The sequence below is a fragment of the Mesoplodon bidens genome, assembly GCF_964165515.1.
Source record: "Mesoplodon bidens genome assembly, chromosome: 4".
Classification (NCBI taxonomy): Eukaryota; Metazoa; Chordata; class Mammalia; order Artiodactyla; family Ziphiidae; genus Mesoplodon; species Mesoplodon bidens.
This window is the reverse complement of record NC_138160.1, coordinates 173009380-173081468: the sequence shown is the minus strand read 5'-3', so window position 1 is coordinate 173081468 and position 72089 is coordinate 173009380. Positions and strand designations below refer to the sequence as shown.

The window sequence follows — 72089 nt, the reverse complement described above, 5'->3', positions numbered from 1 at the left end:
TGAGATCTTTGCTGGGTAGAGTAATCTTTGTTGTAGGTTTTTCCCTTTCCTCACTTTAAATATGTCCTGCCACTCCCGTCTGGCTTGCAGAGTTTCTGCTGAAAGATCAGCAGTTAACCTTCTGGGGATTCACTTGTTTTTTTTTTTTTGTTTTTTTTTTGTTTTTTTTTGTGGTATGCGGGCTTCTCACTGCCGTGGCCTCTCCCACCACAGAGCACAGGCTCCAGATGCACAGGACCAGCGATCACATCCCACGGGCCCAGCTGCTCCGTGGCATGCGGGATCCCCCCGGACCGGGGCATGAACCCACGCCCCCCCACATCAGCAGGCGGACTCCCAACCACTGCGCCACCAGGGAAGCCCTCCCTTGTATTTTATTTGTTGCTTTTCCCTTGCTCCTTTTAATATTTTTTCTTTGTATTTAATTTTTGATAGTTTGATTAATATGTGTCTTGGCATGTGTCTCCTTGGATTTATCTTGTATGGGACTCTCTGTGCTTCCTGGATTTCATTCACTATTTCCTTTCCCATGTTAGGGAATTTTTTGACTATAATCTCTTCAAATATTTACTCAGACCCCTTCTTTTTCTCTTCTTCTTCTGGGACCCCTATAACTCGAATGTTGGTGTGTTTAATGTTGTCCCATAGGTCGCAGAGATTGTCCTCAATTCTTTTCATTCTTTTTTCTTTATTCTCTCTGCAGTGGTTATATCCACTATTTTATCTTCCAGGTCACTTATCTGTTCTTCTGCCTCAGTTATTCTGCTCTTGATTCCTTTTAGAGAATTTTTAATTTCACTTATTGTGTTGTTCATCATTGTTTGTTTGCTCTTTAGTTCTTCTAGGTCCTTGTTAAACGTTTCTTGTATTTTCTCCATTCTATTTCCAACATTTTGGATCATCTTTACTATTATTACTCTGAATTCTTTTTCAAGTAGACTGCCTATTTCCATTTGTTGGGTCTGGTGGGTTTTTACCTTGCTCCTTCATCTGCTGTGTGTTTCTCTGTCTTCTCATTTTTCTTAACTTACTGTGTTTGGGGTCTCCTTTTCGCAGGCTGCAGGTTCATAGTTCCCGTTGTTTTTGGTGTCTGCCCCCAGTGGGTAAGTTTTTTTCAGTGGGTTGTGTAGGCTTCCTTGTGGAGGGGACTAGTGCCTGTGTTCTGGTGGATGAGGCTGGATCTTGTCTTTCTGGGCAAGACCGCATCTGGGTGTCTGTTTGGGGGTGTCTGTGAACTTATTATGATTTTAGGTAACCTCTCTGCTAATGGGTGGGGCTGTGTTCCTGTCTTGCTAGCTGTTTGGCATGGGGTGTCCAGCACTGTTGCTTGCTGGTTGTTGAGTGGAGGTGGGTCTTAGCGTTGAGATGGAGATCCCTGGGGGAGCTTTTGCCACTTGATATTATGTGGAGCCAGGAGGTCTCTTTAGGACCAATGTCCTGAACTCGTCTCTCCCACTCAGAGGCACAGGCCTGACACCCGGCCAAAGCACCAAGACCCTGTCAGCCACAGAGCTCATAAGAAAAGGGAGAGGGCTTCCCTGGTGGCGCAGTGGTTGAGAGTCCGCCTGCCGATGCAGGGGACACGGGTTCGTGCCCCGGTCTGGGAGGATCCCACGTGCCGCGGAGCGGCTGGGCCCGTGAGCCATGGCTGCTGAGCCTGCGCGTCCGGAGCCTGTGCTCTGCAAGGGGAGAGGCCACAGCAGTGAGAGGCCCGCCTACCGCAAAAAAAAAAAAAAAAAAAAAGAAAAGGGAGAAAAAAGAAAGAAAGAAAGAAAAGATAAATAAAAAGAAATATAAAATATTTTAAATATTATTAAAAATTTAAACATTAAAAAGTAATAAAAAAAGAAAGAGCAACCAAACCAAAATACTAATCCAGCAATGATAACAAGTGCTAGAAACTATACTCAAAGAAATAAACAAATAAACAAATCAGACAGATAGAACCCTAGGACAAATGGTAAAAGCAAAGCTATACAGACAAAAATCACACAAAGAAGCATACACATACACACTCACAAAAAGAGAAAAAGAAAAAAATATATGTATCTATATATATTTTTTAAAATGGAAGAGAGCAACGAATGCAATAGACAAATCTACCAATGGTAATAAACTCTAAATATGAAACTAAGATAAACATAAGACCAGAAACCAGTCAGTTTCATATAGCAAAGCCCAAGTCTACAGTTGCTCCCAACGTCCACTGCCTCAATTTTGGGATGATTCGTTTTCTATTCAGGTATTCCACAGATGCAGGGCACAGCAAGTTTATTGTGGAGATTTAATCCGCTGCTCCTGAAGCTGCTGGGAGAAATTTCCCTTTCTCTTCTTTGTTTGCACAGCTCCTGGGGTTCAGCTTTGGATTGGCCCCGCCTCTGTGTGTCAGTCGCCTGAGGGCGTCTGTTCCCGCCCAGACAGGACCGGGTTAAAGTAGCAGCTGATTAGGGCACTCTGGCTCACTCAGACCAGGGGGAAGGAGGGGTACCAAATGTGGGGCAAGCCTGCAGCAGTGGCAGAGGCCGGCGTGACATTGCATCTGCGTGAGGTGTGTCGTGTGTTCTCCTGGGGATGTTGTCCCTGGATCACGGGACCCTGGCAATGGCGGGCTGCACTGGCTCCCGGGAGGGGTGGTGTGGATAGTGACCTGTGCTTGCACACAGGCTTCTTGGTGGCTGCAGCAGCAGCCTTAGAGGTTCATGCCCATCTCTGTTGTCCTCAGTGATAGCCATGGCTCACGCCCATCTCTGGAGCCCGTTTAGGCAGTGCTCTGAATCCCCTCTCCTTGTGCACCCCAAAACAAAGTTCTTGCCTCTTAGGCAGGTCTAGACTTTTTCCCAGACCCCCTGCCCGCTAGCTGTGGTGCACTAGCCCTCTTCAGGCTGTGTTCACACAGCCAACCCCAGTCCTCTCCCTGGGATCTGACCACCAAAGCCAGAGCTTCAGCTCCCAGCCCCCACCCATCCCGGTGGGTGAGCAGATAAACCTCTCAGGCTGGTGAGTGCTGGTCGGCAGTCATCCTCCGTGCAGGAATCTCTCTGCTTTGCCCTGTGCATCCCTGTTGCTGCTCTCTCCTCCGTGGCTCCGAAGCTTCCCCACTGCCCATCCCTTGTCTCCACCAGTGAAGGGGCTTCCTAGTGTGTGGAAACTTTTCCTCCTTCACAGCTCCCTCTCCGAGGTTCAGGTCCCATCCCTATTCTTTTGTCTCTGTTTTTTCTTTTTTCTTTTGCCCTACCCAGGTACGTGGGGAGTTTCTTGCCTTTTAGGAAGTCTGAGATCTTCTGCCAGCGTTCAGTAGGTGTTCTGTAGGAATTGTTCCACATGTAGATGTATTTCTGATGTATTTGTGGGGAGGAAGGTGATCTCCACATCTTACTCCTCCATCATCTTGAAGCTCCCCTCTAGTTTAATAGCATTTTGTTGAGAATTTTTGTGTCTATATCATAAAAGATAATGATCTGTAGTTTTCTTCTGATGTTTTTATCTAGTTTTGATGTCAGAGAAATTCTAGCCTCAAAGAATGAATTAATAAATGTTCTCTCCTCTTCTATTTTTTAGAAGAGTTTGTGAAGCGTTGGTATTGATTTTTTAAAATTTTTATTGGAGTATAGTTGTTTTACAGTGTTGTGTTAATTTCAGGTGTACAGCAAAGTGAATCAGTTATACATATACATATATCCACTCTTTTTTAGATTCTTTTCCCATATAGGCCATTACAGAGTACTGAGTAGAGTTTCCTGTCCTATACAGTAGGTCCTTATTAGTTATCTATTTTATATATAATAGTGTGTATATGTCAATCCCAATCTCCCAGTTTGTCCCTCTCCCCCTTTTCACCTGGTAACCATAAGTTTGTTTTCTACATCTATAACTCTATTTCTGTTCTGTAGATAAGTTCACTTGTACCCTTTTATTAGATTCCACATATAAGCGATATCATGTGATATTTGTCTTTTTCTGTATGACTTACTTCATTCAGTATGACAAACTCTAGGTCCATCCATGTTGCTGCAAACGACATTATTTCATTCTTTTTTATGGCTAATATTCCATTATATATCTGTACCACATCTTCTTTTATTCCTCTGTCAATGGACATTTAGTTTGCTTCCATGTCCTGACTATTGTAAATAGTGTTGCAATGAACATTGGGGTGCCTGTATCTTTTCGAATTATGGTTTTCTCAGGATATATGCCAGGAGTGGGATTGCCGAATCATATGGTAGCTCTTTTTTTAGTTTTTTAAGGAGCCTCCATACTGTTCTCAATAGTAGCTGTACCAATTTACATTCCCACCAACAGTGTAGGAGGGTTCCCTTTTCTCCACACCCTCTCCAGCATTTACTGTTTGTAGAGTTTTTGATGATGGCCATTCTGACCAGTGTGAGGTGATACCTCACTGTAGTTTTGATTTGCATTTCTCTAATATTTAGTGATGTTGAGCATCTTTTCATGTGCCTCTTGGCCATCTGTATGTCTTCTTTGGAGAAATGTCTATTTAGGTCTTCCACACATCTTTTGATTGGGTTGTTTGGTTTTTTTTTATATTGAGCTGCATGAGCTGTTTGTATATTGGGGAGATAAATCCCTTGTCGGTTGCTTCATTTGCAAATATTTTCTCCCATTCTGGGGGTTGTCTTTTTGCCTTGTTTATGGTTTCCTTTGCTGTGCAAAAGCTTTTAAGTTTCATTAGACCCCATTTGTGGTTTTGTTTTTGTTTTTGTTTTCATTACTCTAGGTGGTGGATCAAAAAAGATCTTTCTGTGATTTATGTCAGAGGGTGTTCTGCCTATATTTTCCTCTAAGAGCTTTATAGTAGCCAGCCTTACACTTAGGCCTTTAATCCATTTTGAGGTTATTTTTGTGTATGGTGTTAGGGAGTGTTCTAATTTCATTCTTTTACATGTAGCTGTCCAGTTTTCCCAGCACCACTTATTAAAGAGACTGTCTTCTCTCTATTGTATATTCTTGCCTCATTTGTCATAGATTAGGTGAGCATAGGTGTGTGGGTTTATCTCTGGACTTTCTATCCTGTTCCATTGACCTATGTTTCTGTTTTGTGCCAATACCATACTGTTTGCATGACTGTAGCTTTGTAGTATAGTCTGAAGTCAGGGAGCCTGATTCCTCTATCTCTGTTTTTCTTTCACAAGATTGCTTTGGCTATTTGTGATCTTTTGTGTTTCCATACAAATTAAAAAGCTTTTGTTCTAATTCTGTGAAAAATGTCATTGGTAATTTGATAGGGAATGCATTAAATCTGTAGATTGCTTTGGGTAGTATAGTCATTTTCATAATGGTGATTCTTCCAATCCAAGAACATGGTATATTTCTCCATTTGTTTGTGTCATCTTTTATATTTCTTTCATCAGTATCTTATAGTTTTCTGAGTACAGGTCTTGATTTTTATGTCTGATAGAATTTACCATTGAAGACTTTGGAGCCTGGACATTTATTAGTGGGAAATTTCTACTAATTCAATCTCTTTATTTGTTGTAGATCTATTCATATTTTCTATTTCTTCTTGAGTTAATTTTAACAAATTGTTTATATAAAGGAAAAGAAAAAAATTTTAATATATTATGTACCACACAATGAAATAACAAAGTTTGACAATATAGTAGAACAAAACAATACTGTTTTATATCTGATATTTCATGTTTTGATATTTGGTTCTAGTTTAGTCATTGGTACAAATTTTGTTTTATTGGTTTATATTAAATATGTCTAATAAAAATGTGATTTTCTAGTTTTCAAAAAGAAAAAAGAAATTGTTCAGTCCGTCTACATTATCCCATTTGTTGGTGTAGTTGTTCTTGGTTTCCCTTATAATCTTTTTTATTTCTTTAGGGTTGGTAGTGATGACTTTGCTTTCATTCCTGAGTTTAGTAATTTGAATTTTCTCCCATTGTTTTTCTTGGTCAGTCTAGCTAAATCACATGGATTCTTTAGGGTTATCAATAAGAATTTAAAGTCATTCTTTCCCAATTCTTCAGGTTATTTTCTCCTATCTGATGTTGGGCTAATAATTTCATAACAGGTTATTCAGTGAATTAGTTGCTTCATGGGGAATGCATCTGGGATTTTCCCTTAAGAATATGATGAATACTATGCATCCATAAATTCTTTTTTTAAAGTGTTTTAATGAGAAATGCATTGTACATTTAATGTAGTGTCATCATTACCCTTATTTCTATAGTGATGCAATTTTGGTTCTTCTATCATCCTTTCAATGAGAAGAGAAAATGCATCTGTGGTCCCCCCTCTTAAGTTGGGAGGGAAGTCAGTGTTGTCATTCTAACACACTGTGGTGTCATTTAAAGGTTTGCTGCACAGAGTTCCTCTTCTCATTTCAGGCTGCATTACTTGGTTCTCACAAGATTCCTGTGACTACATGTATAGATCCCATTCGTGTATATGCAAAGGAATCATGGAGTCCTGATGTCACAAAGTCAAATGAAGAAATCCTAGGGCCTCTCAGTTCATAAACCTTTGAGGAATCTATCAGTACCTTAGGGGCAATTATCATTCAGTAGAGACTATTTTCTCTTACATCCAGTCCGTGGAAATCTTGCATCCCATAAGTGTGCTTCAGGACCACCACCCTTCAAGGCTTGCCAGATCCATGCCCTGCCTTCAGGGCTGTCTGAAATCCTGAACTCTCTCCCTCAATCCCTCACCAGACCCCCAGGCTGGAGCACTCACTCCTATGGATGGCCCTGACTCTTCAGACAATCCATGAGATTGGTAGAAAACAAACAGCAATTTCGAGAAGAAAGCCCACCCTATTTGAAAAGGCAAGGGCCAGAGAGGGATGGTGAAGCAGCCTGGGAAGGAGGGTCTTGGGAAATTTGTATGAACCTTTCATATCATGGTAAAGAGACAAGCATAGTCACCAGGTGATGAATTTGCCCACAGGGCTAAGACCTATATTTTTAGTGGGTTAGGTGGAACAGATGGATAGGGAGACAACTCTTGCTGTCATACTGACCCATTCAATATGGCTGGCAACATTAATGAAACATAAGAATATGGCATGTTTCCATTTATCCTTGAGCAATTTGGGCCAGATCATCATTCTGATTTGTAGCTGTTTTCTGTAAGTAGAGCACCCTGGGAAGAAGGAGAGTTTGCTTTCAGCTGGAAAAAGAGTGGGCTTGCCTGTCTTCCACCCTCACAACTCAGTCCCCAGGATTTCATGGCCAAGTGCCCAGTGTGGCTTTGCTGGGAACCAACCAAGGTCTGGATCTGGCCAGCTTATGAGCTGTCTCTTTCCATATGTTCCTGCCCTAAAGACATGTCTCACCTCTCCTCACCTCACCTAACTGAGCTGCAGAGTCCAGGGGTTATGATTCTGTGCATGCAGAGTTACCAACACCATCCTGCAGAGCTGGAAGCTCCACAGGACAAAGGAGAACTGAGGAAGAGAGGACATTTGGAAGCCTTTCTGTCCACAGACCTTCAGGCCAGGGATGCCCATGGCTGCAGTTCCCACACCTTTGGACCACTGTGTTATAATGAATCTTGCAGCCCTAGGCAGTTATCACTAGCTCTAGGCCTCAGGATTCTGGCCTTTTCTACTTTCACTTCCTTGCCCCAGGTAAACCCTTGCAGAGACTTTCCCATAATCCAGACCAGAGCGTGCAGTCATATTCCTGGGGTCAGTGACTAGTGTCCCATACTTAGACCCAAATGCAAGCTTCTATTTGGTGAAAGCAGTCCCTTAAAGAACTAGGGCCTTTGAAAACCATTAGCTTTCCCTTCTCATTTCTTCTACAACCATCTACCCACACTCCTTGGTGGCACTCATTTCACAAGAAAACTTTGTTCTATCATCTTGACACATAGCATGTTACCTTGGACACTTCCTAGGTAAAAACTCTAAAATTTGTTAAAAAGAGCACCAGGATACATGTGCATTTCAATCTCCTAGAGAAACTCTGAACTTATGGCTGTTAGAAGAAGGGCTAAGAGCTAATGGACTAGAGGAACACTTTCTTTCATTTCTTCAAGCCCCAGTGGAAAACATGAGGTGTAACCAACAAAACAGGCATAATCATCATTGAGCATAAATGGATGTAAACACACTAGGGCAACATGCATTCACGTACCAAGTCTTATCCATGCACCTGTGTTTCATGGTGGAGACAAAAGTGCTTAAATTCTCACTTCTTGAAAATGAAAGCACCAACAAGCATAGTAACAATCATGGCTGAAGTTGACAGGGATCAGTGCTGAGCTAGAGAGTCAGGTGAGGAGATCCAAAGCAATGAGAAATAGAATCGTGATAACACTCTTTGTTATTCCTGATTTCAGAGTAAATGCCCTAGCTTCTCCCCATTGTCAAATAAAATGGTGATAGCATCTTTTCCTATTCTCGATTCTAGAATGAATTTTTCTAACTTCTCCCCAACGTCAAATTGAAGGGTGACAACATCCTTTTCTATTTTCAATTTTAGAGTGAATGCTCCTAGCTTCTCCCAATATCAAATAAAACAATGATAGCATTCTTTCCTATACCTGATATCTAGTTTCTCCCCTGTGTCTTATATGATGGTAATAGCACCCTTTCCCATTCCTGATTTTAGAGTGAATACCCTAGCTTCTCCCCAGTGTCAAACAGAACTATGATAGCATCCTTTCCCATTCTGATTTTATAATAAATGGTTAAAACTCCTCCCCAATTATAATGATGTTTCCTACAGGCTTTGTTGGTGGTGGGGGGTATTTTTGGATACTCTCCATAAAGTTAGGAAATTTCCCTTCTGTTTCCACTTTACTAAGATTTTTATTCATGTGTTTATAATGACCATTATTAAATGTCTTCTCTATTGAAATGAGCTGTCTCTCTTTTATTCTATTAATGAGATTGTTACTCTAATAATAATTCTATTATTTATATCATTACATTCCTGAAATAAAGAAAATGACAGAGGAAATAACTGTGTCATATATAGATAACCTGGGTTCTACACTGAAAAGCCAGAAGAATCTAAAGAAAAATTATTCTAGTTGTAGAAAAACTTAGCAAATTGACTGGATTGAAGATCAAATATAAATAATCATATTGTATATATAAGCAACAAACATTTGGGGCACAAATTTAAAAAGGTGACAGCATGTACCATACAATAAAAATATTCAAGTATTTAAGATAAACCAAGAGGGACATCCCTGGTTGTGCAGGGGTTAAGGATCTGCCTGCCAATGCAGGGGACACAGCTTCATGCCCTGGTCCAGGAAGATCTACATACCATGGAGCAACTAAGCCAGTGTGCTAAAACTACTAAGCCTGCACTCTACAGCCCGGAAGCCACAACTACTGAGCCTGAGTGCCACAACTACTGTAGCCTGCACGCTGAGAACCTGTGCTCCACAAACAAGAGAAGCCACTGCAGTGAGAAAAAAATGCACTGAAACAAAGAGTAGCCCCCACTCGCTGCAACTAGAGAAAGCCCACACACAGCAGCAAAGACTCAACACAGCCAAAAATAAATAAAATAAATAAATTAAAAAAAGATAAACAAACAAAGGATAAGATAAATTATGAGTGGTGAGATACCCAATGTTCATGGACAAAAAGGCTTAATGTTATAAATATAGTTATCTTCAAATCAATCTATAGATTTAAAGAAACTCATTAAATTTTGATTAAAATTTTGATTTTAATCAAAATCCTGACATATTTGTAAATATACACTAAAAACTTGTATTAAAAAGTATAATTTATGTGGAAGGGTAGGTCCAAGAAGAATACAGTAGATAAATTTTCCCTCAAGATACCAAAATTTATTATGATGTTATAGTACTTAAAATTCAGTGGTGCAGGAGATTGACTGAGAGCACCGGTTTGCCATGTGGTTGACAGATTCTTTGTGCTCTGTCAGGCCTGAGCCTCTGAGTAGGAGAGACAAGTTCAGGACATTGGTCCTTAAGAGACCTCCCGACCGCATGTAATAACAATCAGCAAGATCTCTCCCAGAGATCTCCATCTCAACACTAAGACCCACCTCCACTCAACGACCAGCAAGCAACAGTGCTGGACACCCCATGCCAAACAGCTAGCAAGACAGGAACACAGCCCCACCCATTAGCAGAGAGGTTACCTAAAATCATAATAAGTTCACAGACACCCCCAAACACACACCCAGATGCGGTCTTGCCCAGAAAGACAAGATCCAGCCTCATCCACCAGAACACAGGCACTAGTCCCCTCCACAAGGAAGCCTACACAACCCACTGAAAAAAACTTACCCACTGGGGGCAGACACCAAAAACAACGGGAACTATGAACCTGCAGCCTGCGAAAAGGAGACCCCAAACACAGTAAGTTAAGAAAAATGAGAAGACAGAGAAACACACAGCAGATGAAGGAGCAAGGTAAAAACCCACCAGACCCAACAAATGGAAATAGGCAGTCTACTTGAAAAAGAATTCAGAGTAATAATAGTAAAGATGATCCAAAATGTTGGAAATAGAATGGAGAAAATACAAGAAACGTTTAACAAGGACCTAGAAGAACTAAAGAGCAAACAAACAATGATGAACAACACAATAAATGAAATTAAAATTCTCTAAAAGGAATCAAGAGCAGAATAACTGAGGCAGAAGAACAGATAAGTGACCTGGAAGATAAAATAGTGGATATAACCACTGCAGAGAGAATAAAGAAAAAAGAATGAAAAGAATTGAGGACAATCTCTGCGACCTATGGGACAACATTAAACACACCAACATTCGAGTTATAGGGGTCCCAGAAGAAGAAGAGAAAAAGAAGGGGTCTGAGTAAATATTTGAAGAGATTATAGTCAAAAAATTCCCTAACATGGGAAAGGAAATAGTGAATGAAATCCAGGAAGCACAGAGAGTCCCATACAAGATAAATCCAAGGAGACACATGCCAAGACACATATTAATCAAACTATCAAAAATTAAATACAAAGAAAAAATATTAAAAGGAGCAAGGGAAAAGCAACAAATAAAATACAAGGGAGGGCTTCCCTGGTGGCGCAGTGGTTGGGAGTCCGCCTGCTGATGTGGGGGGGCGTGGGTTCATGCCCCGGTCCGGGGGGATCCCGCATGCCACGGAGCAGCTGGGCCCGTGGGATGTGATCGCTGGTCCTGTGCATCTGGAGCCTGTGCTCTGTGGTGGGAGAGGCCACGGCAGTGAGAAGCCCGCATACCACAAAAAAAAAAAAAAAAAAAAAAAACAAAAAAAAACAAGTGAATCCCCAGAAGGTTAACTGCTGATCTTTCAGCAGAAACTCTGCAAGCCAGACGGGAGTGGCAGGACATATTTAAAGTGAGGAAAGGGAAAAACCTACAACAAAGATTACTCTACCCAGCAAAGATCTCATTCAGATTCCATGGAGAAATTCAAACCTTTATAGACAAACAAAAGCTAAGAGAATTCAGCACCACCAAACCAGCTTTACAACAAATGCTAAAGGAACTTCTCTAGGCAGTAAACACAAGAGAAGGAAAAGACCTACAATAACAAACCCAAAACAATTAAGAAAACGGGAATAGGAACATACATATCAATAATTACCTTAAATGTAAATGGATTAAATGCTCCCACCAAAAGACATAGACCGGCTGAATGGATACCAAAACAAGACCCATATATATGCTGTCTACAAGACACCCACTTCAGACCTAGGGACACATAGAGACTGAAAGTGAGGGGATGGAAAAACATATTCCATGCAAATGGAAATCAAAAGAAAGCTGCAGTAGCAATTCTCATGTCACACAAAATAGACTGTAAAATAAAGACTATTACAAGAGACAAAGAAGGACACTACATAACGATCAAGGGATCAATCCAAGAAGAAGATATAACAATGGTAAATATTTATGCACGCAACATAGGAGCACCTCAATACATAAGGCAAATGCTGACAGGCATAAAAGGGGAAATCGACAGTAACACAATAATAGTAGGGGACTTTACCCTCTCACTTTCACCAATGGACAGATCAACCAAAATGAAAATAAATAAGGAAATGCAAGCTTTAAATGACACATTAAACAAGATGGACTCAATTGATATAGTACATTCTATCCAAAAACAACAGAATACACTTTCTTCTCAAGCGCTCATGGAACGTTCTCGAGGATAGATCATATCTTGGGTCACAAATCAAGCCTTGTGAAATTTAATAAAATTGAAATCATATCAAGTATCATCTTTTCCAACCACAATGCTATGAGACTAGATATCAATTACAGGAAAAAAATGTGTAAAAAATACAAACACATGGAGGCTAAACAATACACTACTTAATAACCAAGAGATCACTGAAGAAATCAAAGAGGATATCAAAAAGTACCTAGAAACAAATGACAATTAAAACGTGATGACCCAAAACCTATGGGATGCAGCAACAGCAGTTCTAAGAGAGAAGTTTATAGCAATACAATCCTACCTCAAGAAACAAGAAACATCTCAAATAAACAACCTAATCTTACACCTAAAGCAATTAGAGAAAGAACAACAACAACAACAAACCCTAAAGTTAACAGAAGGAAAGAAATCATAAAGATCAAAGCAGAAATAAATGAAAAAGAAATGAAGGAAACAATTGCAAAGATCAATAAAACTAAAAGCTGGTTCTTTGAGAAGATAAACAAAATTGATAAACCATTAGCCAGACTCATCCAGAAAAAAGGGAGACGACTCAAATCAACAAAATTAGAAATGAAAAAGAAGTAACATCTGACACTGCAGAAATACAAAGGATCATGAGAGATTACTACAAGCAACTATATGCCCATAAAATGGACAACCTGGAAGAAATCGACAAATTCTTAGAAAAGCACAACTTTTTGAAACTGAATCAGCAAGAAATAGAAAATATAAACAGACCAATTACAAGCACTGAAACTGAGACTGTGATTTAAAATCTTCGAACAAACAAAAGCCCAGGACCAGATGACTTCACAGGCGAATTCTATCAAACATTTAGAGAAGAGCTAACAACTATCCTTCTCAAACTCTTCCAAAATATAACAGAGGGAGGAACACTCCCAAACTCATTCTATGAGGCCACCATCACCCTGATACCAAAACAAGACAAAGATGTCAGAAAGAAAGAAAACTACAGGCCAATATCACTGATGAACACAGATGCAATAAACCTGAACAAAATACTAGCAAACAGAATCCAACAGCACATTAAAAGGATCATACACCATGATCAAGTGGGGTTTATCCTAGGAATGCAAGGATTCTTCAATATATGCAAATCAATCACTGTGATACACCATATTAACAAATTGAAAGAGAAAAACGATACGATCATCTCAATAGATGCAGAAAAAGCTTTTGACAAAATTCAACACCAATTTATGATAAAAACCCTCCAGAAAGTAGGCATAGAGGGAACTTACCTCAACATAATAAAGGCCATATATGACAAACCCACAGCCAACATCATTCTCAATGGTGAAAAACTGAAACCATTTCCTCTAAGATCTGGAACAAGACAAGGTTGTCCACTCTCATCAGTGTTATTCAACATAATTTTGTAAGTTTTAGCCACAGCAATCAGAGAAGGAAAAGAAATGAAAGGAATCCAAACTGGAAAAGAAGAAGTAAAGCTTTCACTGTTTGCAGATGACATGATACTATACATAGAGAATCCTAAAGATGCTACCAGAACATTACTAGAGCTAATCAATGAATTTGGTAAAGTAGCAGGATACAAAATTAATGCACAGAAATCTCTGGCATTCCTATACACTAATGGTGAAAAATCTGAAAATGAAATCAAGAAAACACTCCCATTTACCACTGCAACAAAAAGAATAAAATATCTAGGAATAAACCTACCTAAGGAGACAAAAGACCTGTATGCAGAAAATTATAAGACACTGATGAAAGAAATTAAAGATGATACAAATAGATGGAGAGATATACCATGTTGTTGGACTGGAAGAATCAACATTGTGAAAATGACTCTACTACCCAAAGCAATCTACAGATTCAATGCAATCCCTATCAAACTACCACTGGCATTTTTCACAGAACTAGAACAAAAAATTTCACAATTTGTATGGAAACACAAAAGACCCCGAGTAGACAAAGCAGTCTTGAGGAAAAAACAAAAAACAAAAAACAAAGAAACGGAGCTGGAGGAATCAGGCTCCCTGACTTCAGACTATACTACAAAGCTACAGTAATTAAGACAGTATGGTACTGGCACAAAAACAGGAATATAGATCAATGGAACAGGACAGAAAACCCAGAGAGAAACCCACGCACGTATGGTCACCTTACCTTTGATAAAGGAGGCAAGAATATACAATGGAGAAAAGACAGCCTCTTTGATAAGTGGTGCTGGGAAAACTGGACAGCTACATGTAAAAGAAGGAAATCAGAACTCTCCCTAACACCATGCACAAAAATAAACTCAAAATGGATTAAAGACCTAAACATAAGCCAGACACTATAAAAGTCTTAGGGGAAAACATAGGCAAAACACTCTATGACATAAATCACAGCAAGATCCTTTTTGACCCACCTACTAGAGAAATAGAAATAACAAAAATAAACAAATGGGACCTAATGAAACTTAAAAACTTTGCATAGCAAAGGAAACCATAAAAAAGACAACCCTCAAAATGGGAGAAAATATTTGCAAATGAAGCAACGGACACAGGATTAATGTCCAAATATACAAGCAGCTCATGCAGCTCAATATCAAAAAACAAAAACCCAATTCAAAAATGGGGAGAAGTCCTAAATAGACATTTCTCCAAAGAAGATATACAGATTGCCAACAAACACATAAAAGGATGCTCAACATCACTAATCATTAGAGAAATGCAAATGAAAACTAAAATGAGGTATTACCTCACACCAGTCAGAATGGCCATCATCAAAAAGTCTACAAACCATAAATGCTGGAGAGGTTGTGGAGAAAAGGTACCCCTCTTACACTGTTGATGGGAATGTAAATTGATACAGCCACTATGGAGAACAGTATGGAGGTTCCTTAAAAAACTAAAAATAGAACTACCATACGACTCAGCAATCCCACTACTGGACATATACCCTGAGAAAACCATAATTCAAAAAGAGGCATGTACCACAATGTTCATTGCAGCACTATTTACAATAGCCAGGACATGGAAGCAACCTAAGTGTGCATTGACAGATGAATGGATAAAGAAGATGTGGCACATATATCCAATGGAATATTACTCAGCCATAAAAAGAAACAAAATTGAATTATTTGTAGTGAGGTGCATGGACCTAGAGACTGTCATACAGAGTGAAATAAGTCAGAAAGAGAAAAACAAATGCCGTATGCTAACACATATACATGGAATCTAAAAAAAAAAAAAAAAAAAGGTTCTGAAGAACCTAGGGGCAGGACAGGAATAAAGATGCAGATGTAGAGAATGGACTTGAGGACACTGGGAAGGGGAAGGGGAAGCTGGGGCGAAGTGAGAGAGTGGCATGGACATATATACACTACCAAATGTAAAATAGAGAGCTAGTGGGAAGCAGCTGCATAGTACAGGGAGGTCAGCTCGGTGCTTTGTGACCCCCTAGAGGGGTGGGATAGGAAGGGTGGGTGGGAGATGCAAGAGGGAGGAGATATGGGGTTATATGTGTATGTATAGCCAATCCACTTTGTTATAATGCAGAAACTAACACACCATTGTAAAGCAATTATACTCCAATAAAGATGTTTTTTAAAAAATGGTGTTAAACTGAATTCAGCAACATAGTAACAGGATTATACACCATGACCAGGTGGGATTTGTCCTGGAATGCAAGGTTGTGTTAACATTCCAAAATTAACTAATATAATACAACATATTAATAGGATAAAGGCCAAAAACCCACATGATTATCTTATAAACGTAGAAAAAGCATTTCACAAAATTCAGCACCCTTTCATGATTTAAAAAAACTCAACAAACTAGGAATTTGAGGGAATTTTCTCGTGCTTATAAAGGGCATCTAGGAAAAATCTAAAGCTAGCACCATAGTTAATAATGAATGACTGGAAGCTTTCCGCCTAAGACCAGAAACAAGGGAAGGATTTCTGCTCTTGCCACTTCTATTCAAAATTAGGTGAGAAAATGAAATAAAAGACAATTAAAATTTTAATCCAGATTGGAAAGGAAGAAGTAAAATGATCTCTACTTGGAGATAACATGATCATGTATATACAAAAATCCTAAGGAAGCCACTAAAAATCTGTTATAACTTATAATAGTTGTAGGACATAAGATCAATAGACAGCAATCAATTGTATTTGTGTACCCTAGCAACAAATAATCCAAAAATGCAATTAGGAAAGTAACTCAATTTACAGTTGCACCAAAAAGAATAAAATATTTAGGAATAAGTTTAATGAGAGAAATGCAAGACTTGGGAGAAATCTTGAAAGAAATTAAAACTCTAAATAAATAAAAAGACATTCGTGTTCATGGATCAGATTTAATATTGTTAAGATTGTGTATTAGTTTCCTAATCTTGATATAGAGGTCTTTGTTCCACAGCAAGGAATGCTTCCATAAGGAAACACAACAATGATGCCATTGAATTGGAATTTAAGACTGCCACCCAGCTAGTTTTTGCTCCTCATGCTTCTGAATCAACAGGCAAAAAAAGGGAGTTGCTGTACTAGCTGGGATGATTAAGTCTGATTACCAAAGGAAAATTGGACTACTACTCCACAGTGGAAGTAAGGAAGAATATGTCTGGAACCCAGAAGATCCCTTATAGTGTCTCTCCATATCACCATGCTATGATTAAAATCAATGAAAAACTACAACAGCCCAATTCAGGTAGGACTAGTAATGACCCAGATCCTTCAGGAATGAAAGTTTGAGTCACCTATGACCTATGAGATAAAGAACCATGACCATCTTAGGGTGCTTGCTGGTCAAGGGGAATATGGAATGAGTAGTGGAAGAGGGAAGTGTAAATACCAGCTAGGACCATGTGACCATTTGCAGAAACTAGGATTATAGGTGTTATGAGTATTTTTTCCTCATTTTGCTATGAGAGAGAGAGAGAGAGAGAGTGTGTGTGTGTGTGTACGTTTCAGGATGCCAAAGAGAAGAGACAACATCACTCAAGGACTTGGATTTTCTTCTGGGAAAAGGGTTACTGCATTTTCAGTTGTACTCAGGATGGATGCATCATGTTAGACAGAAGTCTGACTCTGCTGTTGTCTTTATCTGGAGATTAAGTATGGATTAGATGTGTATGGGTGCCAAGTTGACAAGGGAGGACTGTCTTGGTTAATTTTATGTGTCAACATGTCTAGGTTATGATGCCCAATTGTTTCTTCAAATGTTGTTTAGATGTTGCTGTGAAGGTATTTTGTAGATGTAATTAACATTTACAATCAGTTGACTTTAAATAAAGGAGATTATCCCTGATATGTTAGTGGGCATCATCTGGTCAACTGCTTCTTATAAACACACCAGTTATATTGGATTAAGGGCCCACCCTACTCCAGTTTAACCTCATCATAAGTTTAATTTCATATTCAATAACCCTATTTCCAAATGAGGTCACATTCTGAAATACTGAGGGTAGGACGTATCTGTTGGGGAATACAGTTCAACCCATAACAGATGGTAATACTCTCAAAGTTGATCTACAGATTTATTGCACCCTTATCAAAATTCCAGCTGGATTTTCTACAGAAATTAACAAGCTGACCCTAAAATTCATATGGAAAAATACTCAGACTAGCCAAGACAATCTTGAAAAAGAAAAAAGCAAAGTTGGAAGACTTAAATTTTCATGATTACAAATTTACTACAAGATTACAGTAATTGTGACAGTGTAGAACTGGCATAAGGATAGAAATATAGATCAATTACAATTAAAAGTCTAGGAAAAAAAAACCCTTACATTTATTATCAATTTTTTTTGGCCAGGATTCCAAGAAAATAAGTGAGAAAAGATTAGTCTGTTCAACAAATGATGTTGGGACAACCAAATATCCCATGCAAATGAATGAAGTTGGACTGCCTACCTCACATCATGACACAAAATTTAGCTCAAAATAGATCACAGGCCTAAATGTAAGAGTTAAAATGATAAACTGCTTATAGGAAGACACAGGAATAAATCTTTATGACCTTAGGTTAAGCAATGGTTTCTTAGATATGACACTAAATGCCCAAATGGCAAAAGAAAATAGAGAATTTGGACTTCTTTAAAATTAAAAATTTTGTGTGTCATAAAGCACATTCAAGACAGTGAAAAGACAGCCTACCTACTGTGAGAAGATATTTGCAAACCATATATCTGATGAGACTTATATCAAGAATTTATAAACCATTCTCAATAACAAAAAAAGTATCAATGTGAAACTATCACAAACTGAAAGAATATTCAGTAAAGTAGCATACAAAAACCAAATAGCCTGCATATATAAAATGATAACATGTTAGGGAATTCCCTGGCAGTCCAGTGGTTAGGACTAGGCACTTTCACTGACAAGGCCTGGGTTCAATCCCTGGTCAGGGAACTAAGATCCCACAAGTTGGGCAGCACAGGCAAAAATAAATAAATAAATAAATAAATAAATAAATTAATTAATTAATAACATGTTAGAAGATACCAATATCAGGAATGAAGGTGGGTGATAACTACAAGCATTGAAAGAATAATAAGGGGACATTTACTAACTTTATAAATGTAAATTCAACAACTCAAGTGAAATGGATAATTTCCTTAAAAGATACAAAGTACTAAAATTCACTCAAGAAGAACTCAATCATTTGAATAGTCCTATATGTATTACAGAAATTGAATTCATGGTTAAAAACCCTTCGGAAAAGAAAATTCTAGGCCCAGGGATTTTACTGGCCATCATATGGATGAACCTCAGAAGCATTATGCTAAGTAGAGGAAGCCAGACTTAGAAGACTACCTATATGACATTCTGGAAAAGGCCAGGCTATGTGGATGGAAAACTAGATTAGTGGTTTAAAGGGGCTGGGGGAAGAAGGAGGGTTTGACAATAAAGGTGCACAGGGAAAATGGTGGTGGGGCTGAGGGGGTACAATGGAACTCTTCTATAGCTTGATGATGGTGGTAACAGGACTGTATGTATTTGTCAAAACTTGCATGATTGGCTACAATTTACTGTTTGTAAATTATATCTTAATCAAAAAGGTTTTGGCAAGTGGATGGCAGATCTATAAATAGTAATTGACCTAAAAGAATTAAGTACACCATAGAGAGAGCTGAAAACAAAATGATCTATAATACAGAATTCTCAAAAAGAATCGGTGTGTCTAGATCTGACTAGGAAGGGAGGACTATTGGGGGAAAAGTAGTTTGAGAAGCAGTTATATCCCTAAAACTTCTCCCCACTCCATATCTCTAGTCTAGAGTACCTTACAGACTGTTGCAGAAATCTGGAGTTTTGTTTTCTGCCAGGAGTGAAACAGGTAATTCACACTGAGGAGTCTCAGGACAGTTTAAGGCCCTGGATGCCCAAACTGGAAGGTTAGGAGATCACATACTTAATGAAGAATGTTAAGACATAGCCATTTTGGGCTTCCTTGGTGGCGCAGTGGTTAAGAATCTGCCTGCCAGTGCAGGGGACAAGGGTTCAAGCCCTGGTCTGGGAAGATCCCACATGCCATGGAACAACTAAGTCTGTGCACCACAACTACGGAGCCTGCACTCTGAACCTGCAAGCCACAACTACTGAAGCCTGTGCACCTAGAGCCGCCTGTGCTCCACAACAAGAGAAGCCACTGTATCAAAGAGGAACTCAAAATATACCTAGAAAAAAAATGACAATGAAAACATGATGACCCAAAACCTATGGGATGTAGCAGAAGCAGTTCTAAGAGAGAAGCTTATAACAATACAATCCTACCTCAAGAAACAAGAAAAATCTCAAATAAACAACCTAACCTTACACTTAAAGCAATTAGAGAAAGAAGAACAAAAAACCCCCAAAGTTAGTAGAAGCAAAGAAATCATAAAGATCAGAGCAGAAATAAATGAAAAAGAAATGAAGGAAACAATTGCAAAGATCAATAAAACTAAAAGCTGGTTCTTTGAGAAGATAAACAAAATTGATAAACCATTAGCCAGACTCATCAGGAAAAGAAGGGAGAAGACTCAAATCAACAGAATTAGAAATGAAAAAGGAGAAGTAACAACTGACACTGCAGAAATACAAAAGATCATGAGAGATTACTACAAGCAACTGTATGCCAATAAAATGGACAACCTGGAAGAAATGGACAAATTCTTAGAAAAGCACAACGTTTTGAGACTGAATCAGCAAGAAATAGAAAATATAAACAGACCAATTACAAGCACTGAAACTGAGACAGTGATTTAAAATCTTCGAACAAACAGAAGTCCAGGACCAGATGACTTCACAGGCGAATTCTATCAAACATTTAGAGAAGAGCTAACAACTATCCTTCTCAAACTCTTCCAAAATATAGCAGAGGGAGGAACACTCCCAAACTCATTCTATGAGGCCACCATCACCCTGATACCAAAACAAGACAAAGATGTCAGAAAGAAAGAAAACTACAGACCAATATAACTGATGAACACAGATACAAAAATCCTGAACAAAATACTAGCAAACAGAATCCAACAGCACATTAAAAGGATCATACACCATGATCAAGTGGGGTTTATCCCAGGAATTCAAGGATTCTTTAATATATGCAAATCAATCACTGTGATACACCATATTAACAAATTGAAGGAGAAAAACGATACGATCATCTCAATAGATGCAGAAAAAGCTTTTGACAAAATTCAACACCGATTTATGATAATAAACCCTCCTCCAGAAAGTAGGCATAGAGGGAACTTACCTCAACATAATAAAGGCCATATATGACAAACCCACAGCCAACATCATTCTCAATGGTGAAAAACTGAAACCATTTCCTCTAAGATCTGGAACAAGACAAGGTTGTCCACTCTCACCATTATTATTCAACATAGTTTTGTAAGTTTTAGCCACAGCAATCAGAGAAGGAAAAGAAATGAAAGGAATCCAAACTGGAAAAGAAGAAGTAAAGCTTTCACTGTTTGCAGATGACATGATACTATACATAGAGAATCCTAAAGTTGTTACCAGAAAACTACTAGAGCTAATCAATGAATTTGGTAAGGTAGCAGGATACAAAATTAATGTACAGAAATCTCTTGCATTCCTATACACTGACAATGAAAAATCAGAAAGATAAATTAAGGAAACACTCCCATTTACCATTGCAACATAAAGAATAAAATATCTAGGAATAACTCTTTAGGAATATTTAGGAATAAACCTACCTAAGGAGACAAAAGACCTGTATATCAGATTCACTTTGTTTTATAGCAGAAACTAACACAACGTTGTAAAGCAATTATACCCCAATAAAGATATTAAAAAATTATAACTAAAAAAATAATAATAAAAAAATAAAAAAGAGAAGCCACCGCAATGAGAAGCCCGCACACTGCAACAAAGAGTAGCCCCCGCTCACCGCAACTAGAGAAAGCCTGCGAGCCACAACAAAGACCCAATGCAGCCAAAAATAAAATAAATAAAATAAATAAATTTATTAAAAAACAAAAAAAAAGACATAGCCTTCCTCAACCTGAGCTGCCAGAACCCTGCAGTAAGACTCCTACCATTCAGGAAGGAGTTTGGGATCCTCTGGAGAAGCTGACAAGCCCAAGAGGGACCACCTAAAGATACTGACATCAGCAGCTCTCCCATGACTCACCCTGTTCTCTTGCTTGGAAGCTCAAAGTAAACAAGCCATGTCCACATCCCAGAGTTTCCAATCACCTTTTATTCCAACATTCATAATTTCAAATAGAAGACCAGATATCCAAGGAAAGCCTCTAAACACAGAAAATAAGCACCAAATCAATCAAGTTGAAAATAGCAATTTGTAGGAAACAAACTCAACTGGGAGAAGAAAACAATTAAGTTATTAAAGATTTCAAGTTCCTTAAGGCTTAGATAAAAGTGATGAATACATTTCATTTTATTCCTCCCACTGATCACAAGGCCACAAATCACCTACTAGAAGATTCTGAAATGTAGACAAAAGGAGGCAGACTAGCTAGGGATCCCAGGACTTGAAGAACAAACCAGTGGGGAGTTTCCTGGGGTTTTCTTTCCTCCCATGTGTCCAACTTAGGGTTAGAGAAGACTGCAACCTCGAAATACCAACACACGATCACACACACACACACACACACACACACACACACACACACACACATGCCTTAAGAAAAGTCAAAGGCCCAGAAAAGGGTTGCCCACCATGACAGAAACTTTTCGCCACCCTGCCTGTTCTTGGGGCAAACATGAGGAGAGCTGCACCCCTCTGTTCCCTAACAACCATCGCAGACACTGAGTTCACTGGTAAGAGGCTATGTTACAACAACTTTTCCCCACAGTAAGGTGCTCCTCGTGGAACCTATAAGCCAAGATATCTCAACCTCAGCATTATTGACATCTGAGGCTGAAAAAGTCTTTGTTCTGGAAGGGTATTCTATGCATTATAGGATCTATAGCAGTATCCCTGTAAAACCCACCAGATGCCAATAGCACACTCCCCCAATTCTGATAATCAGAAATGTATCCAGTTATTACCAAATGTGCCCTTGCAACATCACCTCTGATTGAGAACCAGTGTTATCTGACTTCTACAACCCCCTTCAGGAAGGATGGGACACACAAGCCAGACACACTGTGGAGACTGTCTTCTCTCCCCACCTGTAGTATGAGGTAACACCATTCCCCATCTCAAGCCAGCACTGAGAAGACCCTGAGGTGGAGTCCTGTCATCTGGGAAACATGCAAGTGGACAGACCAGAATAGCCCTGCAGAGACATAATAAACTAAACTGCTGTTGGAACCACAGTCCACCAGAGTGAGCCAGAATGTGCGTTCTGAACCTAAACAGGTTTGCAACTTGCTAAAAAATCAATAGAAGATTTAAGTGGGAACCAGAGGCTCATAGAGTAATACTCAAAATGCCTAGGACACAGTCCAAAATGACTTGTCACACCAAGAACTAGTAAACTCTCAATTCCAATAAGAAAAGACAATTAATAGACATCAACATCAAGCTAACATAGCTGTTGAATTATTGGACAAGAATTTTAAAGCAGCCATTATAAAAATTCTCCATTGAACAGTTATGAACACACTTGAAACATATTAAAGGACAAGGAACAATGAAGAAAGAGAAATTATTGGCAATACATATAAAAGACAAGGGATTAATATCAAGAAATAGAAGGTACAGAGATTTCCCAATACCTCCTACCCTAATACATGCATTGCCTGCCCCATTAACAATATCTGTGCCTTCTGTTTAATTTTGCTGTGAACCCAAAGCTACTATAGAAAATAAAATCTATTTTTAAAAAAGAAATATAAGAAACAGAGTAGAGGTTGGCAAACTACCTGGTTCTGTACATTCTGAACTAAGAATGGTTTGTACACTTTTTATTGCTTGGGGGTAAAACAAGAGAATATTTTGTGAGATGCGAAAATTAAATGAACTTCAAGTTTCAGTGTCTGTAAATACAGTTTTATTGGAATACAGTCCTGTTCATTTCCATATGTATTGTCACAGCAGCAGAGTTCTGAAGTTTCCAGAGAGAAGGCTTAAGTAGTATAAGGCATTTTTCCATCGCTTTTTCCCCAACACCTGTATAACTTGCTCTATTCAATGGCACATTAGCAAATACGATCAAGAAGAGGCATGAAAATTGTTTGTACATTTCTGGAATGCTGCAACTGAAACTTGACCAAACCCCAGCTTACTGGCTGGGTGTTGGGAGACACAGGATGAAATTATTTCCATTGCATCAGCCAAGAGTGGGGAGAGAAACCAATGACCACCACCATCCGGGGAGCAAGACCACCCAGAGTCTACTGACTACCCTCTAGGGAGTGAGACCACAGCGAGCCAGCCATAGCAGGGTTGGGGGGTGATGGAGGGGAGGACCATTGAGAGCTGGCTCCCAGCTGAAGAGTGAGAGAGCCGGTGTTTATGCTGTCGTGCTTTAATGCCATCGCGTGCCTGGGCACTGTCGCATGTTTGTGACGTCACAAGTTGCATGCTCTAGCCCTCGCATCCATGAGGCACTCCCACCTCATGGCCGCCATGCTGACCGGCCCTCGCACTGGGCCTGGAGAGTCCAGGACCCTGAGCCTCCTTCTGCTCCTGTTTCTCCTGCCTCACACCCAGGCTGCAGCCACGGCCCACAGGCACCCTGCCAGTGAGGGGGTCGCCTTTAGCCGTGATGTGGGTAGGACCCCTCCAAGCCCGGGTTGGCGGTGGTCCCTGCAGTGAATCCCGGGCTTCCTCCCCCCAAGGGTGGAGACCCAGTCTTCCGCGGCCCTCCCCCTTTTCCCTCCGCCCACTCACCCTCCTCGGCTTTGCCTGTGGCCACGCCTGCCCTGGTGCCACTGCTACTCGCATACTCTGTCCTTTCCTCAGCTTGTGGCCAGAGTCATATGCAGGGGAAGATCATGGGAGGCGTGGATACCCTCGAGAAAAAGTGGCCGTGGCAGGTCAGTGTGCACTATGCAGGCTTCCACATCTGTGGTGGGTCCATCATTGATGAATACTGGATCCTGTCAGCCGCCCACTGCTTTGACAGGTGAGTGGGCAGTGCTGGATACTATTCCCATGGAGGTCTAGGGCTGCAAGACCAACCACGTGGGTCACATAGGACAGGGACTTCTTGGAGGCAGGGGAGAGAGTGGGACCCAGCACACAGCTCCATCCACTACAGTTTCTTGCACAAGGCTGAGGGCTCCTTTAGGGCCCTCAGCTCTTCCAGAAAGGTGTGGAACCACATAATAGGATGAGAGGTGAGGAGAGGAGCCACATCTTAGATGAGAGGAGGGAAGAGAGGACAAATCACAGGATGAGAGGTGATGAAAGACTTATCTTCACTGGCAGCTCATTGTACATCAGACAAGCTCACCATCCTGGGCTGTCCAGCAGGTCTTGGTGGGTCCCTGAATCCTCCATGGGCTCAGGTCAGGGCTTTGTTGGGAGCAATTCTGCCAGACAGTCAGGTCCCTGATGTGCTGGAAGGGCTTGCTTTCCATGTCCTGGCTGAGAGCTTGGATACACAGGCTGCCATGCTCCAGGACTCCCTGAGTCTGTGATCTCATGGAAGCTCCTCTTCCCAGGTGCAAGGTGCTCGAACCACTATGCCTTTGTCCTCTGTCCCTACAGGAACAAGATCACTGAAGCATTTGATATGTATGTGGGCCTTGTGGACCTCAGGGTTGCAGGCAGTCACACCCAATGGTTTGAGGTGAATAAGGTGATCATACACCCCACATATGAAGTGTACCATCCTGTTGGAGGTGACATCGCTCTGGTGCAGCTGAAAACTCGCATTGTGTTTTCCGACTCTGTGCTTCCCATCTGTATTGCACCCCCAGATGTGACTCTTTCAAACCTTTCTTGCTGGGCTACAGGATGGGGATCCATCTCCCAACAAGGTAAGAAAACAAAGTGCAGGTTCAATCCCATTATTGGAGCTTGTGGAAGGGATGATGGCTCTATGACATTACAGGAGAGAATATGTTCTGTCCATTAAGGAGTTGCAAGTATCTGAGGACTGGAATCCCTATCCCTCAATCATTATCTGTTTCTCTGTCAATGTAGAATTTTGTTTTACTCCTGGCTGGCTTTGTTGTTTACAGAGAAGTAGTTACATCTACTTTGAGTGTGGAATTAATATTTAGTATACTGAGAACACAAATTTCCAAGCATAGTTTTTCTTAAGATTTTAAATTCAATTTAGAGGTAATCTTTTTTTAACCTATGAAAAACATTTTAGTTATTCTAGTTATCCATAAAAGCCTTGCACTTTCTTTCTAGGTTTAAATCTGCATAATTTAGAATTTTTATGGTTATTTAAAATATTATTTTTAATTGCATTTGCTAATCAGACACAGCTGTTGATTTCTGTTAATTGATCTTGTTTCCAACCACCATCTAGTACTCATTTATAATATTTTGTCAGTTGATTATTTAATTGTTCTAGATTTTTTAATATCATATTTTCTTCAGATAAAGATTGTTTCATCACTTCCTTTCCTATATTTTATCTTTTATTTATTTTTCTTATTGCAATGGTTAGAACCTCTAGTAGAAATGTTGCTAGGTCTCCTTTTCTTGTTTTTTATTTTAATGGAAATGCTTCTAATGGTTTACTATTAAGTCTGTGGCTTGGTTTGGAGATTTCAGATTGATATCTTATACCAGTTTAAGAAAGTTTCATATCTGGTTTACTTAAGTAAAAAAACATTATTGCAGTTAAGTGGATATAAATTCAGATTAGAATGTTAAAACTTTAAATGTTAAATGTAGTCCCCATGGTAACCACAAAAGGAAATTAAGAAGGAATTTAAACATTTCACTACAAAAAATCAACTAAATGCAAAGAAGACAGGAATACAAGAAAATGCGGGGGGAAAAGCTATAGGGCATGTAGAAAATAAGTAGCAAAATGACAGAAGCAAGTTCCTCCTTGTCAGTAATTACTTTAAGTGTAAATGGGTTAAACTTGCAAATCAAAAGACAGAGACCAGAGTTAGGGAGATATAGCCAAGATGGCGGAATAGGAAGACCCTGAGCTCAACTCTTCTCACTGGAGCACCAAAATTACAACTACTGATGCAACAACTATTGATGAAAAAGACTGGAATCCACCAGAAAAGGTTTTCTACAACTAAAGATATAAAGAAGGAGCCACAAAGAGATGGATAGGAGGGGCAAAGTCATAGTATAGTCAAGACCTATACCCTTGGGTGGGTGACCCATAAACAGGAGAATAATTACAAATATGGAGCTTCTCCCCAAGGAGAAAAGGGTCTGAGCCCCACATTGGGCTCCCCAGTCCTGGGGTCATGCACCAGGAATATTTGGTTTTGGAGGCCAACAGGGCTTAATTTTGGGAGACCCAGAAAGCTGTGAGAAATAAAGACTCTTAAAAGGCACATGCAAAATCTTACATGCTCCAGGACCCAGAGCAGAAGCAGTGATTTGAAAGGGGCCTAGGTCAGACCCACCTACTGATCTTGAAGGGTCTCCCAGAGAGGCAGGAGGCAACTGGAGTTCACCCTGGGGACACAGACACTGGTGGCGCTATTTTGGGGAGCTCTTTCTACCACATGGACACTTGTGTTGACAAGCGCTATTTTGGAATCCTCCATCTAGCTTATTAGCCTCAGAACTCAGCCCTGCCTTTGCCCACCAGCCTATAGTCACCAGTACTGGGACTCCTCAACTCTAGCAACTAGCTGGGCTGGATACAGGCCCATCCACCAATAGACAGGTTGCCTTAAGACTTCCTGAGACAACAGCCAGCACTGGACATTGCCCTGTCCACCAGATGGCTCAGGACCTGGCCCCACATGTCACTGTGCAGGCAGTAGACCTAGGGCACACAAGGCCCTGCAGCCAGAGACACCAGGACACAGCTCCATCCACCAGTGGGGAGGCATAAGCCCCAGAAACCCCTGGGGCTTGGCCCTACCCATCAGTGAGCTGGCTCTGGCCTCAAGACCAGCCTCACCCACAAGTGGGTGGACAACAGGCCCAGGACAACTGCAGACACACAGCCTGCTATGGCAGGATCCAGCTCACCTACCATCAAGCTGGCACCAGCCCTGAGACAAGCTGGGCCTGAGCACTGCCCACCAGCAGAGCAATACACATGATTTGGGGCCCCTAGGATGTGCAATGAGAAACCCCAGGACCTGGCTCTGCCCACACCAGGTCCAGCATCTCCTGGCCCCTGGCCCCATGCACCACCAGGCGTATACCAGCCCCAGAAACACCACAGCCTTTCACCCTATCTTGTAGGAAGCAGCCAGCTCACCAGCAGACCAACACCAGCTCTGAGATATCTTGGACTCCTCAGCCAACCACCCTGGGATCCAGCCCCACTCACCAGTAGGCCAACACTAGATCCAAGAATCCTGACCCCACAACCACACACACCAGAACGTTGACTCTGTCCACGAGTGAGCCAGCACTAGCACCAGGACCCCACAGTGTTACTCAGGCAGCCACCTCATGACCTGGCACCAACAACCAATTGGCAGCCTCCACACAAATCAGGGCCTGGCAACCAATCTGACTGGGGGTCAGCCATGCCTACCAGACAATCCTCAGCACTCAGCTTGCCACAGTAGGAGGACCCACGCAGCCCACATAGGGGGCATCACTAGAGCATATAGCTCTGGTGACCAGAGGGGATTACACTGCTGGGATGCATAGAATGTCTCCTACAAAAGGCTATTTATCCAAGGTGGGAAAATGCAACCAACATACCAGATACATAGATATTAACACAGCAAATTAGTCAAAATGAGGTGACGGGGGAACATGTTCCAAATAAAGGAACAAGATGAAACCTCAGAAGAAGAACTAAGTGAAGTGGAGACAGGCGACCTACCTGATAGAGTTCAAGGTAGTGATCATAAAGATGATCAAAGAACTCGGGAGAAGAATGGAGCAAGCAGTTAGATGTTTTAACAAAGAATTTGAAAATATAAAGAAGAACCAAATAGAGATGAAGAATACAATGACTAAAATGAAAAATACACTAGAAGGAATCAACAATAAATTAGATGATACAGAGGAACGGATCAGCAAGCTGGAAGACAAGAGTAGTGGAAATCGATGAAGCTGAACAGAACAGAAAAAAAGAAAAAATAGAGAGAAATGAGGACGGTTTAAGAGACCTCTGGGACAACATCAAGCATATGAACAATTGCATGATAGGAGTCCCAGAATGAGAAGAGAGAGAGAAAGAGGCAGAGAACATATGTGAAGACATAATAGCTGAAAACTTTCCTAACTGGGGAAAGGAAACAGACATCAGTCCAGGAAGCACAGAGTCCCAAACAGGATCAACCACACCAAGACACATTGTAATTAAAATGGCAAAAATTAAAGATAAAGAGAGAATATTAAAAGCAGCAAGGGAAAAGCAACAAGTTACATACAGGGAACTCCCATACGGCAATCAGCTGACTTTTCAGCAGAAACTCTGCAGGCTAGAAGGGAGTGGCATGGTATATTTAAAGAGTGAAAGGGAAAAACATACAACCAAAAATAATCTACCTGGCAAGGCTTTCATTCAGATTTGATGGAGAGATCCAAAGTTTTACAGACAAGAAAACTTAAAAGAGTTCAGCACCACCAAACCAGCTTTACAAGAAATGTTAAAGGGACTTCTCTAAGTGAAAAAGAGCCACAACTAGAACATGAAAATTATGAAAGGAAGAAACTCATCAGTAAAGGCAAATATACAGTAAAGATAGTAAATCAACCACATACAAAGCTAGTAAGAAGGTTAAAAGATGAAAGTAACAAAACCATCTATATCCACAATAAGTAGTTAAGTAATACACAAAACAAAAAGAAGTAAAATATGATGTCAAAAACAGTAATCTTGAAGAAAGGGGAGTAAAAATGCACTGTTGTTAAAATGCATTTGAAAATAAAAGATCAGCAATGTAAAATAATCATGTATATATAGAAGCATTATATAATGTTAACCACAAAGAAAATCTATAATAGATACATATATTTATACATTATTTATCTTGGAATATTTTGATTTCACCTTTATGTCTGAAGGATAGTTCTGATACAGAATTCTTCCTTGAAGGGTTTTTTCTTTCAACACTTTTGAGTCTGTTCTTCTACGGCCTCTGGCTTTCATTGTTTCTGGTGAGAAGTCAGCTATTAACCATACTGTTTATCACCATGTAATTGGTTGCATTTCTCTTATTGATCTCAGGATTTTCTTTTGTCTTTGGCTTTCAGGAGTTTAATCATATTGTGTCTAGATGTGTATCTCTTTGTGTTTATATTTCCTGAGGTTCAGTGAGATTCTCAGATATGAATATTCTTTTTCATCAAATTCAGGATGTTTTGGGACACATTTTCTTCAATTTCTTTTTGCACTTCTCTTTCTCCCTCCCCCCTCTTTCTCTCTCTTTCCTCTCCTGTTCTCACCTCTCTCCTTTCCCCTTTTTCTGGCAGTCTTGTTACATGTGTGTTGATGTGCTTCATGGTATCCACAGGTCTCTAGGGTCTGTTCACTTTTCTTCATTTTTTTTTGCTCTATTCTTTTTTTAATGAATTAATTTATTTTTAGCTGCATTGGATCTTCATTGCTGCTCTTGGGCTTTCTCTAGTTGCGGTGAGCAGGGGCTACTCTTCATTGCAGTGCGTGGGCTTCTCATTGCAGTGGCTCGTCTTTGTTGTGGAGCACAGGCTCTGGGCACATGGGCTTCAGTAGTTGTGGCTCATGGGCTCTAGAGTGCAGGCTCAGTAGTTGTGCCACATGGGCTTAGTTGCTCCACAGCATGTGGGATCTTCACAGACCAGGGCTCAAACCCATTTCCCCTGAATTTGCAGGCAAATTCTTAACCACTGCACCACCAGGGAAGTCTATACTCTATTTTTTAAATTAGATAACTTCTACTAATCTAGCGTCAATTTCTTTTTTTTAATTTTTCTTTATTTTTTATTTTTTTTGCTTTATAACAAATTTAATCAGTTATACATATACATATGTTCCCATATCCCCTCGCTTCAATTTCACTGATTATTTTTTCTGCTATCTCATATCTTCTGTTGATCCAACCTACTGAATTATTAATATTGGTTACTGAACTTTTCAACTTTAGAATTTCCATTTTATTCTTTTTTTATAGTTTTTGTATTTCTGCTAAGATTCCCCATGTGTTAACTCATTATCATGATATTTTCATTTAACTTTTTAAATGTAGTTTAAAAAAATTCTTTAAACATACTTATAACAACTGTTTTGAAATATTTATCAACTAAAATCAACACCTGGGGCCACACAGAGCTTCTTTATATTGACTTGTTTTTTCCTGAATATGTGTCATACTTTCCTATTTTTTGCATAGAATTTTTATTGTTGAAAACTGGACATACATAAAACATTGTAAGAACTTTGGATTCTGATTTTCCCTGAAGGTTTTGATTTCTTTTGCTTTGTTTTGAGTAATTTGCCTGGACTTAGTTTGCAGAATCTCTCTTGTAGTTGCTGAGGTCTGTGCTCATTTTTTTTTTATTATTCTTAATTCTTTTTTTTTTTTTTTTTTTTTTGCGGTACGCGGGCCTCTCACCGCTGTGACCTCTCCCGTTGCGGAGCACAGGCTCCGGACACGCAGGCTCAGCGGCCATGGCTCACGGGCCCAGCCACTCCACGGCATGTGGGATCTTCCTGGACCAGGGGCACGAACCCGTGTCCCCTGCATCGGCAGGCAGACTCTCAACCACTGCTCCACCAGGGAAGCCCCTTAATTCTTATATTTATTATTTTTATTCTGGCTTCTTAAGTGTCACCACTGTGTCTTAATATCTCATTGGTTAGCCAATGATTTGGGCATCTCAAACTTCTAAGGCTTCCACCTCTGACAGTGGGTTTTGTGTGGGGGCTGGTGAACACATTTAGAGTCTGTGTGACTCTTGAGTCTGCCTCAGCTTTTACTTTTCACTGAGCCCACTTGTGCCTCCATGTTTATACATATAGTTACACAGTCATCCCAGGGATCAGTGGAGATTTATCTCGCCTTTCTATTGCCCTCTTATTTCCAGAGTCCCCATATATTTCCATCAGAGACACTGTTCACCCCACCCAGAATGACAGTCTCAGACCAACACTGCTTTAGGTCTTCCTTACTCATTTCCTACAAATCTAAATACTTTAAATGACAGTACAAAGTGTTGGTTTTTTTAGTTGTCCCCTCCACATCAAGTTCTCTCCCTCTTGCAGAAAAACTGCTTTCCCAGCCAGCCCTACCAAGGTAAAACTACCACAGTGACAGAGCAGAGATAGAGGGGTGTCAAGAGTGGTGAAGCCCCAGACAACTAGGTCAGACTTTTGCCATTGTTACCCAAAGTTCCACCAGTTGTTCATGAATAAGCACCTCTCAAGTTTCCTTTGCTTTTGTTTGACCTATGGAGCCCTGAAATTTTTAAAAATAATTTTGTTCAGTTTTATACTTGTTTATTGGAGAAAGGGTTTGCTGACCTCTTCACTCCATCCTAGCCAGAAATCCCATGTGTAGACTTATTTCTAAATTATTATTTTGTACTGTTTGCTGCTTTATTTTAAATATTTTCCCCGTCATTCTCCCTTTCCAATAGACTGTTTTCCTTTTTTTTATGAATTAATTTATTTTATTTTTGGCTGTGTTGGGTCTGTTGCTGCATGTAGGCTTTCTCTAGTTGCTGAGAGTGGGGGCTACTCTTTGTTGTGGTGCACGGACTTCTCATTGCAGTGTCTTCTCTTGTTGTGGAGCATGGGCTCTAGGCATGTGGACTTCAGTAGTTGTGGCACACAAGCTCAGTAGTTGTGGCTCGCAGGCTCTAAAATGGAGGTTCAGTAGTTGTGGCACATGGGCTTAGTTGCCACTTGGCATGTGGGATCTTCCCGGACCAGGGCTCAAACCTACATCCCCTTCATTGGCAGGTGGATTCTTAACCACTGCGCTACCAGGTAAGTCCCTGATTTTCTATATTACTTTTTTACTGTCTACTGTTCTGCAAGTTAAATTTCCGATTTTTAATCTTCTTGTAGCTCTTCTTAAATTTTTAACATGCATACCTGAACATACATGAGTTATGAACATATATACTCATGTATGTTCAGTTATACATGTTATCTAAAGGAAAAAATACCCTGTTTCATATATTTATAAATTTAAACATATATATGTTTTATTATTTCATATGTTACTTCCATTTTGTATGTTACTGTTTTCCAGTATTTTCATTCCATCTTTTTTATAGAATCAAGATTATTCTCTTTTACTGTTGTTTTATACAGGACATGCTTATCTGGCTTTATGCACGTGTTAATCTAATTTCTTTATTCCTAGCATTATACTTCTTTCAATTAGGTTTACTTTCCTTATTTCCAAAGAATATGTCACAACTCTTAAACAAACAAGGATTAAAGGAGAAATCACATATTAAATTAGAAAATATTTTGAGATGAATAAAAACAAAAACACATTACCAAAACTTATAGAATGCAGTGAAATCAATGCTCAGAGGGAAATTTATAGCTATACAAGAAGTCAGACCTCAAATAAATAGCTTCATTTTATGACTTAAGGAACTGTAAAAAGAACAAGCTAAGCCCAAAGCTAGCAAGAGGAAGGAAATAATGAAGATTAGAGTAGAAAAAAATGAAATAGAGAATAGAAAAAATTAGAGTGAATGAAATAAAATTTAGTTATTTGAATAGATCAACAAAATTAACAAAACTTTAGCTAGACTGACCACACACACACAAAAAAGATAAAGTACAAATAGCTAAAATCAGAAATGAAACAGGGAACATCGCGACTGACCTTACAGAAATAAAAAGGATTATAAGATAATACTACAATGAATTCTATGTCAACAAATTAGATAACTTACATGAAATGGGAAAATTACTATAAACACTCAGATTATCAAAACTGAATCAAGAAAAAATAAAATTTCTGGATAGATTTATAACAAGTAAAAAGATTGAATCAGTATTCAGAAACCTCTCAACAAAGAAAAGTCCAGGACCAGATGACTTCCCTGGTGAATACTACCAAACATTTTAAGAAAAATTAACACCAATTATTTTCAGATTCTCCAAAAAATAGGAGAGGAGCTCATTCTATGGGGCTAACATTAAGCAGACACCAAAGCCAGACAGAGATGCCACAAGAAAAGAAAATCACAGACCACTATCCCTCATGAATATATATGCAAAAATCATCAACCAAATACCAGCAAACTGAATCCAACAGTATATTAGAAAGATTATACACTACAACAAAGTAGGATTTATTTCTGGAATACAAAGGAGGTTCAACACACAATAATTGATCAATGTAATATACCACATTAAAAAATGGAGAAAAACCATATGATAATCTCAAATGATGGATAAAAAGTATTTGACAGGATCCAACATCCTTTCATAATTTAAAGAAACACTCATAAAACTAGGGATAGGAAGGTACTTCTTCAAGATGATTAAAGGCATTTATGAAAAACTCACAGCTAACATTATACTCAGTGAAGAAAAACTGAGAACTTACCCCTAATATCAGGAACAAGGCGGGATGCTCATTTTCACCACTGGTGTTCTATATTGTACCAGACTCTAGACAGATACATTAGGCAATAAAAAGAAATAAAAGGCATCCAAATAGGAAATGAAGAAGTAAAACTATCTCTCTTCGCAGATGACAGACAATAAACAAATTCAACAAATTTGCAGGGCACAAGATCAACACACACAAAAATCAGTTTCTATACACATTAATGAAAAATTGAAAAAGGAAATTAAGAAAACAATTCCATATCATCCCAAAGGAAAATTACCTATAAATAAATTTTTCCAAGGAAGTGAAAGACTGGTATACTGAAAGCTACAAAACATTGCTAAAAGAAATTTTACAAGACCTAAATAAATATAAAGACAAGTCACGTTCCTGAATTGGAAAACTTAATACTATTAAGATGTCAGCACTCCCCAAGGTGATCTACATGTTCAGTGCAGTCTCTATCAAAATTCCAACATTTTGCAGAAATGGAAAAAATGATCCTCAAAATCCTATGGAATTGGAAGGGGACCTGAATAGCCAAAACAGTCTTGAAAAAGATCAAAGTTGAAAGACTCACACTTCCTGATTTCAAAATTTTCTACAAAGCTACAATAATCAAAACAATGTGGTACTGGCATAAGAATAGATATATAGATCAGTTGAATAGTATTGAAAGCCCAGAAATAAATGCATACATCTATAGCCAATTGACTTTTGACAAGGGTGCCACTCCATTAAATGGGGAAAGAATAGTTTGTTCAACAAATGATGGTGGGACAACTGAATATCCACATTCAGAAAAATGAAGTTGGACCCCCATCTCACACCATACACAAAATTTTAAATGGGTCAACAACCTAAACTTAAGAGTTAATAAAAACTCTTAGGGGCTGCCCTGGTGGCGCAGTGGTTGAGAGTCCGCCTGCCGATGCAGGGGACACGGGTTCGTGCCCCAGTCGGGGAGGATCCCACATACCATGGAGCGGCTGGGCCTGTGAGCCATGGCCACTGAGCCTGCGCGTCCGGAGGCTGTGCTCCGCAACGGGAGAGGCCACAGCAGTGAGAGGCCCACGTACCGCAAAAACAAAAAACAAAAAACTCTTAGAAGAAAACATAGGAGTAAATCTTCATGACCTTGGATTTGGCAGTGGATTCTTAGATATGCTTTGTCTTTTTTTTTTCTTTTTTTTCGGTACACGGGCCTCTCACCGCTGTGGCCTCTCCCATTGCGGAGCACAGGCTCCGGACGCGCAGGCTCAGCGGCCATGGCTCACGGGCCCAGCCGCTCCGCGGCATGTGGGATCTTCCCGGACCGGGGCACGAACCCATGTCCCCTGCATCGGCCGGCGGACTCTCAACCACTGCATCACCAGGGAAGCCCAGATATGCTTTGTCTTAAACTTCATGTTTAAGAAATCATATAGCATGTGTTCTTTTTTCTCTTTCCTTCATCCTACTGTTTGTGAGATTCATCCACATTGTTGTTCATATCAGTAGTCTTCTTGTTTTTGTGTCATTTAATCTTCCATTATATGAACTTGGAAAAATTTCTTTTATCCATATTCTTTTAAAAAGTCTACAACAAATATTATTGTATAAGTCCTTTTGTGAACATACGTACTTGCTTATCTTGGGGATTTACTTGGTAATAGAATGTGTTGGCTATAGGGTGGGGTAAATTTAACTTTATTAGAAACTGCCAAACTGCTTTATCAACTGGTTTTGACTTTTTATATTCCCATCACCAGTGTATGAGAGTGCTAGTTGCTCCACATCATTGCCAACACTTGATAGTATCAGTCTTTTTCACTTTAGCTATGCCGATCATTGTGTCGTGATAGCTTCTTGAGGTTTTATGATCTGTAGAATTTTTTATATATTCTAGATACATGTACTTTGATAGGTATGTAAATATTCTCTGCTAGACTATAGCTTGTTTTTTTTCTTTCGTATGTAGGGTCTTTTGTATCCTGCTTATGAAGATTTGCTTATTGTAAGCTCATGAAGATAATTTCTCCATTTATCCTAGAAGCATTATGAGTTTAATTTTTACCTTTAGTTATAAGATCCATCTAAAATTAATTTTTTGCATGTGATGTGAGGAAAAAAAAACAAGGTTCACTTTTTTCTATATTGATATTCACTTGCTCTAGCACCATTTGTAAAGAATATCGCCTTTTCCCACTGACCTGTATTGGCACCTTTGTCAAACATCTTGTGACCGTACGTGTGTGGGTCTACTTCCAGGCTTACTATTCTGCCACATGGATCTCTCCAGTACAACAGTGCTGTGTTTACCATAACTTTATGATGAGTCTGGTCTTACACATCCTCCACAGTTGTTTCTCTTCTTCAAGATTATCATGGGCATTCTGGGTCCTTTGCGTTTCCATATGAATTTTAGAATTAGTTCCCCAATTTCTACAATAAACCTGCTAAGATTTTGAATGACTCATTGTTTTCCATGGCTCTTGGCACTGTTCTCTGAGATATCCTGCTCCGTAGCTACTTCTTAAAAAGGCCTTGAAAAATACCACATTGAGCAAATTTCCCAGCCTCTCCTGGAGCCCAGAGCCTTTTTGACATTTCGAACATCACACTACCTTTTAGCCCAGACTGGCAACACTTTTACATATACAGGTCTTGAGCTGCTTGGTCCTGCTGGTTATGGCTGAGCTTGCCTGTGTATCTGATGGTTGTCTCTCTATGGGCTGGCCTGTGACAGACTGAGCTGGAGTACTAGACTCTGATTCATGCATCTTTCACTGTCCAGCAAGCTGGCCAGAAAACGTCCACAGGCAGTGGTGGAGAAACACAACACCTTTTTTTAAACATCTTTTTGGAGTATAATTGCTTTAGAATGTCATGTTAGTTTCTGCTGTATAACCAAGTGAATCAGCTATATGTACACATATATCCCCATATCCCCTCCCTCTTGCATCTCCCTCACACCCTCCTTACTTCACCCCTCTAGGTGGTCACAAAGCACCGATCTGATCTCCCTGTGCTATGTGGCTGCTTCCCACTAGCTATCTGTTCTACATTTGGTAGTGTATATATGTCAATGCTACTCTCTCACTTCGCCCCAGCTTCCCCTTCCCCTTCCCAGTGTCCTCAAGTCCATTCTCTACATCTGCATCTTTATTCCTGTCCTGCCCCTAGGTTCTTCAGAACCTTTTTTTTTTTTTAGATTCCATATATATGTGTTAGCATATGGCATTTGTTTTTCTCTTTCTGACTTACTTCACTCTGTATGACAGTCTCTAGGTACATCCACCTCACTACAAATAACTCAATTTCGTTTCTTTTTATGGCTGAGTAATATTCCATTGTATATATGTGCCACATCTTCTTTATCCATTCATCTGTCAATGGACACTTAGGTTGCTTCCATGTCCTGGCTATTGTAAATAGTGCTGCAATGAACATTGTGGTACATGCCTCTTTTTTAATTATGGGAGAAACACAACACTTTTTGAAGCCTTTGCTTGCAACACGTCTGCTCAAATCCCATTGACAAAGCATGTCATGTGGCAAAATTCAGACCTAAGGACTGAGAAAATACATTACACCTCTCAACGGGAGTGACTGCAAAGACATAAGGCAAAGGGCATATATGTAGGAAAGTATGGAGAATTGGATTCATTAATGAAATTCATTTCCTCTCAATTTATAGTTTACTGCTTAACAGATAAACACTTAACATAGTATAACTCCATTTCCCCCTTCAAGTCCTTATGCTATTGTTCTATATTTTACTTCTGCACACTATATTGACATTATTGTTGCTTTAAACCTTCAGTAATCCTCCAACATACTTTTCAATAGTCTCATTTTTAACCTCATTCAGGAAATGATTGACCCAACGCTCAAATTCAGTTTACTCTGAAACCAGGACCACTCATCTCCTAGCAATATTTCTCGTCCCCCAGGTTTATCTTTAAAATGTCTGCACCCCAACCTCTGCAGGGGAATGAGGGGATGCACACCCACGATCTCTGTAGGCCCAGATCATATGCATTCTCCATGGTACTCTCATTCTAGGAGACCTTTCCCAAATTCATCCCAGTCCTCTCTCCCTTATCAGACATCCAGTGTCATTTCATATGTCTGGTATCTGTCTATCTTGCTTTCTTTGGGCATCAGGGGCAGAGAATGGGAGTCATCCTAATTCATGGTTCAAAAGACATTATTCATTGGTTTATACGTGATCCTCTTTATGTTTGTTTGTAATAATATAATGCATACCTATGTAAACATCTCTCAAATAGGGAAATTAGAACACTGTAACTTGTATCTGCTTTATGATCCTGACCCTCTTGGGTCTTCTCATTTGAGGGAACTTCGTAGCACAAATCTTTTTTTTTATTGTGTTAAAATGCACAAAATATAAAATTTACCACCTTAACTATTTTTAAATGTTCAGTTCAGTGGTGTTAAATACATTCACATTGGTGGTGCAACCATCATCACCATCCATCCCCAGGATTCTTTTCATCTTGTAAATCTGAAACTGTATACCCATTAAACTATATGTGTGTGTGTGTGTATATATATATATATATATATATATATATATATATATATATATATATATATATATATATATATATATATATATATATATATATATATATTCTCTTTCAGATTTTTTTCCATTACAGGTTATTATAAGATATTGAATGTAGTTCCCTGTGCTATACAGTAGGTCCTTGTTTATCTATTTTATATATAGTAGTATATATATATAAATCTCAGTTTGTCTCCCCCCACCCCCAGTATCCCCTTTGGTAATCATAAGTTTGTTTTCCATGTCTGTGAGTCTGTTTCTGTTTTATAAATAAGTTCATTTGTATCATTTTTTTTAGATTCCACATATAAGTGATATCATATGATATTTGTCTTTGTCTGACTTACTTCACTTAATATGATAATCTCTAGGTCCATCCATGTTGCTGCAAATGGCATTATTTCATTCTTTTTATGGATGACTAATATTCTACTGTGTATATATACCACATCTTCTTTATATATTCATGTGTCAGTGGACATTTAGGTTGCTTCCATGTCTTGGCTATTGTAAATAGTGCTGCTATGAACATTGAGGTGCATGTATCTTTTCGAATTACTCTGGGTATATGCCCAGGAGTGGGATTGCAGGATCATATGGTAACTCTATTTTTAGTTTTTTAAGGAACCTCCATACTGTTCTCCTTAGTGGCTGAAGCCACCAACAGTATAGGAGTGTTCCTTTTTCTCCACACCTTTTTAGAATTTATTATTTGTAGTCTTTATAATAATGGCCATTCTGACTGCTGTGAGGTGATACACCAGTAGTTTTGATTTGCATTTCTCTAATGATTAGCAATGTTGAGCATCTTTTCATGTGCCTGTTGGCCATCTGTATGTCTTCTTTGGAGAAATGTCTATTTAGGCCTGCAAAATTTCCTTCCTTTTGAAGGCTGAATAATATTCCATAGTGTGCATACACCACACTTTGGTAATCCATTCATCAGTCAGTGGACACTTGGGTTGCTTCCATGTTTTAGCTATTGTGAATAATGGTGGTATGAAGATGGATGTACAAATAGCTATTTTAGCCCCTGCTTTCAATTCTTTAGGTATATACCCAGAAATAGAAATACTGGGTCAAATGGTAATTCTATTTTTAATTTTTTTAGCAACCTCCATTCTGTTTCTCATAGTAGCTGTACCATTTTATATTCCCACCAAGAGTGCACAAGTGTTCCAATTTTTCCACTTCCTTGCCAACCCTTGTTGTTTTCTGTGTTTTGATGGTAGCCATCCTTACGGGTGTGGAATGGTATCTCATTGCAGTTTTGATGTGCATGTTGAGCATCTTTTCATGTGTTTATTGGCTATTCATATGTCTTCTTCGGAGAAATGTCTATTTGAGTTTTTTGCCCATTTTGGAATTGGGTTGTTTGGGGTTTTTTGTTGTTGAATTTTAGGAGTTTTCTATATATTTTGGATACTAATACCTTATAAGATATATGATTTGCAAATATTTATTCCTAGACCACAGGTTGCCTTAAAAAGGCAACTGTGGATAGTGTCTTTTCATGTACAAAATTTTAAAATCTTCATGAAGTCCAGTTTGTCTACTTTTTCTTCTGTTACATGTGCCTTGGTGTCGTATCCAAGAAATCACGGCCAAATCCAATGTCATGAAATTTTCATCCTATCAATATTTTAAAATCTATTGAGATTTAATTTGTGGCCTAAAATATGGTCTCTCCTGGAAAATGTCCCACATGTACTTGAGGAAAATGTTTATGCTGTTGTTGGGTGGAAAGTTTTCTATATGTCTATTATATCTAGTTGGCTTATTGTGTTAAGTCCTCTGTTTTCTTGTTTATCTTATGTCTGATTGTCCTATCCATTATTGTGAGAGAGGTATAGAAGTCTGCAAATATTATTGTAGAACTTTCTATTTCTCCCTTAAATTTTGTCAGTTTTTGCTTCATATATTTTGATGTAAATATTTATAATTGTTATATCTTCTTGCTGTTTTGAGTCTTTGATTAGTATGTAATGTCCTTCTTTGTCTCTTATAAACTTTTTTGATTTGAAAATCTATTTTTTTCTGATATTAGAATAACCACTCCTGCTCTTTTTTGGTTACTATTTGCATGAACTATCTTTTTCCATTTTTTCACTTTCAACTTGTTTGTGCCTTTGGATCTCAAGTGACTCTTGTAGTCATCATATAGTTAGGTCATGTGTTTTTAATCCATTCTGAAAATCTCTGCCTTTTGATTGGAGAGTTTAAGTCTATTTAGATTTAAAGTAATTATTGATAAGGAGGGACTTCTGTCATTGTGATACTAGTTTTCTATATGCCCCATAGCTTTTTTGTCTCTAATTTCCTGCATGACTATTTTTTTGTATTTAGTTGATTTTTTGTAGTAATATGTTTAAATTTCTTTCCTTTTGTGTATATTTTATAGCTATTTTCTTTGTGATTATCTTGGGGATTACCTTTAACATTCTAGTTTGAACTTACAACAGCTTAACTTCAATAACATACAAAAACTCTGTTCCTTTAGAGTTCCATCCACAGCCAATTTGGTTGTTGATGTCACAAAATTATATGTTACACATTTTGTGCTCCCAAACATAAACTAACAATTCTTTTAAATGCATTGGTCTTTTAAATCATGTAGAAAACAAAAAGTGCAGTTACAAAACATTGTTACAATAATACTGGCTCTTATCACTAACAATGTATTTATTTTTATTGAGATCTTCATTTTTTCATATGCCTTTAAGTTACTGTCTAGTGTCCTTTCTTTTTACCTGCAGTACTCCCCTGAGCATTTCTTGCATGGCAAGTCTAGTGGTCACAAACCCACTCTACATTTGTTTATCTAGGAATTTCTAAGAATAGCTTGGTTCCTCCCCCCTTTGGAGAGACAGTTTTGCCAGATTAAAATTCTTGGTTTGACAGTTTTTCTCTTTTATCACTTTAACTATATCTGTCCATTGTCTTCTGGTCTCCAAAGTTTCTGATGAGAAATATACTGATAATCTTATCGAGGATCCCTTGTATGTGATGATTCTCTTCTCTTTTACTGCTTTCAGAATTCGCTCTTTGGCTTTGGCTTTTGAAAGTTTGATTATAATGTGTTTCAGTGTGGATCCTTTTGAATTCATCTTTCCTGGAGTTTGTTGAGCCCCATGGATTCTTATATTTATGTCTTTCATTAAATTTGCAAAAATTTCAGCTATTATTTCTTAAAATACTCTTCTGCCCCTTTAACTCTCTCTTCTCCTGGGACACCCATAATGTGCATGTTGGCTTCTTGATGGTGTTCCACAGGTCCCTTAGGCTCTGTTTGCTTTTCTTCCATCTTCTTTCTTTCTGTTCCTCAACCTCAATAATTTCCACTGTCCTATCTTCAAGTTCACCGATTCTTTCTTCTGCCTGTTCAGAGCTGCCTTTGAATCCGTCTAGTGAAGTTTTCATTTCAGTCATTGTACTTTTCAGCTTTGGAGTCCTTTTTTGTTTTTGTTTGTTTGTTTGTTTTGGTTTTGTGGTACACGGGCCTCTCACTGTTGTGGCCTTTCCCATTGCGGAGCACAGGCTCCGGACGTGCAGGCTCAGCGGCCATGGCTCACAGGCCCAGTCGCTCTGTGGCATGTGGGATCCTCCCGGACCGGGGCATGAACCTATGTCCCCTGCATCGGCAGGCAGACTCTCAACCACTGCGTCACCAGGGAAGCCCCTCCTTTTTGTTTTGTTTTTAGATTTTCTATCTTGGTTGATAGTTCCACTTTGCTCACACATTATTTTCTTGACTTTATCCACATCTTTTAGTTCTTTGAGCATCTTTAAGACCATGTTTTAAAGTTTATCTAATATATCTGCCTTTATGTCTTTCTCAGGGACAGATTCTGTTAATTATATTTTTCCTTTGATTGAGCCATTTCCTCTTTCTCTGTATGTTTTGTGGTTTTTTGTCGAACACTGGACATTTTAATCTAACAATGTGGTAGCTATGGAAATCAGATCCTCCCCCTTACCCAGGGTTTGCTGGGTTTAAAAAAATTTGTGTGTGTTAGTGATTGGTGTAGGCTGTCTCTGTACAGAGGGTCAGTTTGAGGTTGAGATCTTATGTTTTTTCTGAACCTTTACCTGGGCATGCATGGTTACTTTCTAATTTTCCCCATATGTTCAGTTGCTTTTGAATGTCCTAGTCTTTAATATCTTGATCCCAAAAAAGAAAAGTGAAAAATGAAGGGAGAAAAGGGCCGTGGCCCCATAAATTCCCTAGAAGTCACTTCAGCTGGAGCAGGAGGTGCTTGTGACAATTGGGAGAGGTGCAACAACAATGGCTGCCTCCCTCTTTGTGTGTACCTCTGTGATCAGAACAGCAATCAAAGCACAGATCCGCAATATACAGAGGACAGGGTCTTCTTTGCTCACCTTGGCTTTCACATGCTGTGTGCAAGCTCTCCAGTAATATGTGTACAGCTGCCTGTCCCAGGGGTGGGGGTGTGTAGCTGTTACTGTGTTAAGAGCTGAAATTGACCAAAGTTGACTGCAATTTACCCTCCAAGCGTTCAACAGATTCTAGAGTTCCAAAATACTTACATCAGACAAATTCTGCCAGTGCAGTTGTCCTGGTGGGAGACAGATTCCGTGTTTCCTGCTTGACCATCTCCCAGGATCCTCTCCACAAATCTCTCACAGACAATCATGGTATATACATGGATTCCAGGGCATAGAATCCACTACCCCTCAGGAACTAAGGCCACAGATTGGGAAGCTTGGACCTAAATAAAAGAATGGCAGGTTCCATTCTCTTCTAGCTGGAAGCTGCCTTTATATATCTTCTCATCCTGTATGAGACCCTGGGCCTGACTTACCTTTCATTCAAGATACAACCACAGTGTTATGGCCTTCCCTCAGCAGAACTCAGTGAGAGAACCATCTAGAATGCAAGAACATGCTCTAGGATGCACAAATCAAAAGTGGTCCAAGGGCTTCCTGGGTGGTGCAGTGGTTGAGAGTCTGCCTGACGATGCAGGGGACACGGGTTCATGCCCCGGTCCAGGAAGATCCCACATGCCATGGACTGGCTAGGCCTGTGAGCCATGGCTGCTGAGCCTGCGCATTCGGAGCCTGTGCTCCGCAACGGGAGAGGCCACAACAGTGAGAGGCCCGCATACCGAAAAATAAAATAAAATAAAAATAAAAAAAGGTCCAAGTAACCCTAGGGCCACCTAATGCAGTTTTGCAGTTTCTCAGTCAAGGCCAAGAAACCAAAAATAACTAGAAAGTAGCCCCATCTTTATTTAGGTCGCTTAGATAACATTACATGGGTTCTGGCTTCAATACAATACATATTTCTTCTTTATTTCCCTCTTCTCCTATTCCACACCAGCAAACCTCTGAAAATTACCAACAAAAAGAACTCTCTGACACTCAGCTCACAAGACCACAACTTTTCCCACTCACTCAACTCTTCACTGAATGTTCTTCAGTGAGCTTCTCTGGTCTTATTTTTAGCTTTTAAGATTGTTTCTTTTTCTGTATAAACATTCATGAAACCCTCAAATCAATACATTTAACATTTTCATCATCTCAAAGAGTTCTCTTACTGCTTTGCAGCCAAACTCTTTCTTCTAAGGTAAGTATTGTTCTCATTTCTGTCCCCATTAATGAGTTTTATGTTTTTGGACTTTACATAAATGGAATTACAGTACTCTTTTGCTCAGTATACCCTGTAAGATTTATTCATGTTTTGCATGTATGACTAGCTCCTTTTTGTTTATTGTTGAGGAATATTTAATCACATAAATACCAAAATTCATTTGTCTATTCTTCTGTTGACTGACATTTGGGTTGCTTCAGTTTGGGGCTATTGTGAATAAAACTCTTATGAACATTCTCTTACAACTCTCTCTACATATATGCTTTCATTGGTCTTGGGCACATACATGACAATGTGTTTACTTATTTATGCAGTTCTGAGAAACTACAAAGGATTTTCCAAAATGTATGTACAATTTTACACTGTCAGCAATGAATAAGAGTTACAGATCTCTTTGTCTGAAGAAGTCTTTATTTTACCTTCAGTTTTGAAAGATAATTCTAGATACAGAATTCTGGGTAGACGGTTTTCTGGTTTTATTTTGCTTTGCAAGAGGCTGCTTCATTTTATTCTGGCTTGCATAGTTTTTGATGAGAAACTTGTAACTCTTATTCATGATCTTCTGTATGAAATATTTCCCCACCCTCCCTGTCTTCAGGCTTTTCCTTTACTTTGTTTTGCAGCCATTTGACTATGATTCCTTCTTTCTTTCTTTCTCTTTCTTTCTTTCTTTCTTTCTTTCTTTCTTTCTTTCTTTCTTTCTTTCTTTCAGCCATGTGGCCTGCAGGATCCTATTTCCCTGACCAAGGATTGAATCCGTGCCCCCTGCAGTGGAAGGGCAGAGTCCCAACCACTGGACCACCAGGGAATTCCATTGACTATGATGTTTCTAAGTGTGTGTGTTTGCTTGTTTTATTCTGGCCTGGGGCTCTCTGAACTTCTTGAATCTCTGGTTATTATAGCCTTGGCCATTGTATCTCCACATATTTCTTATCCCCTGTACTCTCTTCTTCTGGGAATAATTCCACATATGTTACACTGCTATTGTCCTATAGCTCTTAGGTGCTCTGTTTTGCTTTATTCCCCACTCTTTTCCTTTTGTGCTTCAGCATGGGTAATAGCTATTAACCTATCTTCACATTCATTGATTTTTTTCCTCATTTGTGTCCAGTCTGCTGATACACCCATTGAAGTAATTTTTTAATCTCTGATAATGTGTATTTCTGGCATTTCCAATTTGTCCTTTTTTTTTGTAGTTTCCATATCTCTGCTTAAATTCTTCATTTTTTTCATGCTTGTTGTTTACTTCTTAATAATTTCTTCAACATATTAATCATAGTTATTTTAATATTCCTTAAATATACTTTGAAGATTTTGGTCATCTCTGGGCCTGACTGTGTTCAATGTTTTATCTCTTGACAGTGGGTCCAGTGTTTTATTCCTGCCTTCCCCATACCTTTGTGTCTGTGCATGTGTGTGTGTATATATGTGTATCTTTTAATTTTTGGTTGAATGTTAGACATTATAGAAGAATATTTAAGACTAAAGTCTCTGTACCCCAAAATAGGCATTCCTCTTCTTCTGCCAAAGCATTAGTAGGGTGGGGCAGGGCTGATTCAGGCTAGTGAGAACTTGAGCTGGGTTGTGGCTTCTGTTGTTGCTCTTACTGACTTCAGAGCACCAGAGGCCTCAGGTCCCTCCATGGTGGGCTGCTGCAATGCTGTGCTCTGTGTGAGACCTGGGGTGTTTCTCTGTTCCTGCATCATCCTTCACTTCACATCTCTGTACATCCACAGCACATTTTGCCTGCCCTCCAGAAGAAAATTGTTGCTCTTGGTATTCATTACTAGGCTGCTATTGAGAAGGAGGAAACTTGATCCCCTGATCCAGCCTCAGCCTCAGGCAGAGCTGTAGGTCTTAGATTTGGAAATGGACCTCTGTGCACCACTACTCTACCTTTGGGGCAGCTAAGCTCTGCTTTGTATCTGTGATGGCTCTGAGAGGATCTAGACCCTGCCCTCATATTAGCAGACCTCTCATGTTACTGATGTGGGCTCTTGGCACCTCAGGTTTTCCAGGGATGTAGGGCTTGTTTCTACTCTTCCTCCAGAATAGTCCACCTGTACCAGGTCCTGAGGGCAGGAGTATGTGGTGCCCCCCCCCCCACACATAACCAGTAGAAGGCTTCTGCTCCACATGTGAGTAGGGAAGCAAGCTGTGTTCTTACAGGTCCCCAGTGGTACGTGGTCATTTTCTGAACACCTGCACTGAGGTGCCCTCTCTGTGGACCCCTGCTGTGCCCTGAGTATATTTCATGAGCTGCTAGTGGAGACCTAAGGGAAAGACCTACCAGTGAGTGCAATCCTCCTCTTGTCTGATTTCTCATCATTCTGAACTGGCACACTAGCCCACAGTTGAAGAACTCATTGAAATTGCAGCTAGCTGACTTCTCCCTTCCACTTCTGTGATACACCTCTTCCTTTGTGCTGTGCTAGTAATTGTGCAGAGCTCATCATTCTGGCCCTCTGTCCACCTGGTTCCATGTGGGCCTTGGCATCTGCGTAAGGGATATTTTACCCTGCATCTACACTGTTTTCACTCAATGTCTTGGTTGCTCCACAAGACTCTCCACTCTGCACTCTTGACTCTGGGAACTGTGAAGTCTAACCTGGCCATTCTGCCCTTCCTGTGGAATTGTACATTCTGCACACATGGCTCGGGGTCCAACGGCAGACTGGGGGCACTGAAGCCCCCTGTGTTCCCTCTAGGGTCCTTCTCTCTGGAGAACCCTCCTTCTAGCATCTGCCTTTGAGGATTCCAGCTGCCTGTGCTCCTCCTCATGCCACAGCCTAGAGTGTGCCCCAAGCAGGATGATGGAGCCCTTGTAGACCTTGCCTCATCTGTTCTCTTTTCTCAGGGGCCACAGCCCTGCCCTGACTCAGGTCCAGTGGGAAATAATTGCCTGCTGGGTAGACATGTTTACTGCTAGCTTATGGTAGAGGGAAGTTCACTCCCAGTCACCCCACTGTGGCCACAATGAAAGGCCTCAGGTAGATTTTTAGCTGGCTTAGTAGTTAAACGTATTTCCTAACTGCATTTCACTGTGTTGTTTCTCCAGCATCCCCAACCCTGAGTTTTTTGAGTCCTTCTATTGTTCTGCATTCCAATTTGCAATCATCTAATTCTTCCATGGCTCCTCTCCTGATATTAACTTGCCAACACAGCAGCAACCACAAACACTGCTGATATTCTGCTTCCCATTTTCTTCCTTCGAGGTACACATTTGTTAGCTCTAAAACTGATTCCCCACCTACCGCAGGCTATGCCATCCCCAAATACATGCCCCCACTTGATACCCAATCATTTTCTTTAACCTGTGAGAACAACTCCTTTCCAGGCAGAGCAGGCCCACTTTCACATTGGTCAGGAAAGTGCAGGTTTTCTGGGAGCAATTACTATATCCATTGGCATAGACAAGGACACATGAAGTGACAACCCACAAAAATTGGAGGCTACTTTCTTGCACACACTCTGTGTCATCCGCTCACTCTCACCCAGGGACTCAGCTCATGGAGCTGTTTGCACTTGAGCCACAGCAATGGGAATGTAATGGGCTGAACCAAGTCCTGGCTCTTACATCTCTCTTAGGAAGTGTCATGTGACATATGTTTAAACTTTATTGACCAAAGCCTGAGTCCCCATTGCAGAGAAAGGAGACATGTGGAGGGTGGGAGCAAGAGAAGGAGCTCCAGTGTGAGCCCACTAGGCCTTGGGGCTTGGTGTGCCCTGCAGAACAGGTGTGAGAAGACCATTCACTGGGCCTGTACTCCTTTCTGACAGGAGACACTTCAGACAAGCTGCAGGAGGTTCAGCTGCCTCTGGTCCCATTGCCCCTATGCCAGCTGCTCTATGGACACACGTCATACATTCTGCCGGACATGCTGTGTGCCGGGGACCTCAGGGACGTGAAGACTGTTTGTGAGGTACAACCCACTGTGGGGGTGGGAGACTAAGCCCAGGGATTTCAGATCTTCCATCTGCTTTAAGCCCGGGGCACTTCTGCCAGTTGGGTAGGTGGTCCCAGACCACCTGGCTCCTGTGGGGATCAGAAGTACATCTCCATGCAGCCATGAGTTGAGTGGGAGGCCACAGGGTAGCTTATGTGCAAATGGAACACAGGCCTCAGTCAGGCCCTGTGGACCCCAGTGCTGGCCAGAGCCGCCCAGGGCTCCATGTCTGCCCAGGGGCCATGCCTGCTGACTGTCACTCCATGGCACCCACCCTTTACTTGCAGGACAATGCAGTGAACACTGCTTGCCTGCAGCAGGGCCTCCCCACTGACAAGGTGGGGCTGCATGAGTGGCAGGATCCTGGCCCCATCCCACAGTGTTGGCATTGGGCCACCCTCAGGCAGGAGGCCCCAAACTCCCAGTTCACAAGAAACTCCTCTTTTTTCCAGGGTGACTCTGGGGGCCCACTTGTCTGTGAATTCAACCGCACCTGGATGCAAATTGGAGTAGTGAGCTGGGGGCATGGTTGCACATACCCTATGTATCCTGCAGTTTATGCCCGAGTCTCCTTTTTCTCAGAATGGATTCGTTATCACATAGAAAACACACCCTTACCTCTTCAGCCACTCCCTACCCTCTCCTCCACTCTGGGGGCTGCCATCAATGTCCTTGTGACCTCACTGGTTGTCCTGTCAATGTTGTAAGGACCACAGCCCTCATCCAGCTTCTTCATGGCTGCATGCCTCTGTTCCTACCCAGCTCCAGCTCAAGTCTTCACACACCTGAGCAAGGTGAGGGCAATCAGCCAGGCCCACATGCAAGGTCCAAGAGGAGGCTGACCAGGGCCACACCCAGGAAGGCAGAGGCTGGTCTCATCACAGAAGGGTGGGGTACCTGGGAGAGCAGAGCATGTTGGTTGAGTGCTCTGAGCACCTGAGAGTTGGGAAGATATTAAATATTTACAAAGCAAGTGTCCCAGAAGTCCTGTGTTCACCTTTCTACCCAGAGTGCAGGCTCCCTCATGCACACAGAGTATGTTCATCACCCTGCCTTATCAGAATGACAGGCAGAAGGGTGAGAGGAGAAGGATAAACCAAACTGCAGCATCTCTAGAAAGGATAGCCATACAAACCCTGGTGTCTGGATATAGAATCCAGGGTGTGACCAAAGCCAGGGCAAAGGGAAGGTCATCATCTTAAAAACTTAGACCTATCAATATCAAAGAGTTTTAAATATTCAAACATCTAATTTGGAAAATGGAAAACATGAGCTGAGAGTAGGCACACAAAGGAAACTAAAAAAGATAAAAGCAGAAATCAATAGCCAAACATCTGAAAACACTAAAACTAGCATTTTAGAAATATAGATTTTGAAAAGAAAATCAAGAAGTAGGAAAAGAAATCATGAATATAATCAAGATATAATGTGAGGGGACTTCCCTGGTGGTGCAGTGGTTAAGAATCTGCCTGCCAATGCAGGGGACACGGGTTCGATCCCTGGTCCGGGAAGATCCCACATGCCGTGGAGCAACTAAGCCCGTGCGCCACAATTAATGAGCCCGCACTCCACCACTACTGAGGCCCGCGCACCTAGAGCCCGTGCTCCACGACAAGAGAAGCCACTGCATTGAGAAGCCCACGCACCTCAACGAAGACCCAATGCAGCCACACACAAAAAAAAGATATAATGTAAGACCAAAAATACACAAAACAAGAAATGACAATTAAGCACAGAAAATTTAAGAAATCATAAGAGATGTTGTACACCTCTATATAAATAAATGCAAAATGAAAAGTATCACTTTTTAGGAAATAACTAATTTACCAAAACTAACCTCAGTAGAGACAGAAGACTAGAGACCAGTTTCCATAGAAGAAATGGGGAAATTTAAGAAAAAATTCTCCATCCTAGTAAAAGTCCTTAGCTGAGATGGCCTCCTTGGGAATCATATCAGGCCTTCAACCACAGGATTGTCCCAATGCTGTCCATGCTGTTCCAGACACAGACAAGGGAGGAGAGTGTTGTGAAGACAAAAACTGATCACACAGAAAACAATTTAAGACAATCCAACTTGTCAATTAAAAAAAAATCCTGATGGGCTTCCCTGGTGGTGCAGTGGTTGAGAGTCCGCCTGCCAATGCAGGGGACACGGGTTCGTGCCCCGGTCCGGGAAGATCCCACATGCCACGGAGCGGCTAGGCCCATGAGCCATGGCCACTGAGCCTGCGCGTCTGGAGCCTGTGCTCCGCAACGGGAGAGGCCACAACAATGAGAGGCCCGCGTAACAAAAAAAAAAAATCCTGATGAAAGATTAACAAACAATTCAACATTATTTTTTAAGTAGTACATTATAATTATGTAGGATTTATTCCAGTTATGCAAAGATGATTAAGTATTAGAAAACCCATAGATATAATTCACCATACTAATTGCTTTTCTAAGGAGAATAAAATTAGTGAAAACGTGTTTAACAAATTCAAAACCCATTTCCAACTTTAAAAAAAGGAATCAATGGATAGTAAGATATATATACCTCAGCCTAAAAGTTAGCACTTTCCTTAGTGAGAAAACATTGAGTGCCTTTCTGCTGAAGTTAGGGTCACAGAAATGGTGCTCCTCTATCCCTTGCTGCTTAATTAACACCGTATTGGAAGATTAGCCACCACAGCGGCACAAGAGGATCAACCAGGGAAATGGAAAAGAGCCTTTTAAACTGCCTCCTATTATAAAAAAGAGAGCATATCTGGAACACCCAAGAGAAAACTATGAAACTACCACAAATAGTAAGAAAGTTCGGTAAAGTCATTAGATAAAACATGACAAAATCAGTCTATATTCCAGTTAGAAGTTACATAATGGAAGACAAGACTCCAATTGTAATAACAATGAAAGAGATAAGATACCTATGACCTTAACAAGAAATGTGAAAATAGATATGAGGAAATCTTTAAAATACTCCTGGGGAAAAAACAAAAACCAAAACAAAACATCACACATACATACAAAAGAAAAAGTAGATTTGGATGAATGATAAGGCAGCCTATATTCTTGAACAGATCAACTCAAAATGTAGGTGTGGGTGTTTTATTTTTCTGGAGCTAGATAAATTGATTTCAAAGTTTGTATCAAAACACAAACACGTGAGAAAACCCAGGAATAAAACTAAATATGAAGGCCATGGTGGGGACTAACCCTGCAGAAATTAAAATATCCCATAAAGATGCTGCAATTATAACATGCCATAAAGACTTGACAATTTGTGTCTGTGCATACACACCAGTGGATAAAACACTCAGAACTGGGCCCAAGTACATGTTGGAAAATCAGTGTATGGGAAATGTGTCACTTTAAATCACTGAAGATATTTAAGTTTTCAAAAGTGCAATTCGGTATGGCCATATAAAGTGGGTCCCAGAAACAGTATACATCCTGACCAAGTAGACTTTATTCCAGGAATTTTGGAATGATTGAACACTACAGTTCTTTTAATAGTCAAAACATAACCACATTCATTCCATGCAACAGTCACAAGATATTTGTTGAACACTGCTGTGTGCCAAGCACTGTCAGGGCCTTGGAGTGACAAGAGGCACCTTGGCGTGAAGCTGAGATGAAGTTGCACTCGGGGCCAGAGCAATGCATTCCCATCATTGTGATCTGTGATGTTTGCTACACTTGAGTATTTTCACAGCAATTGGTTAAGACAAACTTAAACTGCATTTGGTGTCTTTCCCTGCCTCTCCTTCATTCTCATCCAGGGCCACTGGGGATCCAGCTAAGGGAGAGTCAGTGCGTGAAACATCTTCCCACATTGCACTTATTTACATGGTATACATCATTCTGTGAAGAGGTGAGTAACTGCTAGCCATTTGGGTGCAGCAATACTGCCAGGAACACTCGGGCCCTGTACTGTGCAGCACAGAGGTACAAGCTCGTCTGCAAGCGAGAGTTTAGTTCTTACCACACAGGTCAAGATGGAGGCTCTCTGCTGTCAGGAATATAGCTGATAATGCAGCATGTGCAGTAGTCAACATACCAAACATCTCCTGTTTGAATGGAATTTCAGGAAATACAACTTACTCAAATCCCTGTATCAGCTGGCCAGAAAACTTAAAGTACACAATGGCAAAGTGGCCATTGAAGCTGAGTGCTTCATGCATCCCAGATGACCTTCATGCCTTAGTTCCTCTTCCTGGTCTGCCTTGGCAAAGTTTTGCTGGTTCCTGGTGGAAAAACAACACACTATGGCTGCAGATGCAGCCAAACTGCCTGGAAAAGTAAGTGCTCCAATGACACAATTCCTACACACATATGTCAGTGCATCAGAGACCACCACTCAGTAGAGCAAAGTGGCAACTTAAAATGCATCTTGAATTGCTCTTATGGAGGCCTTAATATCAAATTAATTTGTACATTTTTTCAGTATTATTGATCATCTTAAAATGCAAATAATGACAGGCAGGAAGTAACCTAGTCAAACAATAATCAAGAGAAAAAGAAGCCAAAAATGCAAACCAGAAAAAAAAGAAAAGACTTCAGAGACAAAACTTCTTTTATTACATCCAAATGCAAACTAAACACTCTGGTAGTCAAAATCATGAAGGAAATAAGGGTAACAGTCCTGAGAACCAGTTGAGAGAGAATGGAAATGACAACAGAAGGGTTGAAGCAGTTTATGAGAACAAGGACATTCTAATCATGAACTGAAACAGCAGAAGTGAAAATGACAACACATAGTGAGAGGGCCAGAAGGGTGGGCACAGCAGGTTGTTTTGATGAAGTTGTTGATCTTGGTAAGTCCCATGTTCTTCCACTGTGAGTGCAGTTCATCAACACTGCTAATGTGAAAGAATTTGTTTTTCAGGCATGATCACAATAATATTTACAGAGAAACAAAGGGAACACACATCTAGAAGGTTCAACCAATGTTTAAACATGGTTTTAGGTGGTCAAACTTTTATGGTGTCTTGGTAAGTTCTCCAAGACTAAAGTTTCCACTTACTGTTTTGTCTTAAACTTTTTTTCTTTTTTTATTGTGGTAAATACACATAACATAAAAATTAGCATTTAGACCATTTAAAGGTGTAGTTATTTCAGTGGCATTAAGTTCAGTTTACATTGTTGTACAACCATCACCACTACTCATCACCAGAACTTTTTCACCTTCCCAAACTGAAACTCTTTACCCATTAAACAGTAACTCTTATTCCCTCCTTCCCTAGTCCCTGGAGCCCACCGTTCCACTTTCTGTCTCTATGAATTTGCTACTCCAAGAAACTCATATAAGCGGGATGACACAGTATTTGTCATTTTGTGTCTGATATTTCACTTAGCATAATGTTTCAGGGTTCTTTCATGTTGTAATCTGTACCAGAATTTAATTCCTTTTAAGAGTGAATAGTATTCCATCAGATGTATACACTACATTTTGTTTGTCCATTCATCTGTCATTGAGCATTTGGGTTGTTTCTACCTTTTGGCGAATGTGAATAATGCTGCTATGCACATTTGTGTACAAAGATCTGAGTCCTGCTTTCAATTTTTTGTGTATATACCCAGAAGTAGAATTGCTGGATCATATAGTAATTCTATATTTAATTTTTTGAGGAACTGCCATACTGTTTTCACAGCAGGTGCACCATTTTACATTCTCAACTTCTCAACAGCAATGTACAAGGGGTCCAACTTCTCCACAACTTCAAAAACACTTGTTTTCTGATTTTTTATAATAGCCATTCTAATGTATGTGTAGTCTTGTGTTTGGATTTATATTTCCCTAATTATTAGTGATGTTAAACATCTCTTCATGTGTTTATTGGCCATTTCTTTGGAGAAATGTTTATTCAAACCCCTTGCCCATTTTTATTTGGTTGCTTTCTGTTGTTGTAGAGTTTTAAGCATTGTTTATATATTCTGAATATTAATCCTTTATGTGATTTGCAAATATTTTTTCCAATTCTGTCGTTTGCCTCTTTACTCATTTTTAGATTTTTTATTGTGGGAAAATACACATAACATAAAGCTTACCATCTTAACCATTTTTAGTGTACATTTCAGTGGTATGAAATACATTCATATTGTGTGCAGCCATCACCAACATCCATATCTTTTCATCTTGTAAAACTAAGACTGTTTATTAATGACTCTCCACTTCCCCTCCCCCAATCCTGCAATCCTCATTCTACTTTCTGTCTCTGAATTTGACTGCTATAGGATCATATAAGTGGAATCATACAGCATTTGTTCTTGGAATCATACAGCATTTGTTCTTTTGTGACCAGCTTCTTCCACTGAGCATGTCCTCAAGATTCATCCATGTTGTAGCATATGTCAGAATTTCCTTCCTTTATTGAGGTGAAGCTATTCCATTGCCAACACTTATTTTCTGCTTTTTGATAGCAAGCATCCTAATGGGTGCGAGGTGATATCTCATTGCTTTTGATTTGCATTTCTCTAATGAGCATCTTTTCATGTGCTCGTTGGCCATTGGTATACCATCTTTAGAGAAATGTCTATTTAACTCTTTGCTGATTTTTAAAATCAGGTTGTTTCTTTTTGTTGAGTTATAAGAGTTCTTTGTATACTCTGGGTATTAACTCATCACATATATGATTTGCACATATTTTCTCCCATTCTATAGGGTGCCTTCTAACTCTGCTGATTATGCCCTTTGATGCACACTTTTTAAATTTAGTGTAGACCATTTGTCTATATTGGTTTTGCCTTTACTTGTGGTGTCATATCCAAAAAAAATCATTGCCAAATCCAATTTCATAAAGCTTTTCTCCTACGTTTTCTTCTGGGACTTTATTAGCTTAAGGTCTTATGTTTAGGTCTTTAATCCATTTTGAATTAATTATTGTGTATGATATAAGATAAGGGCTCAATTTTTAAAAAATGAAGTATAGTTGATTTACAATGTTGTGTTAGTTTTAGGTGTACAGCAATATATATTCTTTTGCAGATTCTTTTCCGTTATAATTTATTACAATTTATCTCTCCCCCACACCCCACTATCCCCTTTGTTAACCATAAGTTTGTTTGCTCCTAAGTATTTTGTTCTTTTGATACTATGGTAAATTGAGTTATTTTCGTAACTGCATTTTTGGATTATTTGTTGCTAGTGTACAGAAATACAATTTATTGTTGTCTATTATTCTTATGGCCTACAACTATTATTAGTTAGAACATATTTTTTATTTTTATTGAAGCATACTGGATTTGCAATATTGTGTTAGTTTCAGGTATACAGCAAAGTGATTCATATATATATGTATATATATATTCTTTTTCAGATTCTTTTCCATTATAGGTTATTAAAAGATATTAAATATAGTTCCCTGTGCTATACAGTAGGTCCTTGCAGTTTACCTGTTTTATATATAGTAGTATGTATCTGTTAATCTCAAACTCCTAATTTATGCCTCCCCACCTTTTCCCTTTGGCAACCTTAAGTTTGCTTTCTGTGTCTGTGAGTCTATTTCTGTTTTGTAAATAAGTTCATTTGTATCATTTTTTTTAGATTCCACATGTAAATGATACCACATGATATTTGTCTTTGTCTGACTTACTTAACTTAGTATGATAATCTCTAGGTCCATCCATGTTGCTGCAAATGGCATTATTTCATTCTTTTTATGGATGACTAGTATTCCATTGTTATATATATGCCATATCTTCTTTATCTATTCACATGTTGATAGATATTTAGGTTGCTTCCATATCTTGGCTATTGTAAACAGTGCTGTTATGAACATTGGGGTGCATGTATCTTTTCAAATTAGAGTTTTCCTCTTTTCAAGATTTAGGTGCAGGAGTGGGATTGTGTGATCATATGGTAACTATTTAGTTATTTAATGAACCTCCATTCTGTTCTCCACAGTGGCTGTACCAATATACATTCCCACCAACAGTGTAGGAGGATTCTCTTCTCTCCATACCCTCTCCAGCATTTATTGTTTGTAGATTTTTGATGATGGCCATTCTGACTGTGTGAGGTGATAACTCATTGTAGTTTTGATTTGCATTTCTCTAATAATTAGCAATGTTGAACATCGTTTCATGTGCCTCTTGGCGATTTGTATGTCTTCTTTGTAGAAATGTCTATTTAGGTCACCATTTTTTGACTCGGTTGTTTGTTTTTATGCAATTAAGTCACATGAGCTGTTTGTAAATTTTGGAGACTAGTCCCTCATTGGTCACATCATTTGCAAATATCTTCTCCCATTCTGTGGGTTGTGTTTTCATTTTGCTTATGGTTTCCTTTGCTGTGCAAAAGCTTTAGAATTTAATTAGGTCTCATTTGCTTATTTTTGTTTTTATTTCCGTTACTCTGGAAGACAGATCGAAAAAGTTATTGCTGTGATTTATGTCAGAGAGTGTTCTGCCTATGTTTTCCTCTAAGAGTTTTATAGTAATAAACTTTTAGCCAGACTCATCAAGAAAAGAAGGGAGGGAGGGGGCTCAAATCAATAAAATTAGAAATGAAAAAAGAGAAGTTACAATGGACACCACAGAAATACAAAGGATCATAAGAGACTACTACAAGCAACTGTATGCCAAAAAAATCGACAGCCTGGAAGAAATGGACAAATTCTTATGAAGGTACAATCTCTGAACCAGGAAGAAACCGAAAATATGAACAGACCACCACAAGTACTGAAATTGAAACTGATTAAAAAACTCCCAACAAACAAAAGTCCAGGACCTGATGGCTTCACAGGTGAATTCTACTAAACATTTAGAGAAGAGTTAACACATATCCTTCTGAAAAGGTTCCAAAAACTTGCAGAGGAAGAAACACTCCCAAACTGTGCTATGAGGGCACCATCACCCTGATACCAAAACCAGACAAAGATACCACAAAAAAAGAAAATTAGGGACCAATATCACTGAGAAACATAGACGGAAAAATTGTCAACAAAATACTGGCAAACTGAATCCAACAATACATTAAAAGGATCATACACAATGATGAAGTGGAATTTATCCCAGGGATGCAAGTATTTTTCAATATCCGCAAATCAGTCAAAGAGATACACCACATCAACAAATAGAATAAAAGCCATATGATCTCCCTCCCTCCCACCCTCCCTATCCCACCCCTCTAGGTGGGAGGGAGGGAGACGCAAGAGGGAAGAGATATGGGGATATATGTATATGTATAACTGATTCACTTTGTTATAAAGCAGAAACTAACACACCATTGTAAAGCAATTATACTCCAATAAAGATGTTAAAAAAAACCAATTTGAACATACAACAAAAAATTTAAAAAATTAAACTTCTGGGATACACAAATAAACCTAAATTTTGTTGCCAAGATTTAAAAAAAAACCATATGATCATCTCAATAGATGCAGAAAAAGCTTTTGAAAAAATTCAACACCCAGTTATCATAAAAACTCTCCAGAAAGTAGGCATAGAAGGAACATACATCAACATAATAAAGGCCATATATGACAAACCTACAGCTGACATCATTCTCAATGGTGAAAATCTGAAAGCATCTCCTCTAAGATCAGGAACAAGACAAGGATGTCCACTCTTGCCACTTTTATTCAACATAGATTTGGAAGTCCTAGCTATGGCAATCAGAGAAGAAAAGGAAATAAAAGGAATCCAAATTGGAAAAGAAGAAGTTAAACTGTCACTGTTTGCAGGTGACATGATACTATACATAGAAGATCCTAAAGACACTACCATAAAACTGCTAGAGCTCATCAATGAATTCAGTAAAATTGCAGGTTACAAAATTAATACACAGAAATCTGTTGCATTTCTATACACTAACAATGAAAGATCAGAAAGAGAAATTAAAGAAATAGTCCCACTTACCATCGCATCAAAAAGAATAAAATACCTAGGAATAAACCTACCTAGGGAGGCAAAAAACCTGTACTTGGAAAACTACAAGACACTGGTGAAAGAGATCGAAGACACAAAGAGCTGGAAAGATATACCATGTTCTTGGAAGAATTAATATTGTTAAAATGACCATACTACCCAAGGCAATCTACAGAGTCAATGCAATCCCTATCAAATTACCAATGGCATTTTTTACAGATCTAGAACAAAAAAATTTTAGATTTGTATGGAGACACAAAAGACCCCGAAGAGCCAAAGCAATCTTGAGAAAGAAAAATGGAGCTGGAGGAATCAGGCTCCCTGACTTCAGACTATACTAAAAACTACAGTAATCAAGACAGTATGGTACTGGCACAAAAACAGAAATATAGATCAATGGAACAGGATAGAAAGCCCAGAAATAAGTCCCTGCACCTGTAGTCACTTAATCTATGACAAAGGAGGCAAGACTATACAATGGGGAAAAGACTGTCTCTTTAATAAATGGTGCAGGGAAAACTGGACAGCTACATGTAAAAGAATGAAATTAGAACATTATCTGACACCATACACAAAAATAGACTTAAAATGGATTAAAGATCTAAATATAAGATTGGATACTATAAAACTCCTAGAGGAAAACATAGGTAGAACATTATTTGACATAAATTGCAGCAATATTTTCTTGGATCCATCTCCTAGAGTAATGGAAATAACAAAAGTAAACAAATGGGATCTAATTAAATTCAAAGGCTTTTGCACACAAAGAAAACCATAAACAAAACAAAGATACAGCCCACAGAATGGGAGAAAAAAATGTGCAAATGATGCCACTTACAAGGGGTTTATCTCCAAAACTTACAAACAGCTCATGCAGCTCAATAGCAAAAAAAACAAACAACCCAATCAAAAAATGGGTGGAAGATCTAAATAGACATTTCTCCAAAGAAGACATGCAGATGGCAATAGGCACATGAAAAGATGCTCAACATGGCTAATTATTAAAGAAATGCAAATCAAAACTACAATGAGGTATCACCTCACACCAGTCACAATGGGTATCATCAAGAAGTATGAACAATAAATGCTGGATAGAGTGTGGATAAAAGAGAACCCTCCTACGCTGTTGGTGAGAATGTAACTTGGTGTAGCCACTATGGAGAACAGTATGAAGGTTCCTTAAAAAAACTAAAAATAGAGTTACCCATATGATCCAGCAATCCCACTCCTGGGCATACATCCAGAGAAAATCATGGTCGAAAGTATACATCCACCCCAATATTCATTGCAATGTTGTTTACAATAGCCAAGACATGGAAGCAACCTAAATGTCCACTGATAGATGAATGGATAAAGAAGATATGGTATATATGTACAATGGAATATTACTCAGTCATTAAAAAGAATGAAATAATGCCATTTGCAGCAACATGGATGGACCTGGAGATTATAATACTAAGTGAAGTAGGTCAAACAGAGAAAGACAAATATCATATGACATCACTTAAATGTGGAATCTAAAAAAATGACACAAATGAACTTATTTCCAAAACAGAAACAGACTTACAGACTTAGAAAACAAATTTATTGTTACCAAAGGGGAAAGGTAGAGGGGGAGGGATAAATTGGGACTCTGGGATTGACATACACACACTGCTGTATTTAAAATGGTAACCAACAAGGACCTACTATATAGCACATGGACTCTGCTCAATATTCTGTAATAACGTAAATGGGAAAAGAATTTGAAAAAGAATAAGTATACGTATATGTATAACTGAATCACTTTGCTGTACACCTGAAACTAACACAACATTGCAAATAAACTATAGTCCAATATAAAATTAAAATTTAAAAAATAAAATAAAGTAAAAGACTACATAACAGAGCATATGGTTAGGGTGGAGGAGGTAAAGCTAAGTTCTCCTATTATCCAGGATGACTAAAAGTTCTGGTTAATTGTATTCTTTGATTAAATTATGATTATAAATTATAATTTTTAGAATAAAAACCAAAAGAATAGAAACAGTGTATAATTGTAAATAAAGGAGGAAGTGGAGAACTTTATCAGCCAATCCAAAGGTGGCAGGAAAGAAGAGACAATGAACCAGCATAAGGGAAGGAAGAATAGGAAACACGGAATAAAGTAGTAGATTTAAACCAAACACACCAGCAATTACTCTAAATATAAATGTACCAGACACTCCAATGAAAATCAAGCGTGGTCAGGCTGGTAAGAAACAAACAAAAACAACAACAAAAACCATATACTATTGCAAGAAATGTACCTAAAACAAGAGAAGTTAATTAAATAGAAACTAAACATGTGATAGAGAGGATCTATAAAGTCATAAGTTGGTATTTTGAAAAGGCTATTCACTTTTCAAAGTCTTTAGGTGGTTGTTTTTTATGTTTTATCCAAGTTTATAGTTGTTATTTGCAGGAAGTTTGGTCTGATAGGCACGACTTAGCCATTCACAGAAGCAGAAACCATATTAATTGATTAACAGAGAAAAATCATATGTTTATTCCAATCAATGCAGAAAAGACATTTCATAAGTTTCAACTCTATTTTTTATTAAAATACACCCAGGGCAAACTGGGTATACATCAGGGAAACATCCTGCCTTGGCAAAGGCTCTACGCAAATGTGAGAACATTCACGGTGGGAAAACATCTCTGTGCAGCCTTGTCCAGACTGGGAACTCCGAAAGAGTGCTCAGCACGCCCCTTAGTGCTTATAGCATATTGCCGTCTTGGCCAAGGCTGAGTAGAGGGAGGACTGGAAGGGAAGTAAATCTGATGATATTTCAGATGATAGGCTAGCCTGTCCTCCTAGAAGAGTCAACAGAGTCTACAAACTATTAAAACAATGTTTAAAAATTCAGCATGTTTTCCAGACACACAATCAGCCTACAAAAATCAATAGCATTTTTTGACACAGCAATAACTAACCAGGAAACATAATCACAAATAAAGATAAATGGAACTGTAAAGGACACATAAAACTTCTCTGGAGGAAACTTTCCAAATCTAATAAAGGCAAAGAAGGCATAGAAAGTGAAATGAAAGATAAAAAGACATTGCACAGTCTTGAATGAGATAATGCAATATGAATAAATGTCCATTTTATTCCAAATAAATCTATAAATTCAAAATGCCAAAACTTCAGTTTGTAAAAGAAATTCCATAAATTTAATGTTTAAAATGTATACAGTGGAATAAAGGTTTTTAAATAGCTAAGTCAACATGAAATGTAAGTGTGAGACTATGAATGAATACCTACTTCAAATCCATGATGGTTTTCATAACAAGAGTTTGATTTTGGTGAAAGACAGATAGGCCAATGGAAGAGAAGGGAGAGCTCAAAGAGACCCAGGTGAAAAATGTGCCACTGACAAGGAAAGGCCAGGCTGTTTAGTGTAGACAGCATCAGGAAGAGGGGCTCACCACAGGATGGAAAACAAAACTGGGTTTTACCAGCTCCACCTATGGCAGTGGCCTCTAGACCAATTAAAGACCTAAACACAAAACTTAAAAATAAACATTAATCAAAAATGCAGAACATCTCTGCAACCAAGGAGTGGAAAAGAACTTCTTATACAAAAGTTTCAAAGCACAAGCCATCTGGGGAAAAACAGTCATTTAATCCAGCAAGTTAAAGAATGTCTCTTCAATGAGGGACCACGTGGACAAAGTTCATGGACAACTGGAAGAATGTAAGAAGTCTGAAATGCCTAAAACCAACAGGTGAATAATGTCTAAATACATAGTGTAATCTTGCAAATCAGTCAGAAAAGGCAACAGCTCAATAGAAAATGGACTAAGGCGTGAACACTCAATTTACATATGAAGAAACCTGACAAGTTGCAGTATACAGGCAGAGATGCTCAGCCTCATCACCAACCACTGCTGCTAGGAATGTCCACCGGTGCTGACCTGCCAGGACACGCAGGCACTGCTGCCTGTATCTCCTTCCCCCACAGATCCTGAAAGGGACAGGGGAGGATTCGAATCACTGCAATTTGGGGGCTGGGGGGCAGGAGAGTGGGGGGTGGCAATAACTGGCTGCCCACCATTAGGTAGGTGAAATTTGGTGAGCTCACCATGGAATAAGCTGCGAGGCAAATAAAGTCAGGATCTAGGGGCACATGTAACACCGCAGGTGACCTTACACACCTCACGTTTGGAGAATAAAACAGAATGAAAGCTAAAGCGTAAACTGTTTATATAAACTAAAAATGCATGTGTACAGGCTCAGTGGCTGGGGTGATCACTCTGGTCGTTCATAAAGAGTTAAGCATGCAGTTACCATATGACCCAGCAATTCCACTCCTGGGTATGTACCCAAGAGAAATTAAAACAGCTATTCAGGGCTTCCCTGGTGGCGCAGTGGTTGAGAGTCCGCCTGCCGATGCGGGGGACACGGGTTCGTGCCCCGGTCCGGGAGGATCCCGCATGCCGCGGAGCGGCTGGGCCCGTGAGCCATGGCCGCTGAGCCTGCGCGTCCGGAGCCTGTGCTCCGCAACGGGAGAGGCCACAACGGTGAGAGGCCCGTGTACAGCAAAAAAAAAAACCAAAACAGCTATTCAAACAAATGTTTGTACGAAAATATTCACAACAGCATTGAGTAACAGCCAAAAGGTGGAAACAACCCAAATGTCCATTAACAAATGGTAAACAAAGTGTGGTTCATCCACACAATGGAATATCATTCAGCCATAAAAAGGAATGAAATTCTGATACATGCTGCAACATGGATGAACTTCAAAAACATGTTAAGTGAGAGAAGCCAGTCACAAGAGGACACATATTGTATCATCTCATTTATGTGAAATGCCCACAAAAGGTAAATCCAAATAGACAAAGCAAATTAGTGGTTGTTAAGGGCCAAGGTGAGGGGGAAGTCGAGTATGACTGCTAATGGGTATGGGTTTTCCTTTTGGGGTGATGAAAACATTTGGAATTGGAGGTTGCACAATAGTGCGAATGTACTTAATGCCCCTGAACTGTTCACTTTTAAATGGTTAATGGTTAATTTTATACGTGAATCTCACCTAACTTAAAAAAAAAAAGGCAAGCTCACAGAATAATAATACACACATTGCAAGGACACATTCCAATAAAAATGCACCTTGAAAATATGTAAATAATTGCCACAGATGGAGGGCGTTAAGAGGACTGGTGTGGCAATAAATGGGCATAAAGAAATGCATAGATAAAACTGAGAAGAGGTGGACCTGCCCACCCAGCAGGACAGAGGTCCCAAAGAGAAAAGGAAGGAATCAGAGGACATCTCCCAGTGGTCAGGGGGATGGCTGGTGAGCCCCCCGACTGTCCCAGTCTCTGGCAGCTGGACCTCTAAGCACAACCCCCCATAAATGGACACATTCCTGGCACTGGCGGGCCCTGGGCGGCACTCAGGTGGGAGAGATGCCCAGACCTGAGGGGCAGGAGAGATGGGAGGCTGCTAGCAACACAGGCTTCCTTCTCACCTCCTGGGAGGCTAGGCAAGCCTAACCACTGTCTGTTTTTCCTCTGATGTGGTGGTGCTCGATCCTCTTTCTCACTGCCTATTAAGTTTTGCTTGAATGCCAAGGTCCTCTGCATAAGAACGGTGGAAGCTACGGGTCTTTTGGTCCCCTCTGCTGGGCAGGCGGCAGGCGTGGTCTGATGATCTTAGTTATATGGGCATGACCCAGGACCAAGGCTCTGTGCAGTCTGGTCACAGCTCCAGGAACTTCAGAGAAATCCTGTGTGTTCCCCAAAGTCCTACTCAGGTCTCCACATCAAAGACAGCTGGAAAATGTGTTTCTCTCTTGAGATTTTTGTCTTGGACCTTAATCTGCTATCTGAAGTTTCAGAATTTCTCCTATTCGGGAAACAGTCTTTGTCTTTGTGGCTCTTCCAGCTTGTCACCCAACCCAACAAGCTGCCAGGACTCTGCTGGTCCCTCTTTTCCAGCCACCCACAGCCAAGCCAAGCCACAACATGGCTGATAGGAGGCCCAGAACTGGCAAGTGCCCTTGGAAAGGCCTTCCTGGTCCTCAACTCACCCCACCAGGGCTCTCTCCAGCACTCCTCCCACTGACTGACCTTTGTTTCCCCAACACCACAGGACTGTGGAAATGTCTATTCTGTCTGCAGAGCATCTCAGCCTGTCCTCTAACTCTGCTGCTTACAGAGTTGCAGTCTTGAGAAGCCTGGCAGGGAGACCCAGCCCTGCGTGGAGACCTCCTCGGTTTCAGTGTTACTCAGGTCCAACATGTCCATCCAGAGCTCTGCTGCTTCTCACCATCAACAGGCAGGGGCCATGGAGAGTGTGGACCAGCAGCTTCCTCCTTGCATCTGCCCTGAATTTCTGTGGTTCCTTGGGTGGCTGTCTTGGCGTGTGGTCTCATGTCAGCTTGCCTGTGAGTTTGTTCCAGACTAGGCCATTTTCAATTGTTGTAGGCCATGTTAGGTTCTGACAATGTGATTTTCTTACAAATGAGACTGTGAGGACGGCAGGCACATGGGCTGCGGTTTTCTCCTGCTCCTGCCTCCTGTGAGCACAGTGATGCCATAGGGCCACACCCACCACCAGCTCCCTGCAGGCAGTCTCCAGGCACCCTCCAAGTAGGGCCATCCCTGGGTGGGCTGTAGAGTCAACTTTTGATCTCTGGCCTGATAAGCCCTCTTCAGAGCCACAAAGTCCCTTAGTGGCCACCTCTGAAAGTCTCACCTAGCTACTTGTTACTTAAGAAAGAAGTGTAATTATTCTGTATATTGATCTTCAATCCGTTAAATCTGAGTAACTCTCCAAGTGTTACAATATTTGTCTGTAGATTCTTCTTAGGTTTCCAAGTTAGGTCATCAATCATCTGAAAATAAAGGGACTTTGCTTTCTTTATTTCCTTTGTTTGCCTTTCATTTTCTTATTACTTCTAGGAAGGCAATGATAGTTTTACAGTAGAAAACGCGTAACTATAATTAACATCAAAAGCATAAAAGAGAAAACACACAGGAGCGTTTCGAACACTTTTGATAAAATTCAACATAAAATCATGATTCAAACATCACAGGTCCATCCACCTAAACCACATTGTGCACACAGGCAAGCATGCAGGCAGGCCTGTATACAGAGTCCTGGCGTCAGCCCAGCACCGCTCAGTCCCCTGCCAGCTCCAGCTCACACCTCAACGTTCCTCCAGGAACTGACAAAGTAAGACAAGAGGCTGCTTTCTCAGTCATGGCCTGAGCAATCCCACTGCCAGGGGGTGTACCCAGTCAGCCCAGGAGCAATCTCCTACCTCCCAATTTGTCTGTGCAGGTGAGTTTCTATACCCAGAAAGACTTGCTGCAGGCAGCTGGGAAGTGAGCAATGCCTGGCTTGGAGGTGCTGAGTTACAGTGGCAAAAATGACAAGTTGAATCTAGCAGTTTCCAACATTTCACTTGTTTGAGCAGGGGGAGCTTTCAGAAGGAGTCCAGGTGTGCACAGATCATACGGGCCTAGAAGGCCTGGCCCTAGGGACTCCAAGAGCACAGCTTCATGTCTAGTCAGGCCCTGCAAGAGCAGCTGCAGGGGTGCTTGTGGGGCAGGGACCTGCTCGCCAGGCTGCTTAAGCTCCAGCCTTTTAGGCAGCATATTCTCTCTCCCCAAATCGCTTTACCTTCCGTCCCTTTGCATCTGTCATAGTGGTCACCACCTGGGTAAATGGACTGTAATGGGACTGAGTACAAGAAGTAAGAACAGGCTTTGGGTGCCAGAGCTTGAAGCAAGACTAGAAGGGGTGTGGTCCTGAAGTGGCTGATGGGCACACAAGGATTACATGCAGGAGACGACGGGCTGCTCTGAGCTGTAATCATGTCTGAGATTTTATAAGGTCATTGAAGCTTTACAAAAAGGGAGACCTGGAATTCCTGCATTTGTTGCCCTAACATCAGGCCCCTTGACCCCTTTGCACACACAATGTCTCAGTGTAGCAGCTGCTCAGAGCCAAGGTCTTTTTTTGTTCACCAGTCTGGGCTCCTTGGTCCTGCTGGCACTCTTGCTACTTAGGGTCTGCTTGCATTCAATACCTCTGTGTTCTCTCCTCTAGACTTGAGGAAAGCAAGATAGGTGGGTAGCTGAGCTTCTCAGACTGTGGCTTCCTGGGAGAGCAGAGGAATGAGGTCAGAGGACCCTCTGCCTAGAGATGGTAGCTAGAGTATAGGTTGAAAGCACTCTTTATTTTGAACACACACAGACATAATAGAAACAACAAACTTGACATGTACACAACCAAAAGTCAGTTGGGAAATAGCATAAAGAAGGTAAATCTGACAGAAGAGCTTAGATTTAAAAAAATGGAATAATAGAGCAGTTGCTTTGGTAAAGAAGATGTGGTACATATATACAATGGAATATTACTCAGCCATAAAAGAGAACGAAATAATGCCATTTGCAGTAACATGGATGGACATAGAGATTGTTATACTGAGTGAAGTACGTCAGACAGAGAAATACAATACTATATAATATCACTATGTGGAGTCTAAAAAAGGGGGTATAAATGAACTTATGTACAAAACAGAAATAGAGTTACAGATGTAGAAAAAAAAATTATGGTTACCAGGGGGTAAGTGGGGGAGGCATAAATTGGGAGATTGGGATTGACATATACACACTACTGTATATAAAATAGATAACTAATAACGACCTACTGTATAACACAGGGAACTCTTGTCAGTACTCTGTAATGGCCTATATGAGAAAAGAATCTAAAAAAGAGTGGATATATGTATACGAATAACTGATTCACTTTGCTGTGCAGCTGAAACTAACACAACATTGTAAATCAACTATACTCCAATAAAATTTTTTTAAATACAGCAGTTCCTAAAAGGACTTTAATTAGCATATTTAATATATTCAGAGAGATAGAGGATAGAGTAACACCTAGGGTACAAGGACAGGATGCTCTGAAGTAAACAGAGATGGCTGAAAATGTTAATTTGGGGAATTAAAAATATATAATCACTGAAATTTAAAGATCAATAGTGTCTACAAAGTATTCCATAGCAGCAAAACTGTCCTTCAAAATGAAGGAAAAATGAAGACATTCCCAGATCAGCCAAAGGTGAGGAAGTGTATTATGAGTAGACTTGGTCTATAAGAAATGTTAAGAGGAGACCTTCAGGCTGCAATGGAAGGACACTGGACAGTAGTTTGAAACTGTGCAAGAAATAAAGAACACTGTTCATCATAACTGTACAGGTGAATATAAAGGCCAAGTATTACTGTGTTTTGGTTTGTGACTCCCCTTATGTTCTTATATGATTTAAAAGACACATGCATAATACAGTAATTAGAAATCTATTATAATGGGCACACAAATGTATTAAGGATGTAATTTGTGTGAATGTACTAAATGCCATTGAACTGTACACTTTAAAATGGTTACTGATTAATTTTATGTTATGTGAATTCTACCTCAATAAAAACAAATAAATAAAATCAGTAAACAGCTTGTCTTAGGCCAGTCTCCCCAGGAGCAGACCCTGAGATGAGGATTGTTGTGCAGGCAGTTTATTAAGAAAATATTCCCAGGAGAATACAGGCAGGCAGAGGGGAGCCAGACAGAGATGAGGAAGTCTTGATGGAGGTAATGTCCAGTAGGAGGTTGCCTAAGCCTGGCCCTGCATAAGGACTGTGAGGGCCACTTATGCCTCAAAGCTGTCTTGACCTGATTCAGGACATCTGGGCTTTCAAACGTTCATACTCAACTTTCATTGGCTGTGGTCCACCCTGGGGGACACAAACTTCCAGGAACTTCCTGTTCTCTGCAGGCATACTGGCGCCAGAAGTCAAGGTCAGCTTGCCAAAGAGGGGTCACAGGTGCTGATGATTGAAGTTCAAGTATACTATGGTCTAAGGAAGAGAATCCCTGGAACTTGGGTGGTCTGCAAGGGTCTGCTCCAGGCCTTAAGGTCAGAATTGGCCTCACTGACAGCCCTGTTAGTTTACTGGCATATCAACTAGAGAGAAATTCCCAGCATACAAAACAGTTAGAAGTAAAAGTTAAGAAATATGGAGGACAATGCAGAGCAACAACATACTTCTAATAGCAATTTTGGAAGGAGAGAATAGATAGAATGGTAGGGAGGTAAAATCTGAAGATACAGTGGCCAATAATTTTCCATTAGTGAAAAGAAAGCTATGAGTCTTCTGTTTGATTTATCTCACTAAAGACCTAGATGCACATTCTTTTAAAAGTCCACTTAGACACATCTTTGTAAAACTTTGGAAAACCAATAGCAAATAGAAAAATCATAAATGTTCAAAATAAAAAGATAGAAAGAAAGAGATGCAAATTGAAATCAGACTACCTAATAAGGAATATATTGAATAACAGAAGACAATGCAGTCATATCCTCAAAGATTAAGGGAAAACAAATTTGAAGTTTCTACACCCAGTTAAATCAGTCAAATAAATATGAATGGAATAAAAATATTTTGTCAGATATACAAGGACTCATGATGTTTACCACACAGAATCTCACTGGAAAATACTATAGAATGTACTGCAGTGAGAAGAAAAATGAGCTCAGAAGTATGTTCTCTGATTACAGTGAAATTAGACTGGAAATCAGTAACAGAAAGATTTTCTAAATGAAAATCCCAACGTGTTTAAAAATTAAGAAATACACTTCTAAATAACTTTTGAGTCAAAGACGATACTAGAAAATAGTTCAAACTGACTAATAATGAAAATGAAAAATATCAAAATCTGCTCTGTAAGACCTACCCTGCAAGAAATGCCAAGGGTGTCCTTCAGGCTGCAAAGAAAGATATAAACAGGTAGCTTGTAGCCATACAAAGAAATAGCAGTGATACAGGTACCTATATTGATAAGCATAAAGACCTGTTGAATTACATTATGGTTTGTAACTTCTCTTCTTTCCCTATATGATTTAAAAGACAAACACATAAAACAATAATTATAAATCTAAGTTAATGAGCACACAAGGTATGAAGATGTAATTTGTGACAATGACAACATAAAGAAGGAGGACAGAGCTGGATAGAAGCAGGGTTTTTGTACACTATTGAAGCTAAGTTGGTAGTAATTAAAACTAAATTGTCATAAGTTTAACGTGTTAATTTTAATCCTCAAGGTAACCACTAAGAAAGTAACTAAAAAATATACAGAAATGGAACTGAGAAGGGAATCAGAACAGTTTGGTAGAAAAACTCAAACAAAAGAGAAGGCAGTAATGGAGGAATTGAGGAACAAAAAAGATATAAGACATATAGAAAACAAATAGCAAAATGATAGAAGTAAGTCCTTCCTTATCAGTAATCATTTTAAATGTAAATTGATTAAACTCTCTAATTAAAAGGCAGAGACTGGAAGAATGGTTACAAAAACAAAAACAAAAGTATGATCCATCCATATGCTATCTAGAAGAGATTCACTTTAGATACAAAGACACAAATAAGTTGAAAGTGAATGGAAAAAGATATTTTATGCAAATATTAACCAACAAAGAGCTGAAGTGGCTTTAAAGACAAATTAGGCTTCAAGTAAAAAATGTTATAAGAGACAGAGAAAGACATTATATATTGAAAGAAGTCCCAGTCCATTAAGAAGATACAACAATTATAAACATATATACACCTAACAAGAGTGATCTTGTTAGGTGTATATATGAGGCAAAAATTGACAGAATTGAAGGGAGAAATAGACAGTTCTACAAGAATAGCTGAAGACTTTATGCTGCACTTTCAATGATGGATACAACAACAGACAAAAGATCAATAAGGACATAGAAGATTTGAACAACACTGTAGATCAACTAGACCTAACAAACCTAAACTCAAGCTAGCAGAAGTAATGGACTCGAGCTAGCAGAAGTAAATATTAGAACAGAAATAGAGAATAGAAAAATAGAGAAAATCAATGAAATGAAAAGTTGGTTCTTTGAAAATATCAAGAAAATTGACAAACCTTTAGCTAGACTTGACCAAGAAAAAAGGATAGAAAACTCAAATTGCTAAAAATTAGTAAGTGGGGACATTACTAATGACTACAGAAATAAGATTGTAAGAGAATGCTATGCCAACAAATTAGATAACCTAAGTGAAATGGGCCAATTCCTAGAAACACACAAACTACCAAAGCAGCCTCAAGAAGAAATAAGAAATCTGAATAGACATATAACAAGTCAAGAGATTGAATCAATAAGTAAAACCCCTCCAACAAAGAAAAGCTGAGGACTAAGTGGCTTCACTGATGGATTCTATCAAACATTCAAAGAAGAATTAACATCAATCCTCCTCAAACTCTTCCAAAAATTAAAGAGAAGGGAACACTCCCTAATTCATTCCATGAGCCCAGTATTATCCTGATGCCAAAGCCAGACAAAGACACCACAAGAAAACTAAAAACAAACAATATCTCTTATGAATATAGGTATAAACATTCTAAGTAAAATGCTAGTAAAAATGAATCCAACAGAATATTAAAAATATTATACACATCAACTATACTTCAATTAAAAAATAACTTTTAAAAAAGTATTGTATACCATGACCAAGTAGGATTCATTCAAGAAATCCAAGGATGGGTCAACTAACAAAAATTAATCAATGTAAAACACCATATTAATAGAATAAAGGGAAAACACACATATCCATCTGAAATAATGAAAAAAAAAGCATTTGACAAGGTCCAGCATTATTTCATTTATAAAATAACATTCAATAAACTAGGAATAGAAGGGAACTTCCTCAAAATGATAAAAGACCTATGTGAAAAACCCACAGCTAACAGCATACTCAGTAATGAGAGACCGATGAGTTTCCCCTGAGATTAGGACAAGACAAGGATGTTTGCTTTCCCCACTGCTATTCCACAGTGTATTGGAAGTCCTAGTCAGAGCAACTAGACAAGAAAAGGAAATAAAAGCCATCCAAATTGGAAAGAAGAAGTGAAACTATATCTATTCTCAGATGGCATGGTTTTATATAAAGAAAATTTAAAGAAGACACACACACAAAAAATCAGACCTAATAAGTGAATTCAGCAAAGTTGCAAGATACAAAATCAACACACAAAAACCAGTGTATTTGTATACACTAGCAATGAACAATCTGAAAATAAAATTAAGAAATCAATTCCATTTATAATAACATCTAAAATAATAACAGACTTACCAAGAATACTCACCAAGGAAGCACAAATTTGTACATTGGAAACTCAAAACATTGTTGAAAAAAATTGGAGACCTAGATAAATGGAAATACATCCTATGTTCATGGATTGAAAGACTTAACATTGTCAGAATGGCAATACTCCCTAAAGTGATCTAAATGAAATGCCTATCAAAACCCCAACATACTTTTTGCAGAAGTGGGCATGCTAGAATATGTCAGTTATATGAAACCAGAAACCAGCAGCTGCCACATTCCACAGGAGGACCTCGAAAACACTGCATGTATCAAGGGCATATGGTGTGCCCCAGAGAGCTGTCCTCTGTGGGCAGAGCCAAATGTAGGAGATGCTGTCCCCAAACTGGGCTCCCTGGTAACTGCGGGGATGTTGGGCTCTGGAATAATGGAGGTCAGGGCAATGCATGACTATCAGAAGCAAGATGAGCAATTACCATAGTGGGCAGCAAGGTCAGAATGGCAGCCAGGGGAATCTGACCCTCAGGCGTCTATAGAGATGAAATTGATAAGAACTTGGTGTTTCTGAGGCAATATAGATCGGCAGCTAATACACAAAAATATCAGAATGGGAATCCACCGGACCCACCACCTCTCCCAGCAGTTGGAAGCTGCCTTTGATTGGCCTCTGGAAGGTGTAGATTAGGCACCAGCTTAGAGGTAAAACCCTACAAGGTTGGGGCACTATGTCTCAGAATGTGGCATGCACTTTAAATCAATGGCTGCTATATGGTGTAGAGATCTTGGTT

At 39.6% G+C, this 72089-nt stretch overlaps 1 protein-coding gene across 1 annotated transcript; it reads left to right on the top strand.

Annotated features, from left to right (window-relative positions):
* Positions 1-24129: 24129 nt before the first annotated feature.
* Positions 24130-49004, top strand: PRSS38 (serine protease 38; the record flags this gene model as incomplete). The annotated part of the gene is made up of 5 exons (XM_081232685.1): positions 24130-24301; positions 24493-24655; positions 25243-25514; positions 48131-48273; positions 48750-49004. The coding sequence occupies 5 exons, from the start codon at positions 24130-24132 to the stop codon at positions 49002-49004; spliced, it is 1005 nt and encodes a 334-aa protein (XP_081088811.1).
* Between the last annotated feature and the right edge of the window lie 23085 nt (positions 49005-72089).